General features: G+C 41.5%; 1 pseudogene; it reads left to right on the plus strand.

The window, feature by feature from the left end:
- Window positions 1–22,035: 22,035 nt before the first annotated feature.
- Window positions 22,036–56,554, plus strand: LOC121879369 (annotated as a pseudogene).
- Window positions 56,555–64,672: the final 8,118 nt, after the last annotated feature.

Consider the following 64,672-nt stretch of genomic DNA (forward strand, 5'->3'; position numbering starts at 1 on the left):
TAGGCCAACAAAATTAAGTGTGGTACTGTATCATTCCCCGCCCACTCACAGATCGTGGCAATGCGCTGTAGTATTTTCGCTATATTGGCCCCATCTATGTGTGGTCTGTGTGGTCCCTCCCTGAATACAATACAACATAGTTATTTAGTAGATCTTTTTGATGTATTAGTACTAATGTCTTCCTGGATATGGTCAGTGAGAAGACATTAATAGAGGAGTATGAAGAACTTGAGAAAATGTTAAGCTGTGGAGAGGAAGCTGACATTGATGGGAGATTCGGTCACTGAAACCGAACCTTACAAATCTAAGGAGTGAGCTAAGACAACATGTCAGCACTTGACTCTAACTTACTTTCATCAAAAAGGACTTGAAAGCAAATCTTTCTCAATCTTGGATAGTAATTTCTAGAATGTTTTTTGTTTTTGTTTTTTTACGGGATTAGCCCACCGTATACAGGTCACTGACTCACATCAAGTCAAAGCTTAAGATGTAATAATAATAATAATAATAATCAAGAACTTGCACTCTCCCCAGTGACAGCTACCATATATATTTTCAAAACTCAAGTTCATAAAGATTCATCTTAGATCCACAATGACACAAGATCGCTTCAGTGGAATCAATACTATTATCAGTATTAATCATTTCGCAGGCAGCTGTCTTTGATAGTGTTATTGAAGATTTTGCTTAGAGAAAATTAAGGAGGTACAGATTCTAAGCACTTCTGGGTACAGGTAAAACCTCTATAAGGTTAGGTTCCTGAAAGATCCATCACTAAATGAATCATCGTGAGATAGACCATTATAACATGAGGTTCACATGCCCAGCCAGTCCTCAAACACACATGTATCACTGACCCAAAATTCAAACAATACTGCGGTCAGTACAAAACAATTAATGAATCCCCAACTTCACTTCATATGGATACAAGTCTGGTCATCATCACATTTCCCCGCTCCGAGGAGATGCTCGCTCTGACACCCACACAGCCTCTGCGGTCTCTGCGTTGCTTCATAATGTTAAGGTTCACCTCAGAGACATGGTTGTCTTGGGTGCCTTGCCTTCCCAGACATTTTCAAACTTACACTGCTCACTTCACAGTCACTTCAAAACAGCAAAAGCACTTGTCACAAAAAACAGAGCTAATGGTGATAATAAAACAGTGATAGTGGCTGACATTGCTCTCATCATTTTCACAACAACAGAGTCGCATACATCTTAAGCAGTCACAGAAAATATCACTTCACAGTCACCATAACACAGTCAATATAATGTTAGTGCTGTCCTCTCACTCACTATTAGAAAAACCCACACCGATGATAAGTTCAATGTGCCAATGCTGACCAATATCATGGAGCAATGTAATGGCGGATTTATTTATTGACAAAGAACCGGCACGGACTGTAGTGCGGTTGGCCGTGGCTACAGCCAGGTAGGGTTGACGAGAGAGATCTTTGTGCTTAGGGTTAAAAGTTATTTAATTATTTCCTTTATAAAATGCCCTTGATTTGATCTAGAAAATAAAATTTATATTACTTGAATCCTTACACCACAACAATTAATTTGAGTATAGTGGTCTCGTTAACGAAAGCATAACCGTAAGGTTGCTCGTTAACTCAAAACCATTGTTTCAATGGGTTTTTTGCAATTGGTTCCAGCTCACCGAAAATTGCCTAAATTCAACAAAAAAGGTAGAAAGTACACTTACTTTGAGGTGTGTATGTAGAAGGCTCCTGGATGATGAGATGATGGGAATTCAGAATGGTGAAGAGAAGGAGAAGAGAAGGCATTGGGGTGGAAGAGAAGTCACCCTTATATGCCATTTCACCCATAAAATTTTAGTTCTCTTTGGTAATTCAAGATTATTTTCTATAAATCACCGACTGCATCTATTATATATTGTCAATATGTAAAAATAAATTTCAAAATGACCAATAATTTGCTTGGAAACACAAAAAAGCTGCTAGTTGAAGAGAGTCTCTGCCGTATGTTACCTCCACTGAAACGCATTGACAAAGACGGACGCTTCTGTATGGTGTGTTGGCAGGCTGGATGGCATGTTCAATAATTGTTAAATTACTAAAAAATTTAATATTAAACTTTTTAAAATTATTGAATAGTATAAACTTCTTTTGATATTTACTAAAATGGTAAGAAATTTAAAACCCTAGAACCGACATACTGTAATTGGCGGACTAATATTGCCAGCTGGTGGACCCGCAAATGCTAAAAACATAGTTGATGTCAGCTCGTAAGAAACTCGTTAACGGGGTTAAGAATCTTATGGAAGGTAACCGCTAACCGAGACCACTGTACTGTATATACAACCCATAGTTTGTACTAGAGATCATTTTTTATTCTAACCAATGGATATTTGATAGATATCGCTAGAGCAGATTTTTATCACAAATAGCCAGATGGTCTTAATTCATGACCATCACCAGCGGAATATTGCTGAACGAGACATTTGTTTAACGGCTTACCTGTTCTTATGGTTTGACAAACATTGATTTTTATTTATTTATTTTATTTTTCCCTATCAAGGTTACAGTTGGCTTCAACAATTTTCCTCTATACACAGTGATATCCTCAAGAAGCCGGAACAATTGGTGTATATGAGCACTTCCGGTATGAGATTTCGGCTAACTAGACTACTCTCAAACCCGAAAATTCTTATCCTCGAATCTTTCTTCCCGGGGTTACTGAAAAAGTTTTTCTTTCTGGGTGCCTAATCTAGACATCTTGCACACACAGACACCAGCCCAGTTCCCCAGAACGCTTAAACTACCGGAGTCTGTAAATACAGTTCTAATTAGGTTAGAAACTTCATTTCTTTTTACTATAATAATCCAGAATAGTTCATCAAAATGCTTGGTCAACTAAATATATTTGAAAATTAAAAATCTATATGATATGGGCATGAATATGAAGTTGTTTGTTACAGCTACACTGGTATTTTCCACTCATGAAGCTGGGGATTAGTGGGTCTCTTTGCACTGACCTGACCTGACTCAATGTCAGGTGGAGGTAGGGTGGGGATTAGTGGTCTCTTACATTACTGACCTTCTGATGGAATGTCTCATCACCCTTTCTTGGGTGTGGGGGATGAGTGGGGTCTCATGACCTGAAGATGTCTTGAATAAACACTAAAACCTAAAGTATTTTTAGAGAGATTGTGATAAGTGTAAATGAGCAAAGTTGTATCCCTTAACATTACATACAACATTTTAAAATAATGAGTGAGAAAGCAGAAAGGTGTGGGGTGATTAGGAGAGATGGAGTGGAAATGAGTGTTGCCAAGCACTCCCCAACAACAGCTGATATTTAACTCAGTCACACACACTCCAAGCCTCCCATCACACAATTAGACCCTCACTTATGTCTGTTGTCATACCCCTGTTAGGTATGTGAGCAGTGCTGAGCATGTCACAAAAGTATGGTGTGTAAAGTTTGGGTTGAAGTGTGTGGTAGATGAACCTTTGGGAGAGGGAGGTCGTATGTCAAGGCAAATTGTGATAGGGAGATGAATTTGGTACCATAATGATCCTTAATAAATTCACTACAAAAACATTTCCACTAAAATATCCTTAAAACAAAAATATTTCTATGTGATATACTACACTAGTGATGGGAATTCCATTCTCTTTTTTATAAAAAATGAAAGAAATGTTGATACCGAGTCAGTAAAATATGTTCTAATTTTGTTAGGACACCATTTTTTTCAAAATAATCCTATACTTTTTATCTAAAAGTTTACAAATAAGTTTGCATATTAAAACAAAGCTCTATATAATACAGGTGTGAATACAGGGTAGAGCTGTTACTTATATCCTTCTTCACCACTGATCGCTCAAGTAGGGCGCTTTGGGCTTATCAGTCATTCTTGTTACACACACTTCACTCAATTGACTGTGTACACACAACTAATCATGTCTTAACACTTGTGATGAAGGTTGCGGGAGATTATTAGCTGAATGCTACTCACCTGACGTGATGGAATGTCAGGTCACCCACTGTACTGGTAATTGTATATGAAGGGTACAGGTATTAATAAGCTCAGATTATTACAGTAACATATCTTTACTAATTAATGAAAAACAAATAAACAATATTAGATATCATGAATGAGTCAGTACAGTAGACAAACAGTGAGGCCACTCCTTGTGGGAGGATATAGAGTAATGCTTATGCAAAATGTCACCGACTGACTTATGAATATAACTGTATTGTTAAAGTTCTTGTAACACACAAGGCCACACACACACACACACACACACACACATACTACTGCCACATTTTTAGTGGCCTCCAGCTCCTCCCCCAATAGCCATTCGCTGCCATTTTATTACCTGTGAACTATCCTAATACATAAGTAGCTACCCTAGCTGTGTGTTGAGTTAGTTGAGTCATTACTACTTTGCTGTCACTGAATCAAGTATGACAGTCATCCAGCTATGATACAATGATATGAGTTATTGCTGATGTCACCTAGGTTAGTGTGTGTTCTGGAGGTGACTAAAGAGGTCGCATACTGACCCGCAGGCTGCCATCACAGATGTTGCACATGTGGAGGGCTACATCTAGTGTGGGAGGGCAGGTACGCTTGTCTGCCTCGGGTTTGTGCCCGGTTAACTTGAAAGTATTGACACTCGCAGTGGTGCTTTCCGTTGCTACGATGAGGACTGCCAATCGCCTCCTGTGCTAGGGGTCAATTTGGCACTTTTTTCAGGTTTGTCTTAAGACTAACTTATACTCTTTTCAGTTGCCTGCCGGCATTACATTTATTATTCATTAGGTGACTTTAAAGTAGCTGCTTTGGCAGGCTCACGTCGCCCATGCGCAACATGGCTACAGCCCAGCTGTGAAGTTGTTCATGGATAATAGTAGCCTCGACAAGTTCTATAGTTGGTGTCAGCAAGAATACTGGCATTTGTTTCTGTCTTCTCCCAGCAAACTCGAGGATGGAACCTAGACACAAGCAGAAAGTTTTCAAGTGCCTTGGAGGTCCCTCCCTGTATGCACTCCATGTCTCACCGCCATATAGCAGGGTAGGAGAATTTACCGTTTGGATACACGCAGCTTTGTAGATAATTTTAGCCCATTCCACAGCTTAAGAAACGGTTTGGAGTTCGCCAAAGGCTTGAGATGCACATCTGGTCCAATGCCGAATCTCTTCATCACCGCTCCGCGTGGTGGACAGGTGGGAGCTGCTGAGATACTGAAAGAGAGTGGTAGTACCGCTAAGATGGATGGATGTTGGAGGTGTGTCTGAACTCGGGCAGGTTGAAAGAGAATCTGAGTCTACGCATTCACCTCACAGCCTAAGTGTGCATACGCGATTCGCATAGGTGTTTAGGATCTCCTGTGGGTCGAAGTTCAGTGTGAGCAGCAAGGGTGAGGTCGTTCGCATACTGAAGTTCTGTAATGAAGCTGCTGACACCTTTGAAACTTGCCTGGAGTCGCCTATGTTGAAAGCCTCTTCACCCTCGGGTACTGATGTTCACCCTGTTACAAATTGGTACCGGCATGAGTAAGGAAAGGCAGCCAAGAAATGGAAAAGAGTTGGTGCCAGTACACAACCTTGTTTTTCCCTGTTTGGATGAGGAAGAACTCAGACTGCGCCACAGTAGACACTGCCATTCATGCCGCCGCGGGAGTTGCCTCACAATGCATGCATGAATTTGGTGGGCAGCCAAACGCTGAGGGTCCACCAGAGGGCTTCCCTGTTGACCGAAATAAGGCCTTGGTTAGGTCGAAGAAAGCCATGTACAGGTCACGACGCCGTTCTCTGCACTTTTCCTGTATCTGGCGTGGCAGCAAAGATCATGTCAGTGGTGCCACATGATAGTCTAAAGCCACATTGGAGATTCTGGCGGTGTTTCACCAGGAAGAAGTCACTAGGAGGACGCTTAGCGATAATCTTGCCAGCTATGGGAGAGCAGCAAGATCCCACAGTAGTTGCCACAGTCTGACCGCCCCCTGCTCTTATATTGGGTCAATGAGGCGCCCTAAAGAGCTTGGGGATTTCTCCTTTTCCCATATATTCTCCAGGAAAGGAGACGGGCTGGCAAGCAGAGGGCCTCCTGTTTTATACATCTCAGCTGGGAAATCCATCAGGCCCTGAGGCTTGTTGTTCCCTCTGCCGTAAGTCGGGAGGAGCTGCAGACCATATCCAACATTCCCCTACTTTAACTACTGGTATAATAATATGTTCTCTAAGTCAAGGATGACCGGTCCTTGGGCCACCCAGGCGTGAATTTGTTTGCTGTGTAGAAGCTGCCTGTGCCATCACAACAACCACACCCTGAGTTAACGAGTTGCATGACCCAGCACGAGAACAGCCCAGAAGACCGACAACTCACAACTGCACTGGCTAACCATCACCTCGAACACGATCTGCAAATTGATTAACATCCGTGTTTCCCCACTACTGCTGGTAGACAGAGTGCAATGCATAAAGAAATCCTGCTCCATAGTTTCCAGCTAGAAGTCACAGGGACCAGATCTGAGATGCCATGCTGTTTCCGGTTCGCTGAACCTCCAAGGAAGAAGATCCAGAACGACAGAAGGTATTTCCTCCAGCCTCACCAACAAGAACTTCCAGATCTGCTTCCAGAAGTGGGAGGAGGGGATTCAGCACTGCATTGAAGCCCTGAAGAATATTTGTTGGGTAACTAAAGTTTCATTGTAATATCTTGAAAAATAAATATTTTATGAAAACCAACTGAACTTGGATCACACTCTCGCGACACTTCGGGTAACATAATGTAGGTGAACTTTTTACTTACTGCACTGTAGTTGTTGATAATACTACAGTAGATTTAAAATATACTGTACGGTGATATTGAAACAAAGGCAACTAAGAGTGACTGCACACTTTTGATAGTAATTATTAAATATTGAACAACTTGGAAATCACTGGTACTGTAACTAAGGAAGAACAAGCTATCAAGTATGACAGCACGAGAAGAAGAATCATCAGACCAAATACAGTTCAGTACAGGTGAGGAAACAACTTGGCTTTTATATTAACATGGTTCACTGTGCTGTTCAGTCCTGATAACTCATTTGTTTTGTTTCTCCACAGGTTCATGATGAGTATTACAAGTGATGAGGTGCAAACTTCCTGGTATATAGGTATTTCAGGAGTTGCGTAGGTACCATTCTTGTATATCTCACGGCTTAGTCCTTCCCGTTGTGGCTCCCATAACTGGTGTTATATGTAGGGCAGACCTCACTAAGGGTCTATCATTCCTGTATCTGCTGAGATGCTGATTTACTAATGACTTGTGGTTCACACTGTTTAAGTTAGTTGCAATTACTGGTATTATATGGCAGGAGTATTTAGGAAACCTTTTTGGTGTGAGTTTTCCTCCTGTAGCCATAGTTTTCAAAATAATATATACAGTACCAGTAATTGTGAGTGAATAAATAAAAATAATACCAATGAATAAGTTACACCAAAAATACTGTATTGCCAAATTAAATAAAAGCCAAATAAAAAGTTTAACACACAGTCACCATTTGCATATATACTGCAATTCCCTCCACCACCTCCCTTAGTTAACGCTTCTCCTCTCACACATCGCCTTCTCCTCTCCCACTCCCCAGAGAGACAGCTAACCTGTAAGCAAAGAAATGTATATAGAGACTCTCTGTGTGTTTACCCTAGGGACAATTATTTTCTTACTTTTTTCACAATATGTATGGAGGATGGTGTATGCATGTAACGGTAAAAGTAAATGAAGAAATTCGTGCATAGCTACCCAAAAGTATGAGATGAAAGACGATGATAACACTGGTAGCCTGGGTAAAAGTGGTAAGTCTAACCTGGCAACAATGTTGCCAGTGATGCTAACAGATGCAAAACAGAGTTATATGTTAATTCTTATTTGTATCAAGTATTTGTGAGATTTAAAAATAATTTTGTAAGAGTTCAGCAATGGATACTGCTTTAGCTACCCCAGGTTATCATCATCAGTAAAGTGGTTATAAATGTAGCAATACTATTTTTTAATTGACCTCTAGCATGATCGCGGTTAAGGTCTACGTAAGACCAACTTCACGGTGACACAAATCGAAATGCCAAACTTTAAAAAAATTTGCCCCAAATTGAGTTTTCAACAGAATTGCATCATACAGTATTAGCAAAATAAAGTTCTATAAAATATACTAATTGGCAACTTCGAGGCCCAAAGCAGGAAACCGAACTATAAATGCTTAGTACTGTATTATTCCCAGTCAGACCGCGAGTGTGAGCCGTTCATTTAACTTTCCTTAACTCACTGCTGCCTCAACTCCTGGATTACATAATCGTTTATCTGAACTGCTTAAAGACAGTCAGTTGTTATGTTATTACTGCACTTCAACAATTGAGGTCTCTAAGTATAACAAGATTTTTAACCCTTAGCCCCGGTGACGCTCCAGAACCTACGCCATTTTCCTGCCATTTTTTTTTATTTGTTTATTTATTTAATTAATTTTTTTGAAGTGTTTTCCTGATTTAACCCTCGCTATGGGTACTGCCAGCAGCACCCCAACCTGGGGCTTAAGGGTTAAAATATTATTACATCAACACAAAAATATGAAAACAACTCTCTGCTGAAAATCAGACATATAAGTCTGGTTGTCACCGGTGATGGTTGTTATTTGCTGTAAAGTGTTATATGGCAACCACAGAAATTGTCTATGAATAAAGAACAAACTGTAAACCGTACAGTATTATTATAAAGATAAAAATAAGAACACAAGTGTAGGAATATATTGTATGTGGAAGACCAATGTTTATCTTTATGCTATTCCATAATACTCTCATATAATTTAGGATCATTTGGTACCACGCTTATAAAAATATTATCCTAAAAGTAAATCAACTTACCTGAAAAAAGAATCACACAAAAACTCAATGAGTCATTTCATACCACAGGTAATTTGTTTACAAGAGCAGCAGGCTGTTTGGCTTACCACAATGTTGCCTTCAACATTTAGTAAGTAAGCTAATGCAGTACAGGGCGCTATATGAGCATTCTTTATACGAATTAAACAATGTGATACGAGGTTGGGGAATTTGCACCTATATTCATTATTATACAAGTGCGATATGTTTGATGATATGATAAGCGCAGTGCAGTGACCACTGGGTTAGTTATACAGACTTTTTCCTGTAAAAGTCATACTTTTGAGCAACATCATATTACTGTACACTTTTGTACTACACTATAGGACTAAAAAACTAAAATTCTTTTTATCTCTTGTCCAAACTATGTGATGTTTATACTCAAATTAATTTCTTATCTTACAGGATCTCCAGCAATGTAAGTTATATTTCAAGCAAGTTTTGTCTGTGACATTTGTAAGATAAAACTTTAAGCCTAAACTACCTTCACCCAGTCTGGGAGGATGGGGTGAGGTGTTGGTGTCAAGTGTGTAGTTATCAGTCATATAGAGGAGAATGTTTTTCACTTATAAAATGTCACTGAATTGACTTGGCAGAATCTCTTAACTTACCGTATTTTTCGCTTGGAAGATGCTGATCGTGGAAGACGCCAGTATCGGAAGACGCTGCATCATGGAAGACGACTCCTGGGATTTTGGAAATGTAATTCTAGGAAATTTTTTTATCCTACTAACCGACATCAGCAAAACCGCTATTGATATACAGCCCTTTTGCTCAAGTACACACACCTCTGAATATCATCACTTCAGAACTGCCATCAGGCTTCATTTTCTTCAATTTTTAATAAAAATCTGTATATAAGAAATCTTTAATACGTTAACTATTTTATACACCTGGTCCCCTCTCCGCTGCCGAAATGGCTGTAGTGTTACATTCTTTTCTTTGTTTTTGTCGTTATGACAACAACGGAAATATTTCCAACAGTAGAAGGTAAGCAATGTAAACATGCATTTCAACTTCTAAATAAAACAAAAATCTTCTATTTAAAAACAAAAAAATAAAAGCAAAACAACTCTGTAAAAATCAGTTGGAATTAAAATTCTTGGTAAGCAAACAATAAAAAAAATGGAAATCTCTAAATATTATGTCCAGTAAAACAGTCAAAAGCATTTAATTCATCTTCAAATCCTGCTTATTAGATGTTGCTTTATTATAATTCACCAAAAGTACTGTAGGGTAAATAAGGCAAATTTAGCCAAACATCTAAAAGTACCAGACTCAAATAAATTTTCTCCATATGAAGTTGTGACAATTTGGACGATTTGAATTTTATGGTGTTTTACAGTTCACAGTAGGTTCTCAATTTTGCGAAGCTTTAATTCGACGCTATATTTGGACACAAAAAACACTACATTACCTCACAAATTTCGACGGCGAAACCTCTCAAATTTCGACGTGGTTTGAGCGCCCTCGGCCAACGCTCAAATGTGCAAGGTCGTAAACAGCGCCATTTCTCTGATGTCCAAAAGATTCATTATTGCTTATTACTGAATGTCTTTGATTGAATTAATGTTTATGTGTGCAAAATGAACAATACATCTACACACATATAGAATATTAAAACACACGAGAGACGAGATCAAAATAGCCAAGTAGACAGTTACAAAACCAGTGACTGATTGGTTCTACATATAAAACTGAAGAAAAATAAGTCCCTGGTTGTAAAGGTAGTAAAATTAATGTAAAAATAATTTGGTTCTTTTGGCAATGTTATTTAATGTTAATAAAATGAAACAAAGTAAAAGTAGCTAACCATTAATGGTAAAGAAAAAAGTGAGATCGTATGTAAGAAGCATTACGTGTAAAACATATCACATTACTTCCCCACATAAGAATATGAAAGCAACACTTATTTACTGTTCCTATACACTGATATTTTAATTAATGCTTCTGAATTTAAGTAGTACCCACCACTGGTGGTGGTAAAGTTGAAGTTACAAGGACAGCCAATGTTGTTGTGTGTGTTTTACTAGGATGAAGAAGTTGCCAAGTCATCAGGTTCAACTCTAGCTCGTTGCAGAACACCATAAGAACTTTTTCTTTGTGTTTTGTTTTATTTAACTTTATTATCTGTATTATTTTCGCTGGTTTATTAGGGATGTTTTGCCACAGGTAGTAATTTGCCAAAAAGTAGGGTAAATAAGGGCAAAAATTTAGCCAAACATCTAAAGTACAGTCGCCCTTAACATAATGCGCTAGGGGTAACAGAGATACCCTCGCGGAATGTTAAAAAATCTGTGTACTTTTGCTGCTGCCCCCCTGCAAAAACCCTGGCCCCCATGTCCTTATTTAATGTGATATATACCTGTGTGTGTAGTTCGAGTTTTTAAGACCAAATTTTATTTGGCAAAAAATTGGGGGTCTAATTCTCTAAACGTAATAGTTTCAAGTAGGTTGAAAAATATTTACCAGTAACTACCAGGCAAACAATGGAAACGATGCACCAACGCACCACCAGCTGTGAGTGTCGGCACAGTTGCCAGGCAAGTAAGATCTCTTTATAGCCATCATAGCAAGCCCAAAGTAGCCAAATCCATGGTATAGCACAGACGATGCAAAACAAAAGTATTCATTTTTTAAAGTTTATTTATAGATACTGTACATAAATTTTTTCATTGGCATTTGAAACATCAATCTTTGTTAATTAAATTTGAAACAAAAGAAAACTACTTATACCGCATTTTCACAAAAATATTACATCACAAAGTATATTTTACCCAACGGCCGTGAAATTTTAAATATATTCTCAATGATAGTCAGAATATTTTTGCTGAAATACATATGTTAGTAAGTGATGTAAATCATATCTAAAACACGACTTTCGCTGCTGTTTCAAGATGTTACCGTAATCGCTTTTCGAATGGTTTTCAGTTAAAAAACTGTTGTACTGTACTGTATTACAATAATATTCTATCCTATCATTAGCCTCATAATCCCACAACTGAAAACCATTCGAAAAGCGATTACGGTAACATCTTTTGAACGAAAGAAAGCGAAAGTCATTGCTTTTGTCACAATTTTATCCCACTTTCCACTGTAATACGTACGTCATTTCAGCAAAAATATTACATTTCCATATTCTCAGAAATAAATAGTAGTTTTGTTGAAAAGTAATGTACAGTATTTAATATTAAAATGCGAAAAGAGCTATAAAAACAATTAATACTGTACACCCGTAATGTACTGGCTGGCATCTCCACTCGTCCCTGCTTCCGCCAGTCAACACTCCTCCCCGCTCTATCCCTCCGCCTCCTCCACATCGTCATTACTGTTGTATTACAATAATATTCTATCCTAATTCACTTGAATAAATACTACGATACCATACTTCTGAATATTTTCTTTAAAATCCATCAAAATCATTTTCCTTTTCATCGTCTTCAGCACCAAACAGCTCCTACCAGTCTTCTCCTTGAACAGGGCTAGAGGGTACGTGTTTTTTTAATCGTTTTCAGTTAAAAAATGTTACATCACATGTATATTTTACCTAAACTGTGCCTGAATGAATATATTCTCAGAAATAAATAGAAGTTTTGCTGAAACGTGATGTATTTCAATGTAAAATAGGATAAAATACATGACGAAAACAAAAGACTTTACCTAACCTTCCGATGCTCAAGAGATGTTACTCGTGTTTTTAATAGTTTTTGGTTAAAATACTGTTATATTACAATGATATTCTATTCATACTGTGCTTGATATAATACATTCACGGAAATGTAATATTTTTGCTGAAATGACGTACGTATTACAGTGGAAAGTGGGATAAAATCGTGACGAAAACAATGACTTTCGCTTTCTTTCGTTCAAAAGATGTTACCGTAATCGCTTTTCAAATGGTTTTCAGTTAAAAAACTGTTGCATCACAAGTGAATTAGGATAGAATAGTATTGTAATACAACAGTTTTTTAACTGAAAACCATTCGAAAAGCGATTACGGTAACATCTTTTGAACGAAAGAAAGCGAAAGTCATTGCTTTCGTCGCTTCAACTGTAATACGTACGTCATTTCAGCAAAAATATTACATTTCCACATTCTCAGAAATAAATAGTTGTTTTCCTGAAATGTACAGTAATGCATTTTAATGTAAATTAGGATAAACTACATGAAAACAAAAGACTTTACCTAACCTTCCGATGTTCAAGATATGTTACTCGTTTTTTTAATAGTTTTCGGTTAAAATACTGTTATATTAGTGATATTCTATTCATACTGTGCTTGATTTAATACATTCACGGAAATGTAATATTTTTGCAACTACAATGCTGATGTCAACACAAGCGTGGTTACAGCGAGACTGACTGAGTGAGGGAGAGCTATGCGTGTGTGTGTGTGAGGTTGCGGGAGCGGGAGCGGGCGGTGTCCCGTGTTCGGTGCTGCGCGCGAGTTGAATGGCGTGCTATTTGAATGCACTTCAATTTCTTCAATGTACAGAATATTCCTTCGACGGGGCAATCCACGTATTTGCAAATCCGTGTATGCTAAACCCGCGTATGTTAAGGGCCGACTGTACCAGACTCAAATTAATTTTCTCCATAGGAAGTTGTATTTAAATTTGGAAGATTTTAATTTAATGAGGTTTTTACTGTCTAAATAGGTGTCCAAATATTAGAGCCTACTGTAAATAGGTGTCCAAATATGAGAGCCTCCGTATGAAGAAACAAACATTCCTGCGCTTTGAGACCAGCTGACAACCTTTAGCAATTCCTAAATAGATGGCGCTGCCGCACCACTGCCATTAGTAAACAAACCGCACAGCAGCAAGGGTTTATTTCTTTCACAGTATATCAACAATATTAGTAAAATCAATTGTTCTATAGTACTGTACAGAGAATACTTGTAATTGTTAAGTACCGTAATGAGGTAACAGTCTTTGTAAGGGACTGATTTCAGTTGACCCTAAGAAAACCTCCGCTACAACTATCAACTAGTGTCCTGGATGACGCATGGTAATTTTCAAGGTATATTTTTGTCATAAAAAGCGCTTCTTTCAAGCCGAAAAGTACGGGATATTGCTGGAATTCTTGTAAGATAGTGATTAATTTGAGGAAAAACATCCCATAGTTTGTACTAGACATAAAATTTTTAGTAATTAACTTAGTATATTTGAGTACAGGTTTGTCCTTAGGGCAATTATTTCTTGTACTTTTTTTGACAAAACATCATGTATTTAGGATGGTGTGTATTGTACATGAAAATCAGTAAAAAAATAAATGAAGAAAGTTACATATATCTACCCAAGAATACAAGTTGATAAACAACCATAACACCTCACAGCTTGGCCTAGTAGCCTGGTGGTTGCTATGACAAGTCTGACTTGGTTAGTGCCATGATAAATCACTATTAAATATTATTATATCAGTAAACACTAATAATAACAGTAGTTCCAGTGAAATACGGCAGGGAGGGAGGGAGAGTTAAGTGCAGGCGATGTGTTAACTAACAGTCACACGAGTGACTTCTCTTACCCGGTGCCAGGCATACAATCAAAATACATATGGGAGAAATACATATCTTGTAGTCTAATTTGAAAACGGTGACAGGTCCAGTGATAAACAAATCATATAAACCAGGCAGTAACATAAGAAGAAACATTGTATCATTACTAGAGTGAATGAAATATTATTCCCATAAACAACAATTGACAACTGTTTGTTTCCCACCTCCCGGTCAACCAGCGCCCACGGGCCTAAAATGTTGTTTGCTCTGTTTACTCAGCCGAGTAGGTGGAACAAACAGTGACGTTGTCTGTGATGTCTCTCGTGACGCAGAGACCTGTTTGTGAGCCACTCAGCCAGGCCGCACACCCCTCCCCTACCGTCCTCCCCCAGCCACCCTCTCCCTTCTCCCACTGTTTGATTCTGCCATCTCAGTTTGTCCGCTCGTACTGAATTGCATTTATTTACTGTCCTCGCTGTACTGTGTACTGTGCTGCCTAAGTATTATGCTGCCATACTTTGGAACTTGCTTATTGTTTTGAAGGCAGTAGGCAGCTACCAAACAGGGAGGTACTAGTGCCTAGGAAGATATTGGAAGCATAATGTGTTGTCTATGGTAGACCTTGCTGCTATCGGTTGAGAAAATTGTGACCAAGTCCCAGGTTGCAGATCTGACTTTCTGCCTCATTTACACACAATTGCAGGATCTCAATTGTTTCTCTTACTTATATTGTTTCTCACTTTGATATTTTTTTAATTTTTGTGTGAATAATTATATTTATTATTATTATTATTATTATTATTATTATTATTATTATTATTATTATTATTATTACTACCGTATATCTCGGCCTACAAGGCGACGGGGTGTATAAGACGGCCCCCAAAATTTCCATTTAAAAAGTAGCTTTTGAGCCCTATTTGCTGTATAAGACCGGTACCCCAAATGTGACACTTACCATTGGGAGCTTACTGACCCAGTAGTCCTTTACCAACCATCCCATTGACCAGTGCTGTTTACACATCCTTGGTTTTTTAAAATAAAGCCAATTCACTTCAAGTAATGGCATCAAATTTTACCGGTTGGTGTAGTGTAAACACTAGTGACTCACTTAAAAGTTTGTTATTTAACTTTAACTAATGTCGGTGTCGAATACAATTTTCATTTACTTAAAATGGATTTACCGATTTATTTGTTTATTTATATCATACTGTAATATATTAAACACACTGGAAGTATTTTCTTTAATTTATAAGCTTGCTTCAGCGAGCTACAGTATTCTAATTTAATAGTGTTTCATTAGGATTTGAGTGAAAAAGATTACTGTACATACTTACTACATACATTTATTACACAAATATATATATATATATATATATATATATATATATATATATATATATATATATATATATATATATATATATATATATATATATATATATATATATATATATATATATATTCACAATATTTTATAATTGCAGTCATGTACTGAATATTCTATGTAAAAAATATAAATTTTAAATGAATTATTTCTAGTGTGGTCGACTTCCTACACAAAGATGGGCTATAAATAGCCGTCTTATCTCCCCTCTGTTCTGAGAGAGAAGGTCTTGGTAAATAACTTTTGTTTGTTTATTTTCATTGTTTGTCTAATTTATCATGTTGTATCAAAGTAATATTACTAAAAGTTTTAGGCAGCTACCAAACAGGGAGATTCTACTGCCTGGGAAGATATTGGAAGCATAATGTACAGTATTGTCTAATGGTAGATCCTACTTCCATATGGCATCACGAAAATTGTGACCAAGTCTTAGGTTGCTGATTTATCTTACTGCCTCATTTACACACAATTGCAGAGTTTCAATTGTTTCTCTTCCTTTGACAACACAACATACATACAATATAATGTTTCACCTTTGATCTTTTTTCCATTTATTTATGGTTGGTTATTTAAAATAATGCCAATTCACTTCAAGTATTGGCATCAAATTTTACCCGCTGGTGTACACTAGTGACTCACTTAAGCGTCAGTTATTTAACTGGAACTAATGTTGGTGTGAGTAAAATATTTCCATTTACTTGAAATAGATTTGCCGATTTATTTGTTTATTTATTTAGTTATAATATATTGTAATACATTAAACACACTGCAAGTATTTTCTTTAATTTATATACTTGTTTTGCGAAAAAGGGAGGCTACCATTATACCTGGTAGGTGAAGTTGACCAGACATTTATGATCATTAAGGACCAAACTCCGAATCCATGACGTGACTTCTGTTAATCATTCTCATCCTAAATTTACCACTGTCGGTAGTTTCAAGAATTAACGCAGTCATTTACTGAATATTCTTTGTAAAAAAATTAATTTTAAATTAATTATTTATAGGAGATAAGTATTATGATCAGTAAATATACAGATATGCATTACTGACCACCTCCGAACACAAGGACGGCCAAAAATAGCCACAGTCGGTCACTGTCAAGGTCGCTTTCCCTTTCTCGTCACTGGCAAATGGTGGGGGGGGGGGTGATGATAGCAGCTGTGTTTATTACCGGGGTATATTGTTCTTTTACGGTATGTTAGACAGGTTTATAATACATTTTTATTATTTTAATATACCGGTAATCTTCATTTTAATCCAGCTTCCCAAATGTAAGTTTCAGTATAAAATAATTAGTGGTAGGACCTTGTGAGTGGTTTACCATGTTTCCATCACCACTCTTGACACGCTAAACCGCAAAATTTAAGAGGTAAGAATTTTATCTCTGGTGCTTAAGACGACCCCCTAACTTTGGGCTGATTTTTTTTTTGTTCAAATTCCGTCTTGTAGGCCGAGATATCGGTAATGTATTACATTTTGGCCCCCACAGGCCCCGATGTGGGTCAGTGACCTGTGCCAGGGTGGGCTAATCCCCGTAAAAAAACAACAAAAACAACCTACAGTAGTGTAGTGCTACAGTCATGTCTCCTTAGCATTCAACAAGTTCAACCACCACTCCAGTTTCTAAGTGTGCATGTGTACCTATTCCTCTCTCGAAAAAGAAAGAGAATTGTTATCATAAGCAATGTGAACGGGTATCCAATATGCTGTGTCTTTGGATTGATGTCATCCACAGTGTGTACTGGAAAATGCTGACAAGCTTACACAAATGGCTGGTAGTACAGTAGTGTGTCCAGTGCAAGTGTGCAGACTACTCGTAGTTGTGATTGTGTTATGGAGAAGATTGAGAGGTTACCACAAGTGCCTTTGTACCAGTTAAATAATTATATACGGTACAGTAGAATGTCGATTTAAACCGATTCAGTTTAAGATTATTGATTTAAAGCGACACCCACAATTAAGGACAATGTTTTAATTTAAAGTGAATCTTTCCAAGTTTGCGGGAGTCAATGTGGTGCATCATATTGAAAATTTTGCGTCTAATGTTTCTCTGGGCACGCTACACTGTCCTAAGGGCAAAGCTGTACTGTACATGAACTCAAAATAATGTACTAAATGACTACAGGTGGACTATCAAAAATACGGCAACCTCGGGACCTGAGGAGTGCCGGATTTTCGAAAATGCCGGAAAACTGATGGTTATATTTGCTGTATAAGTTTAACAGAAAATGACTACCTGTACAGTCCTCTAAACAAAGAAAATTAAACACTAAATGAAAAGCAAATGAAATTTTATTATATATGCTGTATACAGTATATTTAACAGAAAATTACTACCTGTACAGTCCTTTAAAAAAAATAGAAAATTAAACACTAAATGAAAATCAAATGAAATTTTAATGTTTATCAGGCTAAACAGCAGATGGGCTGTCAGGATTATCATCTTTATCACCGACAGTGACAACATCCTCAGCAACAGGAACAGCTTCAACTTGTCTTGAAGTTGATGGCAGTGGATTATCAAGTGTGGACACCGCTGTTGCTTCTTCCTGCTTCCTAGCTATTTTCTTGAATATATCGGGCAATGTCTGTTGCTTCATATACTTGGGTCTTTCTCTAATAAGTTTATTTTGGAGCAAGAAAACATTCATGATTTCTTGTTCACTTACAAAACTTCGTTGCTCTAGTCCAGCCAGCAGTTCAGTTGTCAATGCAATTAACCTGTCAATAGAGATTCTGTCTCTCACATCTTCCTCATTTTCTTCACTGTTTTCATCTTCATCACTACCTGTACAGGCATTTCTCTCCGGACTTTTTCCGATAACAAGCAACTTACATCTATGGGTACCCGCAGCATTAGAGCAGCACATTACCGTGACGCAATCCTTCGAAGCTTTAAACCCCGATGGCGATTCTGCATCCTCGTGAGCCTACGAGATATTGGGAGCCTACGAAAAATAAAACGAGAACTTTTCTTCCCCTTTTTTCTACAGGTTATTATTAAATTGATACCGAGGTACTTTTTTTCCATTTATTTATTACTTAATCCTATTAGTGTCCACCAGCTAGCTGTGCTTCTTGTAAACAAAACTATTTCTGTACTGAACAAGAACAGCTGATCTAACCCATTTTCTTTTACTCAATTCATGGCAAACATCACTGAATCTTATTCTTTTGACATCACATTTTATAATTAGGTACTAGCTTGTGTTATTAGTGAATATGCTGTCAAATTGGGCCCCATATCTTGGAGGTGCCTAAGGCCTACGAAAGTCTTAACCCGTCACTGGGCGCGTCCAGAAAACAATGGTGCGCCAAGGCAGGAAATTTGAAAATGCGCTCCGAAATCCATGACGGAAAACTGAAGGTTCCGGTTTATCGATTGCCGGATTTTTGATGGTCCACCTGTACTAAAATTTTTGTCTAGCGCAAACTATAGCTTGTTTATATTCAAATTAATCACTATCTTATAAGAATCCCAGCAATGCAAATTATATTCTCCCCGGTCACTTTTGTGACATTTTATAAACAAAAAACAAAAACTCAATCTAATGGACATAAATAAATACAGTAAATAAATACTTCACTAGACCTGTGGCACCAACTGTCAAACATGTCACTCCCTCCCCTCCCTCCCCTCCTCCCTCCCTCCTCCCCTCCCTCCCTCCTCCTCCCTCCCTCCCTCCTCCCCCTCCCCCCTTCCCAGCCAGGGTTTTAGGCTTACAGTTTTATCTTATATGATATCTCAGACTAGTTAGGAGAATATAATTTGCATTGCTGGAATCCTTGCAAGATAGCGAATAATTTGAATATAAATGTCATATATTTTGTATTAGAGATAAAAATTTTGCTCTTTGTAATAAATTTTTAAATTAGAAATAAAATTTGTATGTCTAATGCGAGGCCAGCTTGTTTATATTCAAATTAATCACTGTCTTATAAGAATTCCAGAAATGTTAATTATATTCTCCTATGTCAGTACAGTTACATTTTATAAGAGAAAAACTTAGTCACTCTTAAGAACAGATAAATAAATAAGCACTAGACCTTGGCATCAACTGTCAAGCATATCACCTCACCCCCTCCTCCCCCCCGTCCCAGCCAGTAAACAGACCATTTCACGTCCCATAGTTTTAGCTGTGTTGATTTACGAGTGTTTGTTTAAACATAATACACTACAGTCAGTCTGCTATAACGTGATAGTTGTGTTCTTGTAAAACATTGTGTTTTAGAAATTCGCGTAATAGAAATAACAGGGCTTATGGAGAAAATAGGGTTAGGTGCAGATTACTACACGAAATCGAAAAAAAATTTAGTAGTTAGCCTAACAAAGGATAGCACAGTCTAAATGAATGTTACATTCATATTTAATAATGAAATCATACAGTAGATGTAACACTTTACCGTGAAGAAATATGAATATAACTTGATGGGGGAGAAGGGTAATTTTGAGGTAGATAACATCCAGCTTCTCTTCAAGGGTTATAGCCTTTCTTTTACGATCATCACCAGGAATGCGATCACCAGAACGCTTCTTGGAGATATTCTTCTTTACCATATTCCCAGTTAATACCACAAAATTGGAGAAATAGTAAGCAAAAATCGCGTTATACAAATATTGTTCCTCTAGGGTATTCATAAATCGCGTTAGAGCCAATTCGCGTTGTCAAAACACACGTTATAGCAGAACTCACTGTACTACAAAAAACAATATTTTGTTTATTCTAGGAGATGGGCTAAGGTCCATCTGGGTCTTTTTAGTATTTTGTGTTTCTCTCAAGTACCAAACTAAATTATTCCATTGAAACAACACTTCGATTTACGGTAGTGCAAATTCGGTTTAAAGCGACCTCTCTTGGAACGTGTCTCGTGTTATGACCACTCTTGGAACGTGTCTCGTGTTATGACCTCTCTTGGAACGTGTCTCGTGTTATGACCTCTCTTGGAACGTGTCTCGTGTTATGACCTCTCTTGGAACGTGTCTCGTGTTATGACCTCTCTTGGAACGTGTCTCGTGTTATGACCTCTCTTGGAACATGTCTCGTGTTATGACCTCTCTTGGAACGTGTCTCGTGTTATGACCTCTCTTGGAACGTGTCTCGTGTTATGACCTCTCTTGGAACGTGTCTCGTGTTATGACCTCTCTCGGAACGTGTCTCGTTATGACCTCTTCGGAACGTGTCTCGTGTTATGACCTCTCTGACCTGTCTTGGAACTGTTATGACCTCTCGTAGAGTTCGTGTCCGTGTTATGACCTCTCTTGGAACGTTATATGATGACTCTCTGGGCGTGTCTCGTGTTATGACCTCTCTTGAACGCAGTTATGACCTCTTTCGGTTATGACCTCTCTTGAACGGTTCGTGTTATGACCTCTTGGAGCGGTTCTCGTGTTATGACCCTCTTGCGGTTATGACCTCTTGAACTCTCAGGGTGACCTCGTACGGTTCTGTTATGACCTCTCTTGGAACGTGTCTCGTGTTATGACCTCTCTTGGAACGTGTCTCGTGTTATGACCTCTCTTGGAACGTGTCTCGTGTTATGACCTCTCTTGGAACGTGTCTCGTGTTATGACCTCTCTTGGAACGTGTCTCGTGTTATGACCTCTCTTGGAACGTGTCTCGTGTTATGACCTCTCTTGGAACGTGTCTCGTGTTATGACCTCTCTTGGAACGTGTCTCGTGTTATGACCTCTCTTGGAATGTGTCTCGTGTTATATCAACGTTCTACTGTACTATCTCTCTATGGTTGTGCATGTGGTTAAAAAAAGAATACGTCGGTGTTGTATGGTGCTCGGGAATGCATCCTTATTAACCCTTGTAGTATTCCCTCCGTTATACTTGTTTTCGCTTTACGACCAAACTCCAAGGAACACATATACTCGTATCATCGAGATTTTACTGTACATTCGTGTATTTATCATCACTTAATAAATATTATAGCAGTGTATTTATCACCATATAATAAATACTTTTGTGTATTTATCATCAATTAATAAGTAATATTGTAGTGTACAGTATTACTGTATCTGCACATACCCTGGTTTATTCATTAATCATTTGTCATTAAGTGTACACGTATCCAAACTGAGTCATCATATAAAACTTAAAGGTAATAAATAACGTTTTTTAGAATGGTATCTTCGACTCAAATACTATACAGAAAGCACTATAACCAACAGCAGTCCATGATTTTGAGGGATTTGAGGAAGAAACAGAGTTGGACAAGGAGATTGTGTCCATTGGTCAGTCAATGGGACTCGAAGTGGAGAAGGATGATGTTGAAGAGCTTGTGATGTCTCATGAGCAGGAACTTTCTCCTGAAGATTTGAAACAACTGGATGAGATGTTAGAAACTGACAGTGGTGAGGAGGAAAAGGAAAGTGATGACCATATGTCTTCTTCAGACTTAAAAGATGTTGTTCACCACTGGGAGATGTTTAGGAAACTGGCTTCAAGGCACCTTGATGTGGAAACAACAGAACCTATGTTGTGTGCCATGGAGGACAAAGTGGTGGTCTTCTTCAAGAACCAGCTAATAATCAGGAGGAGAAATGCCACACAACTAACACTTGACAGCTTCTTCTCTAAAAGGCAGCATGAGAAAGATGCTTCCCCTCAGTGTTCCTCTTCAAAAAGGAGAGTGGATGTTCATGTTAGAGAATCTGTCAGTCCAGAGATTCCTGACATTATTATGGAAGGTGACTCGCCTTCCAAGAAGCATTAAAATGTTTCTCTTCTCCTCCTCCACCCCCCACTTCCTTCTCTTCTCCCCTCTCCTCCTCCACCCCACCACTTCTAATTCCCATCATCGTCATCATCAACCAGCAACATTCTACATACACACCTCAAAGTAAGTGCACTGTACTGCATTTTGTATGTACTTTTCTGTGAGCTGGGACTAATTACTCAATATCCCATTGAAATAATGGATTCGGTTAACAAAATTTTCAGTTAACGAACGACTGTGGAACGAATTGTGTTCATTAACCGAGGGACAACTGTACAGTATATAGTAGTTATTACAAGAAATATTAATGCTTAGACAATAGATATTTTTTAAGAGATGATTTAAAGGAAGGGAACGTAGTCTTTGCTCGGATGGGTGGGGGTAAGTTGTTCCACACCTTCACACTGTGATATTTTATGGAGGTCTGGGACTGAGAGGAGTGCATGGGGGGGTGGTCTTAGTAGCTCTGGGTTCCTTAAGTTGTATCTCTGATTATTCCGGAACTGGAAATAATTATTGTCAAGCAAGTGATTGATAGATTTGTAAACAACGAGGGCACAGCAGTAAGTGTTAATATCTTCAAATTTTAACATTTTCAATTTTGCAAATTTTTCGTTTGTGTGATCTGTTTTTTTTTCAAGTAGGTCATTGTCCGTACAACTCTCTTTTGTGCAGTAACCAGAGATTGTGTTTTTGAAGAGCCAGAGGCCCCCCATAGTGTGTGACAGTGTATCAGGTGTTGGTAAACAAGATCATGATATATTTCTTTCAATGCTGTGAGAGTGAGTGACTGTCGAGTGTGATACATGATACCGCACTGTTCATTGACTTTACTGTGAATGGCTTGTATGTGGTTTCTCCAGTTAATTTTCTCATCAACAATAACTTTGATGAATTTAGTATTTTGTTCACATTTGAGGACTGTATTACCAAGGTACAGGGGGTCCAAGTCTGGGGGTAAGTTTTTCCTTCTGTAAAAGATCATGTACAGTACCCTAGTGGGTTTTCTCAAGGATTAAGGTCAGTTTATTACATATTACCCTGGTCCTGACTTTAGTCAATTAATTCAGTGTTCATAGTTCACATCAAGGAATGGAGGTCTGAGTTGCTGGCATAGAAATTACTTTTGTCTGCAAATAAGTTGTATTTTATGAGTGTGCTGGCGCGGACTATATCGTATATGTACAACAAAAACAGAATTGGACCGAGAATGGAACCTTGAGGGACGCCATACAAGATTGGCGAGGAGTCAGATTGGTGATTATTATAGCAGACACATTGCTTCCTGTTGTGATGACTTATTTTTTACTTTCATTTACTTTACTTTATCATTCTATTTCTTCTTTTGTCTTAAATTACAGTATACTACATATTTCACTTTAATGAGTTTCACATTAAGATTCATCACAGTAATGAAAAGCAACTCAACACATTAATGATACATTTCAACACAATAACGATCAGTAGTGCAAGTTGATAGTCACTCTGAGCGGCCATCTTGATGATGTCAGCGAGCGGGGTGGTTTGTTTTGATCAGAGCGTGTGAGCAGGAGGTGTGGTGTAACCTACTCTGTGACTGCACTGTTGGTGGTAATGTTTAAGATTGACCTGTGTATGATCTGTTAGATGATTTACCACTAGACTTCTCTGGCTTTGAGACTAAAGGATCAGTTGGTGGTGGTGCTGAGGAAGGAGCGCAGTATGAGTGTGGAGGCAGGGGCACTAACACCACTCCCCTGCCTCTGATGACAACAAACAGTCTCATTAAGCAGTTCATTTAGTGTTAGAAGGTTGGTAATTATTAGTATTAACTCAACAGGCAGTATTAATGTGTGTCAATAAGTGGTTGTAATTGTTTGTGGAGTAATAGGGGGTGAAAGTGTCTGAGGGTTGGTACCAATTGATCCATATAAACTTTACTTACCACATCAATGATTTTCACTTTAACAACCATTTATGTGGTACCAGTTAGTCATTAAAGTGACTGAATAAGTGATTTTAGATGTATATAAGGACTTAGGCTATGATATAGTAGTCAGATTTTAAACAGTGTTCCGTAAGTACAGTATCCACATAGCACGTGTTACGACTTATGTACATTTTTGACTTAAGAACGTCCTCAGGAATGGAACCCGTTTATAACCTAGGGACCCCCTGTACAGTACTGATGATGTTAACCTGAGACGATTAATGTCCTTATGGCAGACACCCAACTCTTCAGAGGTAGCCTAGCACCAACCATTTATCAACTCTTACAAACATTACAATCTTTTAATGCCATACCTGCTGCATTTATTTTTCAATCTACAAATATCTGATACAAATGAAGATTCACAGATAAGTTTCTTTTCACATTTGCTTCTGTTAACATCGCTGGCAATATTGTAGCAAGGATAGACTCGTCACTGTAACCACCAGGTCGGCGACTTGTGGTGTAATGGTCGGCACGCTCTCGCCTCGCAAGCGAGCGAACCCGAGTTCGATCCCCGGGCAGGGAGAAACTATGGGCAAGTTTCTTTACGCCATTTGCCTCAGTCTACCCAGCAGTCATTGGGGACCTGGATGTTAATTCATTTGCGGATCGTATTCCGGGGTAATGGTTAGCCAGTGCAGTTGGCGAGTTGTCCGGTCTTCTCGGACTACTGTATTCCTTGACACTGGGTCATGTAGTTCGTTAACTTGGAGTGTGGTTGTTGTGTTGGCCACAGCTTTTACACCTTAAAAAAATTCATGCCTAGGTGGCCCTTGGGCTGGCCATCCTCTATTTCGAGGGGCTTCCATTATTTATTTATATAACCACCAGGTTACTGGGCCATACTGTGAGGTGTTATGGTTGTTTTCAACTAGTATTTTCAGGTAGATATACTTAACTTTCTTCATTTATTTTTACTTTGTTACATGTACACTCACGCTCCATAGTTCTGATGCTCCCTCTACCCCTACTCCTCTCTCGAGGGAAGTTGTAGCCAGGGCTGCAAACCAAATGGTCTCTCTTGTATAGTGATGTTAAGTATCGTGATGGTAAATAAAGTGTTGTGAAGTCACTAAAAACCTGTATCGTGCATATATTCTCTCAAATATTACATCAAGAACTGCTATTCGTACAATCCAGTGAAGCTTCGAGCTATCACATTGCACCACTGAACGATGGGTGGGGGTAAGTGAGAGGGGGGAGGGGCGTTCGGTATGAAGCCAAGGCTACGATTTCCATAGAGGCAGGAGTAGAGGTAGAGGGTGCATCAAAACCATGGCACGTGAGTGTATATACTATCCTACATACATATTGTGAAAAATGTAAAATAAATAATTGCCTTAATGGCAAACACATAAAGGGAACATGGCATACGAGTTAGCTGGCTCATTGGGGGAGTGGGAGAGTTGCTAGGGAATCAGCGTCCCTGCTAGTCTCCATTGCTGTGGTCAAGCAGGGAGTGTATGCAAATGGCGATTGTGTTAAGCTTTCATTTGACATTTAATTACAATTATGGCAATACAGTATTTTTTGTTGTAACTTATTTATTGGTATTATTTTTATTTATTCCTCACAATTACTGGTGCTGTATACATTATTTTAAGAAAACTATGGCTACAGGAGGAAAATACACCCAAGTTTTTTCCTAAATACAGGGCGTCCTCGCTTAATGTCGGGGTTACGTTCCTGAAAATGAGTCATTATACGAAACAACGTTAAGCGGATCAATTTTCCCCATAAGAAATAGATCAAATATGGGAGTTATGTTCCCCAGCCTCCCTTTTCCCCATGAAATACATTACATATACAGAAAATCATGGTCATTTCTATAGAGAATAGTATATAGAACTACAGTACTAAGTATGTATTGGTACTCACTGATGGGCGGAGTGAGTGTGTGGTGGGTAGTGGAGCGAAGGAGGAGGAGAGTGGGAGCAGAGGAGAGTGGTGAGTCACTGAGAGACTGTGGCTGCCTCCTACTCCTCCTCCTGCTCTGACTGGGGTTCCTCCGCCACTGTTTGCTCTTCCTCTGTTGTTGTTTGCTCCTCCTCTGTTGTTGTTTGCTCCTCCTCTGTTGTTGTTTGCTCCTCCTCTGTTGTTGTTTGCTCCTCCTCCGTTGTTGTTTGCTCCTCCTCCATTGTTGTTTGCTCCTCCTCTGTTGTTGTTTGCTCCTCCTTGGCTGCCAGTTGTTGTGAAGAAGTTCCTTCTGCCGTCCCTCGACGAGAAAATTAATCCAGTGTTGACTGCTTGGTGCTACTCTTCTTCTCCTTATACATCTCAGTGTAACAACAAAGTCTGTCATCAATGCTGCGCTGAATCTTTGAGCTACGTTCTCTGTTTGGGTCGTCATCTAAAAGCATTTGCATTGCTTGCTGGAACATGTAGAATGCTTCTGCCATCCTCTTGGTAGTTAGCTTTCGTTGAGGTTCTTCATCGTCGTCGTCTTCAGCGGCACTGTGTTCTGTTAACAGTTGCAGATCTTCGTTGGTGAGCTCTTCTGCATGGGATTCCAGGACGTCCTTAATATTCTCTGATTCCAGCTCATCAAAGCCTGCCTCTCTAGCCAAGCTGAGGATATCCTTATTCACTGCTGGGACCAAGTCCGTGAATCCTGTAAAACTGTTGAAGCACTCGGGCCACAGTTTACCCCACACACCGTACAGGCAACTTTCTGAAACCTTTTCCCATGCCTTGCCAATGTTGTCAATTGCATGAAGAATGTTGAAGCCATGCCTATATTCTTGGATTGTGGGTTTATTATCTCTGTCTATAGCCTTGAGCATCTGGGACAAAGGTACGGCATAAATAATACGCCTTGAATGCGGCGATGATGCCTTGGTCCATAGGCTGCATCAGTGCTGTCGTGTTGGGAGGCAGGAATACAACCTTTACACTGTCATGCAAGTCGTCGAGATTGGGAGGATGAGCTGGAGCATTGTCAACGATCAGAAGAATTTTGAAGTCAAGGTTCTCCTTGGCACAGTATTCCTTCAGTGCAGGGACGGCGTACACGTTTAACCCCTGGCTAAACATGGCGCTGGTTATTCATGCTTTCTTATTTGCCTTGTAGATCACAGGAAGGTGATCCTTTGAGTAACCTTTCAGGGCCCGTGGGTTAGCAGCCCGAGAAATCAGCATAGGCTTCAGCTTGAAGTCACCAGCAGCGTTCGCGCCAAGCAGCAACGTCAAGACGAGCGGGTGATGCGCCGTAGAAAGTAGTCCGTTACAACGCAAAACGATGTAGTATCGGATCACCGTGACGTTAAACGAATTTTTGTTCTCTAAAGTTCAGCGCCGTAGTACCGAAACAACGTTAAGGGGGGCGACGTTAAGAGAGGACTTACTGTACTCCCTGCTAAAATGGGGGGTACGTCTTAACACACACACACACACACACACACACACACACACACACACACACACACACACATATATCTCATATGCAAATAGGGACCGGGAAAAGTCATTGGTTAGGGAAACAACGGCTATCAAGACAATTAATCCCATAAGAACATAACATATTCAGAGGGTTAAGGACCGGCCACCCTCCAAAACTCCCATCTACCCTTGATATATCTCTGTACTGTACACTGTCAAGCTAGAAAATAAAGCATACATAATAAGCCTTAAATAAGTAATGTAAAGCATAAATTGAGACTATCATTTACCTGTGTTGAGGATGGTAGAGATGGTCTAGGGTGACAAGTTCAAGTCTCTACCACTCTTTGCTGACCCATTACCATTCTTATTATGCCTTATTACATCACATCAAGCTGCCCAGCACAAGAGGAACTATCCTAACCTGTAGTTGTTGTTGAACCTGAAGTTGGTGGCTTAGCTGTACCTGTAGTTAGTGGCTTAGCTGTACCTGTAGTTAGTGGTTTAGCTGTACAGTACCTGTAGTTGGTGGTTTAGCTGTACAGTACCTGTAGTTGGTGGTTTAGCTGTACAGTACCTGTAGTTGGTGGTTTAGCTGTACAGTACCTGTAGTTGGTGGTTTAGCTGTACAGTACCTGTAGTTGGTGGTTTAGCTGTATCTGTAATTGGTGGTTAGGTGTACCTGTAGTTGATGGGATGACTTATAAATGATGTAATCCGTGGCATTGTTTAGACCTAACCTAATCAGCCTCGACTCACACTGATGTTTTTGGTGTTAGCACTTTCACTTTTACTTGTATTTTTAGACCATTAAACAATGGTAAGGCTTTTGTTTGAATAATAAGAGTGCTCAGTGAGTATGCTTCAGATTTTTGTCTTCAGTCTATGTACTTAAAAGTCTCTCCATTTCTTCCATAACTCTGCTCCTCCCTTGGCAAACTTTATTTGCACTAAATGGAATTGTAGACTGAGCACTTAAATTTTTTCTTCATTCTTACTTATATTTTTCACCCTTGATTCCACCATCCCCAAAGTACGTGAAATATCCACAGACCTCTCGTCTTTTTCATGTTGTTTTATTACATCTAGTTTCTCGGCTAAGCTTATACACTTTCATTTAGCTTTTGAACCAGCACTACCATCACTTGCTCTCTTGCTCTTGTTGAAGAGGGGCACAAAAATGCTGTAAGAAACCTGAGGAAGTTTTTATGCTGTTCCTGTTCAGATGTGTGAAAACAAATGCCTACTGAGCAGAGACTGTTTATGCCAGTGATGCTGTGTCACCACTCACCAAGCCCGGCAGCCTCCGTGCACAAGGCGTGTTTTTGTTTTTTATTTGTATAATACATATCGGGATTTAGTTATTATTTATATGAAAATGTAATTTATTTATTTTTGTATTCAATTTTTGTCATAAAGACGAATAAAATAATGGGTGTAAATTGAATCGGTTCCTAAATTAACTGGGTTTTTAAATATGAATTATCATTAGTAGAATAGTCATTATTTGAGGCTTTCCTGTACCTGTGTTGAGGATGGTAGAGATGGTCTAGGGCAAGGGTCGGGGAACTTTTTTGGGTATTACCCAAAATTTTTTTTTAGTAAAATGAAATTACCCCCAGACTTTAAAGTACACTAGTACAGTAAACAAAAACAAGCCAATTTGCTCCTAAAATTGTTGGATATGGTATGGAAGTGTCTCTCATACCACATGCTTTACCCCCAAAATTTTTAGATTTACCCCATTTGGGGTAATTTACCCTGTTCCCCGACCTCTGGTCTAGGGTGACAAGTTCAAGTCTCTACCACTCTTTGGTGGTTCATTCTTATTATGCCTTATTACATCACATCAAGCTGCCCAGCACAAGAGGAACTATCACTGGGGTGTTTAAGCATGACTGAGTGATACACTAAGTCAGAAATAACAAAAACACAAAGTCAGAGACACACAGTAAGTGTAAACAAGAGCAAATATGGTGGGAACGAGTCATGGCAGTGTGCAGAGCCCTCTTGTGGCAAGAATTCGTACCACACCACTGCCCGCCAAATTCAAAGCAGCTCTGCCACTCCTCTCCTGATCGTCAGATCTCCGGGGTATCAACGAAACTTGCGGGCCGCTATATGTAATTGTCGGTGATGCAAAGCAACGGTTAATGGGACGTCACTTTCCGAAGTACACCTGTAATGCTTGACTCGGGTGTAGTGAATAAGTCTATTGTAGGACAACCAAGGTTCCTCTAATTCCAGAAAATAGATAATATTGCCCAACACAGCCCAAATTCTTTAAGAAGGAAGGTGTTAGTTGCCACCTCTTACCACACAACTGGAATCTTCATTCTTATCTTTTAACACACAGTACAGTGTTGTCCTTCACAGGCCTCCCCGAGCCCCTTCCTGGCAACAAAGGTCTTAAAACTGTTGGGTAGTTGGCAGACACTTTTTGTTTTGGTAAATTTATCTGAACAACTTTTATGTTAGGGGTCACCAGTACAGTATTAGCCCGCTTTACACGGTTTCACTTTCCGCGATTTCTCATTTACGTTGTACCTTGCCAGAACCGGACTTTCACTTTCCGCGGTGCATCTACTCATATAGCGGTGAAGTAAAATTTTATTTTATTTTTTATTTAGCTCATAAAATTCATACAAATTACCCGGCCAGAATATAATTTACATTGCTGGAGTTCTTACAATATGATGATCATTTTGAATATAAACATCATGGATTTTGCATTAGACATACAAATTTTAGATCTAATGTCATAATTTGGTTTACATAAAGCAAATATTTTATCTTTTGTGCAAAATATATGAAGTTTACATTCAAAATATTCCCTGACCTACAAGGAATCCAGAAATGTCAATTATATTATCCTAACTTTAGTCTGAGGTATTATTTATTACTAAACGTTAAAATCTAATGATTTCACCCACACATTTCTGAGAGAGGTAGGGGCTAGTGAGCTGGGAAGAGGGGGGGGGGGGATTTGAGTCCATTATTTGAATGGACATTAACCTGGCGACTGTATTTCTCTTAAATATTAATTGTGTGAGCATACCATCATAAAATTTAGATGTTATTTTTACTACAACATTGGTATTGTGTCGGAAAAAGTGGAGTTTGGTGGTCGGGCCAGTCTCTATTGGAATTAATCCCATATGTTCTGTTGTTCACTTTCCGCGGTACCCCGTGGGTTCAATTGACCGCGTAAATCGGGGTACTACTGTACAGTGCAGTAATCCAGGTTGGTGACATTTGAACTAACAGTGTTTTATAAAGTGTCTTGTTACTACTTTTGTTAAGTAATTTTGTGATTTTGATTCTAACTGATGCTTCCTAATATATCACTTTTAATCTTGCAGGATTTTACCATGCAGCATATGTGTTTGGGATAGAGTCACACATATCACAGTCCAATATCAATGGCGCTTTGGTCCCTCCTGCAGCCCTGCTCAGCATCATTCAGAAAGGTCTCCAGTACACAGAGGCAGAAATAATCATAGGGGAGGTAGGTTTATTTACAAGGCTTTATCTACCTAACAATTGATTCTTAAACACTGACTAAGAAACAAAACAAGGAATTTGTCGGAGTATAGTGAGGGGTGTGGCGGCTGAGTGATAAAACCTTTATGTGGGTTGTTCACGTCCAGTGCTCCTGATTCTCTCAACGGTAAATGTTTACAAAACCTGAAGATTGGGCACCCCATATATTTTACACGATGATTAATCTCCTCTCTCTCTCTCTCTCTCTCTCTCTCTCTCTCTCTCTCTCTCTCTCTCTCTCTCTCTCTCTCTCTCTCTCTCTCTCTCTCTCTCTCTCTCTCTCTCTCTCTCTCTCTCTCTCTCTCTCTCTCTCTCTCTCTCTCTCTCTCTCTCTCTCTCTCTCTCTCTCTCTCTCTCTCTCTCTCTCTCTCTCTCTCTCTCTCTCTCTCTCTCTCTCTCTCTCTCTCTCTCTCTCTCTCTCTCTCTCTCTCTCTCTCTCTCTCTCTCTCTCTCTCTCTCTCTCTCTCTCTCTCTCTCTCTCTCTCTCTCTCTCTCTCTCTCTCTCTCTCTCTCTCTCTCTCTCTCTCTCTCTCTCTCTCTCTCTCTCTCTCTCTCTCTCTCTCTCTCTCTCTCTCTCTCTCTCTCTCTCTCTCTCTCTCTCTCTCTCTCTCTCTCTCTCTCTCTCTCTCTCTCTCTCTCTCTCTCTCTCTCTCCTCTCTCTCTCTCTCTCTCTCTCTCTCTCTCTCTCTCTCTCTCTCTCTCTCTCTCTCTCTCTCTCTCTCTCTCTCTCTCTCTCTCTCTCTCTCTCTCTCTCTCTCTCTCTCTCTCTCTCTCTCTCTCTCTCTCTCTCTCTCTCTCTCTCTCTCTCTCTCTCTCTCTCTCTCTCTCTCTCTCTCTCTCTCTCTCTCTCTCTCTCTCTCTCTCTCTCTCTCTCTCTCTCTCTCTCTCTCTCTCTCTCTCTCTCTCTCTCTCTCTCTCTCTCTCTCTCTCTCCTCTCTCTCTCTCTCTCTCTCTCTCTCTCTCTACTCTCTCTCTCTCTCTCTCCTCTCTCTCTCTCTCTCTCTCTCTCTCTCTCTCTCTCTCTCTCTCTCTCTCTCTCTCTCTCTCTCTCTCTCTCTCTCTCTCTCTCTCTCTCTCTCTCTCTCTCTCTCTCTCTCTCTCTCTCTCTCTCTCTCTCTCTCTCTCTCTCTCTCTCTCTCTCTCTCTCCTCTCTCTCTCTCTCTCTCTCTCTCTCTCTCTCTCTCTCTCTCTCTCTCTCTCTCTCTCTCTCTCTCTCTCTCTCTCTCTCTCTCTCTCTCTCTCAGCCATTTTCAGACAAAGTTGCTAAATACCTGAAGGTATAATAATGTGAACTTTTATGGGTTGGATGACAAGCTGAATAAAAAGGTAAAAATAAAGTATTTTATTGGAGAGTACTGGTATTAATAAGCTCCAATTATTACAGTAACATATCTTTACTGATTAATAAATAACAAATAAACAATATTTGGCCCTCAAGACTGACAGAGGCAGACAAACTTTGTGCTGTCAGTTTCTATCCCCCAGGTCTCTGTACAGAACTGAGCGAAGAGTTTATATAACATTCAGTACCATAACCACTGGAGCTAGTTGTACAGACTATTCCCAGTGAAAAAGCCATCAATTTTAGCAACATATTACTGCTCACTTTGTACTGGTATGTACTAAGCTAAGACAAAAATTTTATCACCGTGCAAACTATTAGCTGTTTATACTCAAATTAATTGTTATCTCGCAAGGATTCCTGTAATGCAAGTTATATTCTGCTAAGTTTAGTCTGTGACATTTTATAAGAGAAAAACTTTAAGCCTAAAACTACCTTCATCCCATTAATTGTTATCACTTGGTGGCGGGTAGGAGGGGGAGGTGGGGTGTTGACAGCCAGGAGGGGAGATTAACAGGTAGTCAGTGGACGGGGAGGGGGCTTCATTTCAGATTTTTCTTAGGGAGGAGCAACACCATTACATGCTTAGAGTGGGGATCAGAATCCTGCTCCACAGTACAGTATTTGGCATTGACCGTGCAAACCTTTGACATGGTGACTGTATAATTAATTACTAAATTGTCATTAAATAGAGAATACTGTAGTAAAAAGGCTGTGATAAATAAATCCATTATTGTTTTTTAATTTTATTAAGAAAACAATAATGATACCAGCAAAGCAAACCTTTCTTGACCACATCTAGAGCACAACTATTGACTAAATACAGTGGTCCCTCGATTGACAAGCACAATTGGTACCACAGAGTCGTTCGTTAACTGAAAATTTCGTGAACTGAATCTATCACTTATGTATTTCAATGGGATATTGGGTAATTGGTTCCAACTCACAGAAAAAGTATACATACAAAGTACTGTATACCGGTAATAGAATTAACAAAACATTAAATATAAACTAAATACAGTACTGTACTGTACAGTATACTGTACAATAATAAATAAAAAACAATAGAATACTATATTTTAATTACTTTGAGGTGTGTATGTATATTCCCGGCAGCTTTGTTTACATATCAATCGGCTGATTGTAGAGGCAGTCGATGATGACATGCCATATTCTTTACAGAGTGCATTGGTTCTGATGCCTTTTTCATGTTTCATAATAATTTATGCACTGTATATTATCAATATGTGAACTAAATTTGAGAATGACCAATAATTTTAATGTAAAAATGCAAAAATATTCAAGAGACCAACAAACTCGATGTTCACTCCACTGTAAACAAAGTTAAACTGAGAAGCGTTGGTGGGTGATACGATCAGCTGTTGGGCTCACAAAAACTGTTCCCTGTACTGTATATATTATCAATACTGTATGTTAACTAAATTAGAATGACCAATAATTTTCATATAAAAAATGCAAAAATATTCTTGATATTTACTCCACTGTAACAGATGTAAACGTAGAACCGATTACTGTATTGGCGGACTGGCCGATCAGCTGATCGCAACAAAGGCGTGTTTCTCGTAAGGCAATCGTTAATAGATGTTATGCAGCGTTAATAGTACTGAAAATCCTTTGTGGAGCTAATTCATTAACGAAATCTAAATAAATTGAACTGCTTGTTAATGGAGGGACCACTGTAAATGCATCAGCTAATGTATTGACAAAACTAAATACAGGTAGTGAAAAAATCATCAGTGAACAAATCAGAATAGGATACATCTTTGACATACTCATTCTACAGCTAGTGGCTATTTCTGTTTTTGCATCAGAGGAATAACGGCGATGTTTCATTAACAAAATTATTGACTAGTTTTACCATGTCCTATGGTTTGACCATTTTCTGTTCATTAGTCATTAAAAGTAGGCTGGAAAGGAAGTCATCACCCATTGTTCTTCCCAGGTTATCTTTTATGCGTTTTAGCACCGAAAAAATCTTTCATTGCCACAGTAGTAACTGGAATAGCCAATAGTATTAAGTAACAAATTGATTGCTTTAGAAAAAGCTATCGGTAAAGCATTTAGAGTCTGGTACGCATCAAATAGTTCCTCGGGCTTCTTCTGATCTAAGAATACCTTCGCAGAATGCAGTTGTGAAGATAACATAACTGAATCAATATGCACAATGTAATGTTTAGAAAACAAAGCAAGATTTTCTTCATCAGGAATTGTTTAGATTGAACATCAAAAGAGGAGGTGGACTGCAGAAGATTAATGTTATTGCTAAACCTTAGATCATATTCAGCTGTGCACTTGTCAATTACTGAGAAGTACAACTATGACTACAATTGTTGTTGTACGCTGCTTCTCTGAACATTCTCTAGATGTTTTGAACGCTTCCCAAGGATGCTGTTTGACAGATATATAGGTTGAATTCTTTCTGCGAGCTGAGCCTTCATGCTGTTGAGTGTTTGCCGCTGGAACAACTATGCCGAGTTTAGTTGCAAACTCCTCTGCCTCCTCATACTGTTGATCATATTCACTATCAGATTAGGTTTGTTCGTGGCTGTAATGAGATCCACACTGTGTGGCTGCTAGCAATATGACTTTACTTCCTTGCTGCTATTCAGTTTATAAATGATAGGCAATGGGAAGGATGAAAATAGATGAATACATACTTATCATTTTGTTTAATTATGTATAGTAAAAATATCATTGAGATGTTCTCACCAAATTCAAATTCGTCTATCTGAAAAAGGAATATATAATACAATTTACCTTGGGAGGAACAAGCCAGGTTCCCCCCCTCAATATTTTGCAGCTCCTCCTGACTTACGGCGGAGTTAGGGACCAACATCCAGGTCGTAGAAATTAGGAATGCTTAAATAACACATAATCGAAACTTTGGGTCTCTTTTTCTTCTCAGCACCACAAAACACTTCAAACATAAGCATAGCCATTTAAAGTGAATTACAGATGAAAATTTTGTCTGTGTACTAACTTTGGGACTCAAAAATACATAATTTGACCACATTTTGCACGACTGAGGCAGGTCGTAAGTGTGGGTGGACGTAAGTCGAGTCGGTCGTAAGGAGCAAGTACCTGCATATGCCCGTGGAGGGGGAGGGTCAGAGAATCAGGAATAAATTACACAAGGCAGGGATAAGTTTTCTCATATAATGTCATTGACTTGACTTATGAGACTATAACTTACATTGCTGGAATTCTTGCAAGATAGTGATTAATTTGAGTATAAACATCCCATAGTTTACACTTGACAAATTTTAGTATAGTAATAAACTTAGTACATTTGAGTACAGGTTGTGATAATTTATGCAGTAGCTCAGCATTTGTGGTTGCAGTTTCAAAGCTTCGTGACATCACTAGTGTATAATGCGTCTCCATATGCCCTGGTTTATTCACTGATTATTTGTCCGGTGCAAAAGTAGCCAAATCAAGCCATCATGTATCAATTAATTTTAAATTATATTTTATAAAGTAAAATGTTATAAGACAATGGTTTAGTAGTGCTGTTAATGTGTGTAAGTGTCTTGGCGTGTCACCTCACCTACTGCCTCGCCACTTCACCTCGCCACACCTCACCCTTCGTCATTACCTCACCCTGTCACCTCACCTCGCTCATTAGCTCAGCTCAGAATTACAGTGATTTATTACTGTATTATTTAAAGTTTTTAGTATTGTATGTATATTTAGAGAAATAGTTATATTTGCACAGTAATTATAAGTACTGTAGACCCAGAGTAGAAAAACCCGGCATTACCTAAGCAGGGATAGAAATACACGCCTGGCCGTCCGAGGCGACCAAAATATCAGAAGGGCGAGTAGATCTTAGAAATTGACTTGTTTTTAATCGCCCGGCAGGCGACGAGCATGTCATACTCACAGTGTCTAGGAGCTATCCAGTAGTTTAAAAAAAAAAAATAATATTTTTGACAATCTGCTTTACCATAAGGAAGTGCTTAGTGCCCGGTTTATAAAAAGCATTGCAAGAGCAAACGTGTCGAGGCGTGAACCCGCCGGACTTGGTCATTGTGCCCTGCTGCTCCCAGGGAGTCGGCGATTTCAGTGCAACTAATATCTCTGTACAGTATTGACGAGGTGTCTAACTAACACACGCATTATTATTAATCATCATGAGTCGCCAAAGGGGACTGTTTGATATGTGAAAGAATGTTAATCCACCACCAAGCAAAAAAAAATAAATAAAAAAATAAAGAAGAAAAGATAGAGCAGCAGCGTCACTATGAACAATCAACACGATCTAGATCATTCCAGATGTCATGGTATGGGGAGTTTGACTGGCTGCTGTATGGTACTGCTTCAGAGGTCAAAGATTTTGCTCATAATAGTATGTAGTGTTATCTCTACAAAATGAGTAAGATATCACCTGTTTCAAAACTGTCCTGGCAGCAGATAAATGAATCATACAGAGAAAAGTGTTACTCCATTCTACACTTAGTTGACCTTCTGCTGTCCATTCCAACCTGTTCTGCCATTGCTGAATGGCTTCAGTCGGGTCGGGCTCATCAAGACAGACTGACGCAGCTGACTCCACCTATGACCACTTGGCAGATCTCTCAGTGGTTCAGTTGCAGTCAGAATGTGTTCGCAACTTCAATCCAGAGCAAGACAACAGATTTTTAATAACTGGGGCCCGCCGTGTTGATGGGTATAACCACACAGATGGCTGCAGCACAGAGGAAGTGCTGGACTAAATAGATGAGGAGCATAAACAGAAACTTATTGACCAAATACAGTGAAGAATAAAGCCCCCAGTTACCTGCAGTTACAACTGTACATACAGTACAGTAGTTTTATAAGAGGATCTAAAATTGTTTATAAATTTCAGCTAATGATATAAAGTAAAGTAAACAAGAAACAGATTAATTATCTATGTTATAATAATATGTTGTGTACGCCAGTGTTTGAAGTTTGAATATTTTATTTAATTTTTATTTTTACGGGAATTGGCCCACTCGGGCACAGGTCGAATGACCCCTGCAGGGGCCTGGGGCGAACAAATAAGAATAGAAAGAATTTAAAAACATAAAAGGAAAAGGTTATATTAATCTACACCCAGAAGATGCAAGAAAAAACCAGCTTTTTGAAGTGAGACATTGTTTGAGTATGGAAACACAGGAGGCAGAGCATTCCACAGTTTGGCTGTGTGAGGAAAGAGGATGCTATACGGGTTATTCTAGTGTGACCGACATCCACAGAAAACAGTGGGCACACTATACGCGCTAATAAACATTGGGAAGGGCTAGTAACTTAGGTTCTCTTAACCCAGCTGGCTACCTGAAAAAAGAGCAAATTTCTACCTGGCAAACGGTTGTTCTTCCCCACGCACCAACCATGTGAGGATGCAGCTAAATATGATGCCATCTTTCATAACACCAGGCCCTGAGCACAAAGGTTTGGGGTGATTTTCTCTCAATTTTTTTCAGATTTTCCAGTAATAGCTCATTATTTCAAAATTGCTATTTTCTCCCAGACTCGGAAATAAAATTTGGACAGATTTTCCCCGTTTTTTTTTTTTTTTTTTTTTTTTCCCAGAAAATGCTCCCAATTTTCAACCTTGGAATTTGTTCCCATACCTGGAATTTAGGGAATTTTCCCCCAAAAAATCTGACCAAATTTCCATTCTGGGGTTATTGGAGAATACTGGATTTGGGGGGTTCCACCTGACGGAAATATTACTCTAATATTAATAATAATAATAATAATTAACGGTTTATTGAAAAAGTTCTGCAGCCCAAAGGCTGAAAATATACATTGGACATAAATGAATTATTACATACATTGGTGGTTTAACAAAAGCCTTCATTAGAGAAAGGTAAAGGAACATACAGTGAACATACAGATTAATGTTTACAGTGGAGGCCATGTACGGTGAGGTGTTGAACAGCAGACACGTAGTGTAGTAACTCCCTCACAGATGGTGTTATGAGGGACCTCACGTGGTGTAGTAACTCCCTCACAGATGGTGTTATGAGGGACCTGACGTGGTGTAGTAATTCCCTCACAGATGGTGTTATGAGGTGCATCCGTGGTGTAGTAATTCCTCACAGATGGTGTTTTGAGGGACCTGACATGGTGTAGTAATTCCCTCACAGATGGTGTTATGAGGTGCATCACGTGGTGTAGTAATTCCCTCACAGATGGTGTTATGAGGACCCCATGGTGTAGTAACTCCCTCACAGATGGTGTTATGAGGGGCCTGATGTGGTGTAGTAACTCCCTCACAGATGGTGTTATGAGGGACCCCGTGGTGTAGTAATTCCCTCACAGATGGTGTTATGAGGGGCCTGATGTGGTGTAGTAATTCCCTCACAGATGGTGTTATGAGGGCCTGATGTGGTGTAGTAATTCCCTCACAGATGGTGTTATGAGGGACCTGATGTGGTGTAGTAATTCCTCACAGATGGTGTTATGAGGGACCTGATGTGGTGTAGTAATTCCCTCACAGATGGTGTTATGAGGGCATCACGTGGTGTAGTAGTTCCCTCACAGATGGTGTTATGAGGGACCTGATGTGGTGTAGTAATTCCCTCCAGATGGTGTTATGAGGACCTGATGTGGTGTAATTCCTCACAGATGGTGTTATGAGGGACCTCATGTGGTGTAGTAATTCCCTCACAGATGGTGTTATGAGGGACCTGATGTGGTGTAGTAATTCCCTCCAGATGGTGTTATGAGGGACCTGATGTGGTGTAGTAATTCCCTCAGATGGTGTTATGAGGGACCTGATGTGGTGTAGTAATTCCCTCACAGATGGTGTTATGAGGGACCTGATGTGGTGTAGTAATTCCTCACAGATGGTGTTATGGGGGACCTGATGTGGTGTAGTAATTCCCTCACAGATGGTGTTATGAGGGACCTGATGTGGTGTAGTAATTCCCTCAGATGGTGTTATGAGGGACCTGATGTGGTGTAGTAATTCTCTCACAGATGGTGTTATGAGGACTTGATGTGGTGTAGTAATTCCCTCACAGATGGTGTTATGAGGGACCTGATGTGGTGTAGTAATTCCCTCACAGATGGTGTTATGAGGGCCTGATGTGGTGTAGTAATTCCCTCAGAATGGTGTTATGAGGGACCTAACTGGTGTAGTAATTCCTCACAGATGGTGTTATGAGGGACCTGATGTGGTATAGTAATTCCCTCACAGATGGTGTTATGAGGGACCTGATGTGGTGTAGTAATTCCCTCACAGATGGTGTTATGAGGGACCTGATGTGGTGTAGTAATTCCTCACAGATGGTGTTATGAGGGGCCTGATGTGGTGTAGTAATTCCCTCACGGATGGTGTTATGAGGGACCTGATGTGGTGTAGTAATTCCCTCACAGATGGTGTTATGAGGGACCTGATGTGGTGTAGTAATTCCCTCACAGATGGTGTTATGAGGGACCTGATGTGGTGTAGTAATTCCTCACGGATGGTGTTATGAGGGACCTGATGTGGTGTAGTAATTCCCTCACAGATGGTGTTATGAGGGACCTGATGTGGTGTAGTAATTCCCTCACAGATGGTGTTATGAGGACCTGATGTGGTGTAGTAGTTCCCTCACAGATGGTGTTATGAGGGCCTCACATTGGTGTAGTAATTCCCTCACGGATGTGTTATGGGGGCCTGCGTGGTGTAGTAATTCCCTCACAGATGGTGTTATGAGGGGCCTCAGTGGTGTAGTAATTCCCTCACGGATGGTGTTATATGAGTGAGGTGTGGTCCCAGGTCTTCCTATCATTGGAGCACCAGGTGCGTCTTGATCCTTCGGTGGTGTGTAGTAATAAATAATAATAATAATTAACGGTTTATTAAGATAACGCTAGCGGCGAAGGCTGAAAATATACAATGAACAGAGGTGATATGGTGAAATGTGTGCGTGTGTGTGTGTGCGTGTGTGTGTGTGCGTGTGTATGCTTGCGTGCTGCTATAATCACCAAGTATTTGTTTTTAATGGGCAAGTTAGATTAATGCTTTTATTGTTGTCTATATCTTCCTTATTTCTTCAATAAACCATTTAAAGGTGAACTTATGTGTGGCACTTCAATGTTATAAGCTTGGTTGTTTACAGCTTGACACTGGCTGGCACACAAACATAGTTGCTAGCCTCTGCACCGGGCAGCACTGTAACTGGCTGGCAGAATTGAGTAACTTGTGGGTGAGACAGTACAGCTACTGCTACCTCTACTGTACGTGTGTGTTTTAGTTATAACAATCATTTAGTGACTAGTCTCAGTTGCCTCAACACATTAGTGTAAAGAAGCACAAATATTTTTGGCGTTCTTTGTTTTCAGAAAAAATGAACGTCTCTTGTGGTTACTGTAATGGATATATTATATTGCAGGATGGATCTGAGAGACTGATGGACAGTCTTAGTCTAATTGATGCTGTGATGCCTGATGTTGTGGCCTCCAGACAGCAGCAGAACCAACAGCCAAAAGCAGTTGTTAAAACAGAAATTCCAAGTACAAATGGTGATGAAGGTGGGTTAACAGGTGAAGATCTTGGTCTGTTCTAAATAATGATTAAATGATGCTTCAGAGAGTTTGAACCTTTACAAAACTATACGTGAGATTTTAAAAATAGAAATATTATCAAATTAATAGTTTATCAGATTATACAAATACTCTGTACTGTACTGCTGCTTAATACTCTGTTGTTCATAGCCTGTACTGTTGTTTAATACTCTGTTGTTCATACTGTACTGTACTGTTGTTCATACCTTTTCTGTCTGCATGTGCTGTCAACTCAGTAAATCCTCTGTCAGTTTTCCATTTTACCTCTCATTATGCAGTGCTGTACAGACAGGGAATGTTCTAAGTAAGACACCCAGCCACAAGTTTGAACCTCAGAGTGTGGTAGTGAAGCAGTACCCAGGCACTCACCTATCTGGTAACTGTGTGAGAGTGGGAGGTGGTATGGGAGTTGATAACATCACAATAACAACAGGCAATCATAGTGCATAGGAGATATAATCATACTGCAAAAGTGCTAAAGCTCACATACAGTTCTCAGATTGGTGGTGTTTGGCTACTGTTTCGCTACCATAGGTCTTGCACTCAGAGGTTCAAAAGTGTCTTCTGTCCTAAGCAAAATATTCCCCTTCTGAACCATAGCGAGCCCTGGTCTGGTGTTTCTCAATCTCTTCCTCTGTTTTCACATCTCCTAAGTGTATTTGATTATACATTCTATTCTCTCTTTTCAGGCACAACTGGTGAAACTATGGATGTGGACAATAGTGTTGAAATTCCTCTAAGCAAAGCAACAATCTTAAGAGGTCATGAGTCTGAAGTATTTATTTGTGCTTGGAACCCTACCACCGACCTTCTTGCCTCAGGGTATGTTATGTCTTATGTGTGTGTGTGTGTGAGACCAGTATAATTTACATACTGTATACTTTAGAGTAAGTAATTAACATCTTACAGCCATGGATGTATAATTATGAACATTCATTATTCAATGACCTGTAGGTTATGGCGCCTGGAGTACCATTAAACATCCCGCAGATGTTTTGTCTAGTCCGAGTGTTGCAGTATGATGCCAATCTCTCTCTCAGTAGTAGGTATTTATTTAAACACTGAATAGATTGCTCATGTGTGGTAATTGGATACTTTGCTTCACACTTGCAATGCATCAAGTATGTTGAATAATGGCACCGCCAGTTAAGAGTGATTCATGGGTCAAAGCGATCGTTAACCAGCCGGTTGTTTATACACGTAATGTAAACACAGCTGACTCTAGTTCTGCTTGACATTCCACGGAGGTGACTACTTCCTCCTTCGAGAACCTTCTAGAAGCTTGACCCATAGATCGCTCTGGTAGCGATGATGGAATTAATCTCTACGGGCGTGGCAAAGCCAAGTCACTTAGTAGTCTTGAGCTGGACCCCTTAGAGGAAAGATCTACACCTGGACCACTTCATTACGAGCTCGCCTAACACAAGAGCCTGCCTCAGTAGTAGTGAGACTCACAACGAGAACTCTTCCAGTAATAGATCACGGGGCCAGTCTAATTAACTGTACAGTATCTAGACTTATAAATATCACACTGTTCATATACACCAGTTTTGTGTAGGATAACTCCTCCTTTTTTGGAAGGCGTGGGCCAGTTGGACAACAATTATCGACAGTCTCGGGCATCTTACTGATATTAGCGGGACTCTAAATAACTACAGTACAAGCAAATTACTTTTAAGTGAGACTGTATACTGACAAATCTCACTCCTCACAGGCCTACATGTGTGTGCGTGTGCCCTTCCGAGGAGCCATTCTGCTCACCCCACATGAGGAGGAGGCTAGAAAAGGTGCCTAACTTAGCCTGCCTAAAGAACCAACCTGTCCGGGCAACCGCACCTAGTAAGGTCATCCTTATGTGGTCGAAAACACAATCAAAATCACAGATCCAAACAAAACAAACCATACAACCTCTTATGGTCACAGCATGGAATGTCAGGACCCTTCTGGATACTGGCACAAATGAGAGTCCTGAAAGAAGAAATGCCCTTGTGACAAGAGCTGACTAGGTACAACATCGACATAGCAGTCATCAGTGAGTCCCGGCTCCCAGATTAGGACCAGCTCAATGAACTGGGGTCTGGCTATACCTTCTTCTGGAAGGGTAAGCTTACTGGGAAGAAACCGCATTTATGGAGTTGGCTTTGCCATCCGTAGCATCATACACAGGCTAACTGAAATGCCCATTGGGATCAACAAGCGCCTCATGATGCTTCGAGTCCCACTGAATCACTCACGTCATGCCTTTTTCATCAGTGCATGCGCCCCAACACTGGATGCAGAGGATGACATCAAGGAGGGCTTTTATGTCGACCTTGACAGAGTGCTAACCTCTATCCCCAGAGAAGACAAGGTTGGCGACTTCAATGCCAGAGTTGACAGAGATGCTAACATTTGGAAGGGAACCACAGGGTGAAATGGACTATGCAAGTGTAATGCCAACGGCCTACTCCTCCTCAGCAAAGACGATGAAGGCCTCCTTCAGCGCTGGAAAGAGCACTACCATTCATTGCTCAACCGAAACACCGATGTGGATGTCCTGACTACCCAGCAGGTCCCTCAGCATCCAAAGCTGACCCACCTCAGCTATCCTCCATCCTTGGATGAGGTAGTTGCACATCAAACAGATAAAAAATAACAAAGCCTCAGGGCTGATGGAATCCCAGCCGAGGTGTATAAAAGCAGGACCTCTGCACAGCCATCTCAATCTCTCCTGGAGAATATATGGGAAAAGGAGGAAATCCCCCAAGCTCTTAAAAGATGCCTCCATTGTCAATATTTATAAGAACAAGGAGACGGTCAGACTGTGGCAACTACCGTGGGATCTTGCTGCTCTCCGTAACTGGCAAGATTATCGCCAGAGTCCTCCTAAACAGACTTCCTGGGGAAAATTTCCTCCAGAATCTCAATGTGGTTTTAACCATCACATTGGCACCACTGACATGATCTTTGCTGCCGCCAGATACAGGAAAAGTGCAGAGAACAGCGTCAGTGACCTGTACATGGCTTTCATTGACCTTACCAAGGCCTTGACTCGGTCAACAGGAAGCCCTCTGGTGGACCCTCAGCCATTTTGGCTGCCCACCAAATTCATCGCCATTGTGAAACCCACGATGGTATGAACGGCAGTGTCCTGCACAGCGGCACCCAGTCAGAATTCTTCCCCATCCAATCGGGGTTAAACAAGGGGTGTACTGGCACTCTCTTTTCCATTTTCTTGGCTGCCAATTTAGCCAGTGGGGTGAACATCAAGTACCGGGTGAGAGGGGTCTTTTCAACATAAGACGACTCCAGGCAGAACAAAGGTGTCGGCAGCTTCCATAACTGAACTTCAGTATGCAGACGACCTCACCCTTGTTGCTCACACTGAACACGACCTACAGGAGATCCTAAACACCTATGCAGATGCATATGCACACTTTGGCCTTGAGGTGAATGTCACGTAGACTCAGATTCTCTTTCAACCTGCCCTGGTTCAGACACACCTCCACCATCCATCCAGCTTAACGGTACTACCCTCTCTAATGTTGCCCACTTTCGGTATCTGACCCACCTGTCCACCACCGCAGACATCGATGAAGCTCGGATCAGATGTGCATCTCAAGTCTTTGGCGGACTCCCAAAACCATGTCTTCGGCTGTAGGGAGCTGAAATTATCTACAATGCTGCCCATATATCGAGCAGTGGTCCTCCTCACCATGTTATATGGCAGCAAGACATGGGTCACTTGCAGGAGTCACCTCAAGGCACTTGAAACTTTCACCAGCGTAGTCTACTTTCCATCCTCTTGCCGACACCAACTGTAGGAGCATCGAGGCTACCATTATCCATGAACAACTCGCTGGACTGGCCATGTTACCTGCATGGATGACAGTAGACTGCCAAAGCAGCTGCTGACAATCACCCAATGAATAGTACACGTAACTGGCGGGCATTGAAAAAGTATAAGGATATTCTTGAGACAAACCTGAAAAAGTGCCTAATAGACCCCCACATAGAATCGATTAATCTTTATAATAATAATAATTAACGGTTTATTGAAAGAGCGTAGCCAGAAGGCTGAAAATATACAGTTACATGATAGGGGAATGGGTTTCGAATTACAAATAATATACAAATAACATAAGTGATATAAATAAGATATATATAATAACTAGATGGGGAAAAGCTCAAACTACAGGCATTTCAACATAGTGACAGTGCAAGAAGTAGTATTTACTGGGGTGAATACTCTGGTTTATTACAAGTTATTGATAATTTTTACAATGGTTGGGACTGGGCTGTTCTTATAGCGATCAGTTCGTACTGCGTATGGGCTGGATGCGGTTGTGGTGTCGAACAGCAATTCTCGGGCTAGGGATCTCAGGTGGTAGTAGGAGCGGTGTCGAGGATGGTGCAGAAGCTTCTTACTAAATTTGCAGATGAGGTCGTGGTGATGGTCAGTGAAAGTCGAGGTCAGTGCGTTGGCGCTTCTTGATATGTGGAGTAGGAAGGAGAATAATCTCGCATGCCCTCTTTTGCACTTTTTTAGGTGTTTACGTTGTGTGGCATTTAGGGAGGAAGACCATGAAGGGGAGGCATAGGTGAGCTTGGGAAGTATGAATGTTGAGTAAACACTGAGGCTCGGGTGCAGGAACTCCAGGGACTTGAGTCAGCAGAGGAGGTGGAGACAGAAACTGGAGGATTTGACAACTTCACTGGCGTGTGGTTTCCAATGTAGTTTGTTGTCTATGGTGATCCGAGGAGTTTCGTGGAATCTACAACCTGGAGTGTGTTCGGACCTAAATTAATGGAAGGGGTGGGACAATGTCGGAGGAGGTTGATGTGCATAACCATGGTCTTGGTATGGTTGATGGTGACGTGGTTGTTGGTGGCCCAGTTTTGGAGACTGTTCAATAAATCCTGAAGAGGCGGTATAGTCGGGAGCAGAATTGTTGGCCTGATCCCAATGGTGGAGTCGTCGACATATTTCCAGCAAGCGAGGGTTTCTCTTAGGGCATCATTGATAAGCATAAGGAAGCAGAGTGGTCCCATCTTGGTGCCTTGGGGACACCACAGGTGAGTGACTGAAAGGTGGAGACAGCCCCTCGGAAGGCGTACAGCTTGGCGTCGGTCACTGAGATCTGTAAGCCATGGTATAAGACTTCTCTCTGAAGCCGAGGTCAATAGCTTTATTGATGATTATATTGTGGTCGACTAGGTCGAATGCTTTAGTGAAATCAATGAAGGCGACAGCTACAGACGTTTTTCGTTTCTCGAGATGGCGGTATATGTATCGAGAAAGCTGACAAGACAGTGAGTGGTGGAGGAAGTTTTCATATTGCCAATTGCTGAGGTCTCTGACTCCTGTAATATCAGCATAAGTCAGTCAAACACAAAACTTTCCAGAATTAGGCTGGGTATTGGGGTGATTGCAATAGGTCGTAGCTGATTTAAGGATTGTGGCTGGTTGACTTGGGCACTGGTGATACATAAGAGGTCTTCCAGTCACTGGGCATCTGGCTTGACTGAGAGAAGCATTGATGATGGAGCATAGGTTTAGCAAGCTCCGGGAGAACCCTTGAAGAGTTTCTTTGGTAAGTCAATGGGGGTGGTAGAGCGTTTTAATTTTAGTTTGTCCAGACGTTTTGCTACTTCAAATTCTTCTACTAAGTCAGTGGGAAGGGGGGGCTGGTAGATAAGCAGGGAGAGTGGTTGTGTCACGCCGGGGGAGCGTCTGGCATATAGTAGCGAAATGGTTATTTGATTGCTCAGCTGCGTCAACATTAGTTGGAGGAGCACCACACAAGAAGGTGTCAATACTTTCGAGTTAGCCAGACTTCAAACCAAGGCAGACAAGCATCATCGGAGAAGACGCCGCCGCCGCACTAGGATGCGCCCATGTGCAATGAATGTGGACGACCCTGCCGGTCCTGTATTGGCCTCTTTAGTCACCTCAAAACTCACCAACCTAGGTGACATCCCTCATAACTCGTATCATTGTATCATAGCTGGATGATCGTCATATTTGATTCTGAGTGACAGCAAAATAGTAGTGGTACTAGTTTGTGCGTGTATGCGTGCCAATAATAATAATTATAATAATTAACGGTTTATTGAAAGAGCATGGGAGCCCAAAGGATGAAAATAAGCAGTCACATAGTTAGGGAATGGATCACTTGATTGTCAAACATAAGTGATACAAATATTATTTATAATAACTAAGTGGGGAGAAGGTTATACAACAGGGCATCTCAACACAGTGACAGTGCAAGAAGGTAAGATTGACTGGGAGTGAATACAATGGTTGATTACAAGTTGATGATAATTTTTACAATGACTGGGACTGGGTTGTTCTTGTGACAATCAGTATGTGCTTGTTGGCTGGATGCAGTTGTGGTGTTGAACAGCAATTTGTGGACAAGGATCCTGAAGCAGGTGTTGGTGTCGAGGATGGTGCAGGTTCTTCCCAACCACCACCACCACCACCCCACCACCACCACACCCGACCCCACCACCACACCTGACCCCCACACCACCACACACCTGACCCCACCACCACCACACCTGACCCCACCACCACCACACCTGACCCCCACCACCACCACACCTGACCCCACCACCACCACACCTGACCCCCCACCACCACCACACCCGACCCCACCACCACCCACACCTGACCCCACCACCACCACACCCCTGACCCCACCACCACCACACCTGGACCCCACCACCACCACACCCCGACCCCACCACCACCACACCACCACACCTGACCCCCACCACCACCACCACCCTGACCCCCACCACCACCACCACACCTGGACCCCACCACCACCACCACACCCGACCCCCACCACCACCACACCCACACCTGACCCCACCACCACCCACCACACCCGACCCCCACCACCACCATACCCCCACCACCACCACCACACCTGACCCCACCACCACCACCACACCGACCCCCACCACCACCACCCACACCTGACCCCACCACCACCACACACCCGACCCCACCCACACCACCACCTGACCCCCACCACCACCACCACACCTGACCCCACCACCACCACCACACCCGACCCCACCACCACCACCCCACACCTGACCCCACCACCACCACCACACCTGACCCCCACCACCACCACCACACCTGACCCCCACCACCACCACCACCTGACCCCACCACCACCACCCCACACCTGGACCCACCACCACCACCACACCTGACCCCCACCACCACCACCACACCTGACCCCACCACCCACACCACCCCCCACCCACCACACCCTGACCCCACCACCACACCTGACCCCCACCACCACCACACCTGACCCCCACCACCACCACACCTGACCCCACCACACCACCACACCTGACCCCCACCACCACCACACCTGACCCCCACCACCACCACACCTGACCCCACCACCACCACACCTGACCCCACCACCACACCACACCTGACCCCCACCACCACCACACTGACCCCCACCACCACCACACCTGACCCCCACCACCACCACACCTGACCCCACCTCACCACCACCACACCCTGACCCCCACCACCACCACCACACTGACCCCCACCACCACCACCACACCGACCCCACCACCACCACACCATGACCCCCCACCACCACCACACCTGACCCCCACCACCACCACCACACACCTGACCCCCACCACCACCACACCGACCCCCACCACCACCACACCTGACCCCACCCACCACCACACCACCCCCCACCCACCACCACACCGACCCCCACCACCACCACACCGACCCCCACCACCACCACACCTGACCCCACCACCACCACACCTGACCCCCACCACCACACCGACCCCCACCACCACACCGGACCCCCACCACCACACCCAACCCCCACCACCACACCGACCCCCACCACCACACACCCCACCACCACACCTGACCCCACCACCACACCCGACCCCCACCACCACACACCGACCCCACACACCACACCCCACACACCCAACCCCATCACACGCCACACCACCCACACGCCCCACCCATATTTTGTACAGGCCCCACCCACATTCTACAGGCCCCCACCCACATCTTGTGCCAGGCCCCACCCATTATCTTGTACAGGGCCCCCAACCATTATCTTGTACAGGCCCCACCCATTATCTTGTACAGGGCCCCACCCATTTGTACAGGGCCCTCCCATTATCTTGTACAGGGCCCCACCCATTATCCACAGGGCCCCACCCATTATCTTGTACAGGGCCCCCAACCATTATCTTGTACAGGGCCCCCCAACCATTATCTTGTACAGGGCCCCCAACCATATCTGTACAGGGCCCCAACCATTATCTCACAGGGCCCCAACCATTATCTTGTACAGGGCCCCCCAACCATTATCTTGTACAGGGCCCCAACCATTATCTTGTACAGGGCCCCCAACCATATCTTGTACAGGGCCCCAACCATTATCTTGTACAGGCCCCCAACCATTATCTTGTACAGGGCCCCAACCATTATCTTGTACAGGCCTCCAACCATTATTTTGTACAGGGCCCCAACCATTATCTTGTACAGGCCCCCAACCATTATCTTGTACAGGCCCCCAACCATTATCTTGTACAGGGCCTCCAACCATTCGTACAGGGCCCCAACCATATTCTGTACAGGGCCCCCAACCATTATCTTGTACAGGCCCCCAACCATTATCTTGTACAGGGCCCCCAACCATACACAGGCCCCAACCATTATCTTGTACGGGCCCCATTATCTTGTACAGGCCATTATCTTGTAAGGCCCAACCATTATCTTGTACCGGGGCCTCCCAACCATTATCTTGTAGGGACCTAACCATTATCTTGTACAGGGCCTCCAACCATTATCTTGTACAGGCCCCCAACCATTATCTTGTACAGGGCCCCCAACCATTATCTTGTACAGGCCCCACCCATTATCTTGTACAGGGCCCCTAACCATTATCTTGTACAAGGGCCCCCAACCATTATCTTGTACAGGGCCTCCAACCATTATCTTTACAGGGCCCCCAACCACTATCTTGACAGGGCTCACTCATTATCTTGTACAAGGCCCCACCCATTATCTTGTACAGGGCCCCTCATTATCTTGTGGGCCCACCATTATCTTGTACAGGCCCCAACCATTATCTTGTACAGGGCCCCAACCATTATCTTGTACAGGGCCCCCAACCATTATCTTGTACAGGGGCCCCCAACCATTATCCTTGTACAGGGCCCCCAACCATTATCTTGTACAGGGCCCCCAACCATTATCTTGGACAGGGCCCCCAACCATTATCTTGTACAGGGCCCCCACCCATTATCTTGTACAGGGCCCCAACCATTATCTTGTACAGGGCCTAACCATTATCTTGTACAGGGCTAACCATTATCTTGTACAGGGCCTCCACCCATTATCTTGTACAGGGCCCCAACCATTATCTTGTACAGGGCCTCCAACCATTATCTGTACAGGGCCCCCAACCATTATCTTGTACAAGCCCCCAACCATTATCTTGTACAGGCCCCAACCATTATCTTGTACAGGGCCCAACCATTATCTTGCAGGGCCCCAACCATTATCTTGTACAGGCCTCCCACATTATCTTGTACAGGCCCCCAACCATTATCTTGTACAGGGCCCCAACCATTATCTTGTACAGGCCTCCAACCATTATCTTGTGGGGCCCCCAACCATTATCTTGTACAGGCCCCCCAACCATTATCTTGTACAGGCCCCCAACCATTATCTTTGGGGCCCCAACCATTATCTTGTACAGGGCCCCCAACCATTATCTTGTACAGGGCCCCCAACCATTATCTTGTACAGGGCCAACCATTATCTTGTACAGGGCCCCCAACCATTATCTTGTACAGGGCCCCCAACCATTATCTTGTACAGGGCCCCACCCATTATCTTGTACAGGGCCCAACCATTATCTTACAGGGCCCCCAACCATTATCTTGTACAGGGCCTCCAACCATTATCTTGTACAGGGCCTCCAACCATTATCTTGTACAGGGCCCCCAACACCATTATCTTGTACAGGGCCCCCAACCATTATCTTGTACAGGGCCCCAACCATTATCTTGTACAGGGCCCCCACCCATTATCTTGTACAAGGCCCCCAACCATTATCTTGTACAGGGCCTCCAACCATTATCTTGTACAGGCCCCCAACCATTATCTTGCACAGGGCCCCCAACCATTATCTTGCACAGGGCCCCTCAGAAGCTAGGGCTAGGGCTCCCGGCACTTACAAATCTTAGGATGCCGTATGACATTGTCAGGTTTCCAAAATAATTCACAACATACTCTCAGGCATGACTGATACATTCACCAACATTTGGCGACATCTATGTTTTTGTTAAAGCATCATTAGTGAAAACCTTTTTGCCCACTGATGCTGTTGTCACATCTTGTTTTGTTGTGTACCTTTCATGACAACTTTGTAGCCCCAATCAGCTATTCTAATATGTCCATATGTACACATGTGCTCAATATCATAATATTAGGTACTGTATGTATCTCTTGTGTTATGAACAGTTTGGAATGTGAACATGATTTTAATTCCTGCCAACATGAGGTGTAGCTTAGAATTAAAGGCCAAGATTTTTTGCATAACTTACTCTGTGGCTTACAGTTGGGGCAGCTTATATTGGTAATGCCAGAGAAATATTGTCTGCACAATCAGGAAGTTCACACATAGGTGAAGGGAAGTGAATTGTAACAGACATTTTTATTACAGATCAGGAGACAGTACTGCGAGAATATGGAACATGAATGACAACACCACATCCCCAAACCAGCTAGTTCTGCGACACTGTATCCAGAAAGGGGGCACAGAAGTCCCTAGTAACAAGGATGTAACATCTCTTGACTGGAATGTAAGCAAACAGCTAAATCACTGCTAAGTAAACAGTTAGTACTGAAAACTAGGCACCTAGATTGTTAACAGGGTGAAGTACACCTTTTCTTATATACATTGAGACATTGTTATATATCTATTTGACAAATTTCATAACCGAATGACAGAACACATATTGAATGACAATCTAAAATAACTGTTCGTTCATGCTAACTGAAATGATTGACATAAGTTATGAAGTTGACAGACGTGAACAATAAACCGACAGTCTACATATAGTTTGAGAATGTAACAATTGGAGAATGACATACCACCAACAGTTATTTTAGATTGTCATTCGATATGTGTTCTATTTGGTTATGAAATTTGTTAAATAGGTATATAACAATGTCTCAATGTATATGTGAAAAGGTGTACTTCTCTTCATAATGTCCTGCTCTCCTCATAATGTCCTGCTCTCTTCATAATGTCCTGCTCTCTTCATAATGTCCTGCTCTCTTCATAATGTCCTGCTCTCTTCATCCCACTGCTCTCTTCATAATGTTCTGCTCTCTTCATAATGTTCTGCTCTCTTCATAATGTTCTGCTCTCTTCATAATGTCCTGCCTCTTCATCATGTTCTGCCTTCATAGTTCCTGCCTCTCATAATGTCTCCTGCTCTCCATAATGTTCTGCCCCTCTCATAATGTCCCTGCCTTCATAATGTCCTGCTCTCTCATAATGTCCAGCTCTCTATAATGTCCTGCCTTCATAATGTCCTGCCCTCTATAATGTCCAGCCTCTTCATAATGTCCTGCCTCCCATAATGTCCTGCTCTCCTCATAATGTCCAGCCTCTTCATAATGTCCTGCCTCCTCATAATGTCCTGCTCTTCATAATGTCCTGCTCCCTCCATAATGTCCAGCCCACTTCATAATGTCCTGCTCTCTATAATGTCCAGCCTTCATAATGTCCTGCTCTCTTCATAATGTTCTTCTCTCTATAATGTCCTCTCTCTATAATGTCCTGCTCTCTTCATATGTCCTGCTCTTCATAATGTCCAGCCACTCCCATAATGTCCTGCCTCTTCATAATGCTTCTGCCTCTTCATAATGTCCTGCTCTTCATCATGTCCTGCTCTTTCATAATGTCCAGCTCTTCATAATGTCCAGCCTCTTCATCATGTCCTGCTCTCTTCATAATGTCCAGCTCTCTCATAATGTCCAGCCTCTATAATGTCCTGCTCTATTCATAATGTTCTGCTCTCTTCATAATGTCCTGCCCTTCATCATGTCCTGCTCTCTTCATCATGTCCCGCCTTCCAAATGTCCAGCTCTTCATAATGTCCAGCCTTCATATGTCCTGCTCTCTCCATAATGTCCAGCTCTCTTCATAATGTCCAGCCCTCTAATGTCCAGCCTCTTCATAATGTCCTGCTCTATTCATAATGCCCTCAATGTCCTGCCTTTCATCATGTCCCTTCATAATGTCCAGCTCTTCATAATGTCTTGCTCTATTCATAAATGTTCTGCTCTCTTCATAATGTCCTGCCTTCATCATGTCCTGCTCTCTTCATCATGTCCAGCCTTCATAATGTCCTGCTCTCTTCATAATGTCCTGCTCTATCATGTCCTGCTCTCTATCATGTCCAGCTCTCTTCATAATGTCCAGCTCTTCATAACTCCCTCTCTCATAATGTCCTGCTCCTCATCATGTCCAGCTCTTCATCATGTCCAGCCTCTCTCATAATGTCCTGTCTCTTCATCATGTCCAGCCTCTCATCATGTCCTGCCTCTTCATCATGTCCTGCTCTCCATCATGTCCCGTTTCATCATGTCCAGCTCTCTACCATGTCCTGCTCTCTTCATAATGTCCTGCCTCTTCATCATGTCCTGCTCCTCTTCATAATGTCCTGCCTTCATCATGTCCAGCCTCCATCATGTCCCGCTTCTTCATCATGTCCTGCTCTCTTCCATCATGTCCAGCCTCACCATGTCCTGCCTCTATAATGTCCTGCTCTCTATGTCCGCTCTCTTCATCATGTCCTGCTCTCTACTCAATCCGCCTTCATAGTCCTGCTCTTCATCATGTCCAGCCTCATAATGTCCTGCTCTATAATGTCCTGCTTTCATCATGTCCAGCTCTTCATCATGTCCTGCCTCTTCATCATGTCCTGCTCTTCATCATGTCCTGCCTTCATCATGTCCAGCCTTTCATCATGTCCTGCTCTTCATAATGTCCTGCCTCTTCATCATGTCCAGCCTTCATCATGTCCCGCTCTCTTCTGTCCAGCCTTCATCATGTCCTGCCTTCATCATGTCCTGCTCTCTCTTCATCATGTCCGCCTCTTCATAATGTCCTGCTCTTCATCATGTCCTGCTCTCTTCATCATGTCCCGCTCTTCATCATGTCCCTTCACAGTCCTGCCCTCCATCATGTCCTGCCCTCTCATCATGTCCTGCTCCTTCAATGTCCGCCTTCATCATGTCCCTCTCTTCATCATGTCCAGCCTCTCATCATGTCCTGCTCTCTTCATAATGTCCTGCTCTTCATCATGTCCTGCCTTCATCATGTCCAGCCTTCATCATGTCCTGCCTCCTCCATAATGTCCTGCCCTCTATAATGTCCTGCTCTCTATAATGTCCTGCTCTCTTCATAATGTCCTGCCTCTTCCATCATGTCCAGCCTCTTCATAATGTTCTGCCTCATACCCTGCTTCATAATGTCCAGCCTTCATCATGTCCAGCTCTCTTCATAATGCTGTCCCTCTCTTCATAATGTCCAGCTCTTCATAATGTCCCGGCTCTCTCTTCATCGTCCATCTCTTCATAATGTCCTGCCTCTTTCATCATGTCCAGCTCCTTCCACATGTCCTGCCTCTCCATATGTCCAGCCTCTCTTCAATGTCCTGCTCTCCATCATGTCCAGCCTCTTCATAATGTCCTGCTCTCTTCATAATGTCCTGCCTCTTCATAATGTCCTGCTCTCTCATCATGTCCAGCCTCTTCATAATGTCCTGCTCTTCATAATGTCCTGCCTCTTCATCATGTCCAGCTCCCTCCATAATGTCCTGCTCTCTTCATAATGTTCTGCTCTTCATAATGTCCAGCCTTTCATCATGTCCTGCTCTTCATAATGTCCGTCTCTTCATCATGTCCAGCTCTCTTCATAATGTCCTGCTCTCTATAATGTCCTGCTCTCTTCATAATGTCCAGCCCTCTTCATCATGTCCTGCTCTCCATAATGTCCTGCTCTCTTCATCATGTCCTGCTCTCTTCATAATGTCCTGCTCTTCATAATGTCCTGCTCACCTCATAATGTCCAGCTCTCTTCATAATGTCCTGCTCACCTCATAATGTCCTGCTCTCTATAATGTCCTGCCTCTCATAATGTCCTGCTCCTCATAATGTGTCCTGCCTCTTCATAATGTCCAGCCTCATAATGTCCTGCCTTCATAATGTCCCGCCTTCATAATGTCCTGCTCTTCATAATGTCCAGCCTCTCATAATGTCCTGCTCTCTTCCAATGTCCTGCCCTTCATAATGTCCTGCTCCCTTCATAATGTCCTGCTCTCTATAATGTTCTGCCTTCATAATGTCCTGCTCCCTCATAGTGTCCAGCTCTTCATAATGTCCTGCCTCTTCATAATGTCCCCACTCTCCATAATGTCCTGCTCTCTATAATGTCCTGCTCTCTTCATAATGTCCTGCTCCACCCCCATAATGTCCTGCTCACCTCATAATGTCCAGCTCCCTTCATAATGTCCTGCTCTCTTCATAATGTCCTGCTCTTCATAATGTCCTGCTCACCCCATAATGTCCAGCCTTCATAATGTCCTGTCTCTTCATAATGTCCTGCCTTCATAACCTGCCTTTATAATGTCCTGCTCACCTCATAAAGGAGGTGATCTAGGATTTAGGCCAAGTTGAAGTGTGTTTGTGTCCAATTCTTTGTTAGTGTTTATTGTTAACCTCTCTGTTCAGTCATCCTTCATCTTGTTGTTGTTGTGGTCAGCTTGTACAAGTTAAATGTGAGTTTAACACTTACTTGTCCTCAATCATCACTGTTATACTGTAATCAATATTTACTATACAGTGTCGATCATATAGGAGAACAAGTCATGAATATAATGGGCATTCTATTCTAGCAGGTCAGGAGGAAGGCTTTATACCTTAAACTTAACTAAGACCTTCATCTCAAGTTTAGAATGTGTCAGATAGCTTCTTCTACAGCTTCTTTGTAAAATCTGTTATGATCGCTTATCCAAGTGTGATGGAACTCTCCTAGCAACTGATCCCACGACGGCTATGCAAGAATCTGGATGACCGACCGTCAAGTTAAGCTGACCCGGCCAGCATAAAGGTCCTATTTTTGCACTTAAGGGAATAAAAAGGCAACTATATCTTGAGTGCTGGAGTTGACAAGGTAACTGACATTTTTTAACACACTGATACTTTTCTTTTGTGTGCATGGAGAGAGAGATAATAATAAATAATAATAATACTAATAATAATAATAATAATAACAATTAACATTTTATTGAAAAAGTTAAGCAGCTCAGAATAAAAATATACATTGAACATACATACTAGCACATTTTTTTTAGCGAGGGGGCAAAAATGTACAAATTATAATAATAATAATAATAATTGATAAGCAAAATTTTAATAAAAAATAAAAATAATAAAATAATAATAATAATAATAATAATAATAATAATAATAATAATAATAAAGAACCATAAAGAAATACATAAATCCAAAAAGATCAAAGAGGAGAAACAATATATGTATGTTGTGTTGTCAATGGTAATAAGAGAAACTGTTGAGACCCTGCAAATGTGTAAATGAGGCAGAAAGTCAGATCAGCAACCTGGGACTTGGTCACAATTTAGGGATGTGCAGCCTACCATTAGACAACACATTATGCCCATTATCTTCCCAGGCGGTAGTAACTCTCCTTGGTAGCTGCCTATCTACCTCTACCTATAGGTGGGTTGTTTAACAAAGCTTTCATTATTAAAAGGAGAAGGAACACGAATTGAACATACGAATTAGTTTACAGTTGATGGCCGGGCTGGTCTCTTGTCCTACTGTGTGACATGGGACCCTTATGTGGTCATGGAGATGCTGGATGATGGTGTGGTGTGGTGTCACAGTACTCCTCTGCAAAGTGGTGTTGTGTTATGTCAGGTGTAAAATAACCAAGCGGTCTCAGTAGGGTGGACTGATTAACACTGCCTGGTCAGGAGATGGTGGTGGGTCTCCAAGGGTGCTGATCTCTGGGTGTGAACCTCACTGATGGGTCACAGCTCACACTGGTACTGTCTGCAAAATTTACAGGCTTAAACACTGTTCATCACTGATTCCACTTCTTTCAAAACGAAATTATCACTTTTGGCAGATTATGTTGATATCCTGTGGTGAGGATGGATTGAGGAGAGGACTTGGAATGGTAGGTCGAGGGCAAGCCCGCAGCAGAACTGGGCGCCCAGAGGTCTTACCTTCCAGTGGTCGGAGGGGGGTAATAATTAACAGTTTATTGAGACATGGCAGCCGGAAGACTGAAAATATATACAGATCCTCGTTAACGAGCACAACCGCTCAACAGGTTGCTCGTTAACCTAAAACTGTTAACGAAACCATTGTTTCAATGGGTTTGTAATTGGTCAGCTCACCGAAAATTGCCTAAATTCAACAAAAAGGTAGAAAAAGTAAACTTACTTTGAGGTAGAAGGCTTGGATGAGATGATGATGATGGGAATTAGAATGGGGTGGAGGAGAAAAGAAGAGAAGGCATTAGTGGAAGAGACCCCATGGCGTCATTTCACCAATAATTTGCTCTTGTAATTTAAGATTATTTTTAAATCACTGAACTGCATTATATATTGTCAATATGTAAAATAAATTTCAAAATGACCAATAATTTGCTTGGAAACACAGAAAAAGCGTTTAGTTGAAGAGAATCTCAAGCAAGATGTTACCTCCACTGAAAAGAGAGAGAGACTAACGCCTTGTTGTGTTAACAGGCTGGATGGCTACATGAAACTATTTTTCTTTACCTTCATTATGTTCAGTAATTGTTAAAATGACTAAAAGTTAATATATTAAACTTTTAAAATTATTGAATAGTATAAACTTCGATATTTACTAAAATAGTAAGGAATTTTAAACCGATTACTGTATTGCGGATAATACTACAGCTGGTAGACCAAATGCAAGATGTTGAAGTCGGCTCGAAACTCAAGTAACGAGAGTTCGGCAACGTTAAATCTATAAGGCAATCAATCGAAATTTAACCTATAATTTTGCGGTTCAGAGGATCAGTAGTTACATAACTGGGGAATGGGCCGTTGATTGACCAATAATATACTGTACAAGTAACTTTAGTGATACAAATATGTTATATAATAACTAGGTGGGAGAAGCTCAACTACGGCATCTCAACACAGTGACAGTGCAAAAGGTAAGATTGATCAGTGTGAATACACTGTTGATTATATTGATACTTTACAATGTTTAGACTGGCTTATAGTAATCAGTCTGCTCAGAGTAGACTTGATGCAGTTGTGGTGTCGAACAGCAATTCTCGGGACGAGGGACCCCAGGTGTAGGAGCCAGTGTCAGGGATGAGAAGCTTCACACCATAGATGAGGTCGTGGTGATGGTCAGGAGAGAGCTGAGGTCGTGTGCTGAGCGCTTCTTGATATAGAGGGAAGGAGAGAACACTTGCATGCCCTCTTCTGCAGTTTTTCTAGGTGTTTATTGTAGTGGCATTTAGGAGGAAGACCAGGAGGGAGGCATAGGTGAGCTGGGAAGTATGAATGTTAAGTAAACACTGAGGAGCCTGGGGCAGGAACTCCAGGACTTCTGGAGGAGGTGGAGACGACACTGAGGATTTGATAAGTTCACTGACGTGTGTTTTCCAATTTAGTTTGTTGTGCAGGTGACGCCGAGGAGCTTAGTGAACTCCACAACCTGGAGTGTGTTGGGGCCTCAAAGCAATGGAAGGTGGGACAATGTCGAGGAGAGGTTGATGCATAACCATGGCTCTTGGTATGGTTGATGCAGTCTGGTATAAGTGGGTCCAGTTTTGAGACTCAATAAATCTTTTGGAGGGGATATAGTCGGAGCAGAATTGTTGACACTGAACCGGCTGGAATTGTTGAATGTTTCAGAGAGAGAGAGAGAGTACAAATCAGAGTTGTTTATTATTTTAACAATAGATGGGGTGAAGGTTTCTTATATCTATCGGCTGCAAAGAGACCTGTAGCGTAGTCATTGAGATAAAGGCGCCAGCTCTGTTGCATAAGTCTTTTGATCCGAGGTATCCAGGGCAAGTCAGCTGGTGTGATCTGACGGACTTCGGGAAGAAGTGGTGGTAAGAGTCGGTGGTGTTGGTATAATTTATCTGGATGTCCAAGTCATCCACACTAAGTACTTCAGTCCGGGATGGTGAGCTATCCACTGCCCCAAGAGCACGACTGCAGAGTCGTAATCGGCCTGTAGGTCTTGATGTAGGTCTTACTTGAGTGAGTACAGCTGGGGACCAGAGCACTGATAGGTGTGCAACACCCGATAGGAGGCATTGGTTAGATAAGTCAAGGGTATTTTGACCGTGTGTGGGGAAGTTCACAACTTGGATAGTAACAACTGGTCCTGATATCAGTGGTGTCATTTTTATTGTAATCCCCGCATAATACTAGCTTTGACACATGGGTTCCTAACTCTGAGGTGGTAAGAGATGATTGATAAGAGTGTCTCTGGTGGTGAACCAGGCTGATGGTATGACACAGATTATGATAGAAGCAGTGTATGCTGGTGGGCATCGCACCAACACGCCCCATAATGCCTCCACATCTGCTGGGACTTGAACATCCAGGCGTGACGGGCGACATCTTGACAGAAGAGGGCAGGCCCTTCGTCCGTGAACGAAGGTGATGAAGAGTTGGCATCCTCAATATGACACGTTTCAGACAATTTGCCAAGCCTCACATATGGCTACGATGCTGGCAGCGATTGACCGAACTGTGATTGCCAGCCACAAACTTGTTAGCTAGGGTGACGCCGAGAGCGTCAAGACGGAGATCATACCATATCCATGGGACTTCAGTGTAATGGTACTGTCTGTCAGGGTGGGTGTCTGCTCAGTGGAGGTTGTGGTCCTAATGGGCTTTTGTTTGTGACGCCCCTGTCACCGCTGCACGCATGGAATATGTTCAGTGACTTGACGAGCCATAACACTGCCATCAGGATAACCTGCTCCCACGCTTAGATGGCACAGGAGCGCCGAGTAAGTGACAGGCCATCTGTTGATATCTGTTGTTGTGGATGGACGGAGTGTTTTTCCCGTATAAACTCACTGGGTGGCACTTTGAGCCACTGACACTGTGGACATCTGTTAACATTTGTCAATCGTGAAACACCGTGTCCTTGTTTCTGGGCACTAGTCGCTGGCACATGTGTGTGTGTGTGTGTGTGTGTGGCTATGCCTGTGTGTGTATACATATGTGTTTGTGTGTTTCACATGTGCGCGTGTGTGTGTAAGTGTGTATACACGTGTGTGTGTGTAAGTGGCTATACATGTGTAATATGGACTGTATATACACATGTAAATGTATGTGTCTTCTAGTCATTCAGTCCACCACACTTGGTCATTATCTCCCGGTCTTGTTAGTACAACTAAAGCTTCAACAGTACAGTAGGTGCTAAAGAAACTTATAAACTGCAGCTGCTCTTCAAAAGTCCAAACATCAATAGTGTGGAAAATTAAAGATATGAGTAAACATTATGTGACATATTTAACTACAGTACTCTGTACACACCTGCTTGTTGACTGAACTGCCAAGTATTGTAGCTGGCTGCAGAGGTAAATTGTAAGCTCTTCACTTAGTGTGCTACTTTTGTTTATTCATATTATAGTATACTGTACTGTATTAATTTAACCTTCAGTTAACCCAAAATTTTTTAGTCCCCAAACATTTCTGATTTAGTAGTGCCTCTTGTGGTAATACTGTTGTCAGGTGTTGAGTATTTTATTAGTAGTCATGTCACCTACCAGAGATGGTTGAGAATGATTGTTCAAATAATATTATATTTATTTAAAGCTAAAGTTACAAGAAATTTATTTGTAGATCAGTTATGGTCCCATTTTGAGAATGTTTAAGTCCTATGAATAATGAGTGTTTTGTTGTGAAGAAGTTGTACCATCTGTCCTCCAACTGTTGCTCTCAGTTTGTGTAACCCTGGGTGAGCTGGTCCAGGAACATGACTGGAGGCCAACACCAGCCTATATAATTCTTGCTGGGCCCAAGACTAAACATCTGCCTTGTTAGGAACCCTGAACACTACACTGTCACCTGAGCTATACCCATACTGTCTATCTGCTTACTGTCTTGCCTGAATACATTACTGTACTGTACTGTATAGATGGGTTGTCAAGGAAAATGCTAAATAATGATATTAAAGGTGTAGAAATTCACAAATTGCGTAGATAACAAGTTGAACATTTTATGCACAGTGTGTCTTAGGTTACAAGGAATCTCTAAATAGGAGTTGCAGTAATCCCCAAAATGTTCACAATTTCTGTCCCTGATATGTAAAGCCTCAAGTTAGCAAATTGGAAATGAACTGATTTTAGGATATATAAGGACCCCAATAACCGACACTCCGCTGACGCCGGACACAACAAATCACGATTACATATAGGAAAATACCTCAAGTTTTAGGTAAATTCAATCCAACGATCGGCAGAGCTGGTGGTGCAATTTGCCACCAAGGCGTAAAACACTGCCTCTGGACTCATTCCGCCATCTTTGTTTTGTTTTTACACTCACGTGTCTCTGATTGTTTTTGTTATTTTGACTTAGTGTACTCAGTCATACTTAAACACCCCAGTGATAGTTCCTCTTGTGCTGGGCAGCTTGATGTGATGTAATAAGGCATAATAAGAATGAACCACCAAGAGTTGTAGAGACTTGAATTGCCACTCTAGACCTCCTACCATCCCCAACACAGGCAAATGATAGTCTCAATTTATGCTTTACATTACTTATTTAAGGCTTATTATGTTTGGTTTATTTTCAGCTTGATGTACAGTAGAATATACAAGAACAGATAGAGCTGGAGGTGGCCATCCTTAAATACCCCTGAATATGTTATGTTCTTATAAGATTAAATTGTCTTGATAACAGTTGATTCACTAACCAACAATTTTCTAGTCATTATAAGAGTTAATTATAAATTATTCTTTACAGCATCCAAGATTACAGAAGAATTTCGTTCCTTAAAATTTTCCTTGTAACTATAAAGCGTTTTCTATTGACTCCCATTATATGTTGAGGGGCATTCTCTGGAAAAAACAGACATTTTTAAACGCATTCAAAGACTAATTCATGATGTAACCTATTAAATGCATCTTATCACATTTAACTCTACCAGAAATATGTGACAGTGCTAGTGAGGGAGGTGAGGTGAGGTGAGGTAGTGGAGGTGGTGCACAGAGTTACTGGGAGGGAGACAGTGAGTCACTCCTGCCTCCCCTGCATATCATCATCTGCCTAGTTGCTGCAGGCTGTGGTCTGAGCAAAAAATTTACCAAATTGTTTAGTGTTGGCGCATTTTATCATTGTACAGCTTCTCAGAGCCAAATAATGTTCCTCTGTTTCTTGTCAATTTGAGGTTACATTCAGATTAATCGTTAGTAAGGTGAATTTTTTAAGTTCCTCCATAAGACTAAACCATTTAGCCAACAGCTTGCTCCTGTTCCATCAACATCACATCCTCACTGGACAGATCTTCTCTGTGTACTAGCAACTCAACCACACCATCTTGATCCACTTCTCAATCCCTGCCATTTACCAGTTTTACAATTTATTGAACTTTATTTGCTGTTTCAATTTGGGGATAACCTTGAGTCATGGATGTATTCTGGCCAGATCTTTTCCACACATCATTCATTGTTGTTATTTTCTTAGCTCGTCCCAGGATTGAAAACGCTTTCCACAGTGCTATGATAAGAAATTCTTCCAAAAATCCCTGACTGATTGTTGATCCTCCTAGTCAATTGCTACTATGAGTTGTTTAAATGTTCTATGTAAATAGTAGGCCTTAAAGCTGGCACTCACGCTTGTCCCATTGGCTGTAACAACATAAGGCAGTTGTGTTCTTGGCATATATTCCAATCTGACATTTGCAGAAAGTTGATTTAAATTATCGCAGGCTGGAAGCACATATCAACAGGAGAAAACCTCCGCTGGAAATATTTCACATCACTGACCTCTTTGTACTACTTGAAAAATAATTTAGAACCAACTTGAACAGCTGTAACAACTGCCTTCCTATTAAAACGTCATATCACTGTTAGTTTAGGTTTGGTTTGTAGCCGACAACTTTGGGATTTCATAGCAGTACAAACAGGCTTTAACTTCACAACCCATCACACTGTACAAAGCACTAGATGACCATTTGAAGCCTTGTATCCTGGTGCTGACTTTCTTTGCTTGAAATAAATGTCCTGGCAGGCATGTGCTTCCAAACAGGCCAGTTCCATTGACATTATACACATTCTGGCGTGTAGCCATCTGTTTCAATAATTGCCTTCAGTTTTGCAGCTTCAGTATCAGCACTGGCTGCTCCAGTAACCTCCTTACTATGCAAATTAGGCTACTTTCAAACCACCATTACATGAAAAGGTTTAGCATCAAATTGAACCTTGTTCCTAACTAAATCATCATACAAACTTTCCTTTTTCCTGAATGATCAAAGTGTTTATGGCACATCGTTTAGTTTGATCTCAATCCACACACTCAGGAGGCATTCCATATTAAGCATCACATATAAATTACCAGCACTGCAGTTAAAGAGTAGCAGCTTTGGCGATAAATGAGTTTTTCCCCATCAAACCTCCCTCACATCAAGTTTATTTTTAATACAATTTAATACGACCTTTCACTACCATCAGGCGCTTCATGGCCTCTTTCCACTCATCTTGAATAGGAAAGTAATAAACCTAAACACAGGCAAATTTAACACAGAGTGGTGAATGAATAAAATGACAAAACCGCTATATTGTTGTCGGTCCGTAGTGTCTTGGCTACTAGAATCTACACAATAATTACCCATCAAACACAGATAATGTTCCTCTCTCTTGTGTGTGTGTGTGTGTGTGTGTGTGTGTGTGTGTGTGTGTGTGTGTGTGTACACACACATAATTAATGCGGTTTATTGAAGTTCTGCAGCCCTATACAAAATATGCACTAGATATGTTTACATGCACATGGTGGTTTAACAAAAGCCTTCATTAGAGAAAGGAAGGAACATAAGCAGAAATATACAGATTAATGTAGGTGTTGAACAGCAAACACGTAGTGTAATAACTCCTCCCAGATGGTGTTAGGAACTCACGTGTGTAGTAGTTTCACAGATGGTGTTATGAGGGGCCTGATGTGGTGTAGTAATCCCTCACAGACAAGCAGGAGCCCCACGTGGTAGTGCACTTCAGATGGTGTTATGCGAGCAATACGTAACTGAACGAAGTACATCA

This window comes from Homarus americanus, unplaced genomic scaffold, assembly GCF_018991925.1.
Source record: "Homarus americanus isolate GMGI-L3 unplaced genomic scaffold, GMGI_Hamer_2.0 scaffold31629, whole genome shotgun sequence".
Taxonomy (NCBI): domain Eukaryota; kingdom Metazoa; phylum Arthropoda; class Malacostraca; order Decapoda; family Nephropidae; genus Homarus; species Homarus americanus.